Source organism: Notolepis coatsorum (genome assembly GCF_963971535.1).
Source record: "Notolepis coatsorum genome assembly, chromosome: 14".
NCBI lineage: Eukaryota > Metazoa > Chordata > Actinopteri > Aulopiformes > Paralepididae > Notolepis > Notolepis coatsorum.
In genome coordinates, this window is record NC_140178.1 from 47,216,559 (window position 1) to 47,285,597 (window position 69,039).

The 69,039-nt window shown below is 43.0% G+C and overlaps 2 protein-coding genes across 2 annotated transcripts; both read left to right on the forward strand.

The window, feature by feature from the left end:
* Positions 1-1,940: 1,940 nt before the first annotated feature.
* Positions 1,941-43,308, forward strand: rad23aa (RAD23 homolog A, nucleotide excision repair protein a). The gene is made up of 9 exons (XM_084328885.1): positions 1,941-2,176; positions 4,703-4,864; positions 8,928-9,121; positions 11,682-11,725; positions 13,071-13,198; positions 41,313-41,400; positions 41,780-41,910; positions 42,300-42,461; positions 43,030-43,308. Exons 1-9 carry the CDS (start codon positions 2,111-2,113, stop codon positions 43,141-43,143), a joined length of 1,089 nt encoding a protein of 362 aa, XP_084185011.1. The 5' UTR covers positions 1,941-2,110; the 3' UTR covers positions 43,144-43,308.
* An 8,124-nt stretch (positions 43,309-51,432) lies between these two features.
* On the forward strand, positions 51,433-55,841 carry LOC311240520 (galectin-2-like; the record flags this gene model as incomplete). The annotated part of the gene is made up of 4 exons (XM_084329097.1): positions 51,433-51,438; positions 51,798-51,877; positions 52,239-52,410; positions 55,695-55,841. The coding sequence occupies 4 exons, from the start codon at positions 51,433-51,435 to the stop codon at positions 55,839-55,841; spliced, it is 405 nt and encodes a 134-aa protein (XP_084185223.1).
* Between the last annotated feature and the right edge of the window lie 13,198 nt (positions 55,842-69,039).

Genomic DNA, 69,039 nt, shown 5'->3' on the forward strand with positions numbered 1-69,039 from the left:
CCCGGCCCACTTGAGCAATCGTCCCTCGCTTTCTTCCTCTTCACCCCTTCTTCCCCACTCTCCTCCCCCCTACTCTCCACGTCACCACCCGACCCCTTACCCTTGCCCTGGCTACTCTCACCCCCATCGCTGTCATTCCTCTCCGTCTGTTTCTTCCTCTTCTTCACCACCGTTACCCACCCCTCTTTCTCAACCTCTTCTTTCTCACTCTCCTCCCCACTATACTCCATTCTGTCACCCCCCGACTCCTTCCCTTTGCCATTCTTACCCCTATCGCTATCTTCCTCGCCCTTCTCACACCATTTACTTCCATCACCATCCTCCCAATACCCTGGACAGCCTCTCACAGGCCGGGGCCACCAATCGCGAGGTCTTCCCTGTTCCCGATCCTCCATAACTACTCTGTTCGCCTCCCACCACCGACTACTACTCCCACCCATGTCTTCTCTGCACAGTTCCGACGGACGCATACGCCGCCACTCTGCGCACCTCTCAAAATCCATCTTCTTTCACTTTCCACAGCTAAACGGTAGGCAAGGCACCTTGGTTGAGAAATGCAGGCTTCTGTCTATGTGTTGAACGCCCGCTTATATAGAGCCCCAAAGGCTCTAGAATGTTCGGTTATGACCACATACAGTGACATCACGAAGGTTCCATAACCTTCTATCATGACATCATAAGGTGGTCCGGAATGTTCTAGCAAGTTCTACTATGACATCACCACCAACGTTCTAGAAGGTTCTAGGTTCCAGAATGCTCTATTATGACAAATATGACGGTTCAATGACTTTATCTAAATCCAATCAATATTACACATTCATATAATACAATACCCTAAATATATATCGCTTTGGCTCTTACACTTCTACTTGACCTTACCCCTAGAACCCACCTCACCCCTGCCCACTTTGACAACCTAGGATGGCTTAGAGTAGACGACAGAGTACAGCAACTTGCAATGGGCCTGGTCTACAAGATACACTATACGACTAAGGTCAGTGAATACCACGACCACAACACCAGAGGAAGCTCAACAAATCATGTTAAACCCAGATTTGGCTCAAACAAGGGACTAAACACGTTTTGCAATTATGCCACATCAATGTGGAACGCCCTACCCAAAGCTGTAAAGGAATGTGAATCCCTACCCACATTCAAAACCGCTCTTAAAGAGCACCTACGGGAGGCTGCAATTCGAAACTGGCCACCATAAATGTCCAAACCCCCTCACCCCCCCACCCCCTCCTAATAGACAGTCTCCTCCCCACCGCATCCTAGGTTGTCAAAGTGGGCAGGGGTGAGGTGGGTTCCTTCGTCTTTCCTTGTGACAATATTGTCACCCACTGTAACTGTGTACCCATTCTGCAATCTGTTAAATAAAGTTTTCATTCATCCATGCAAAGTTCCAAAACAGTTAATGTACCCTTTCCCATAATAATCATAATCCTTACATGTAACATAGATTAAAAGGGAAGGGACAAATTCTGGGACCATGTAACCCTGCTGGTCTTGGATCGAATAACGCCAGTCATCATAACCTTCTCTCCTGTGTCTCTGACTCAGCATACTGTCCCAATGAAGGAAGATAATATGGGGAGTGGAAGGTTTATCTTGTTTCTGGATGTGTTATGACGAGAGGGTTGTCTATATGGGTGGATCAATTTGTCACTGGGTGCAAGCATGACTGGGTGTAGGAATAACATACAGGTATTTCAAAACTGAACTTGGGGGGCATTCCCCTTAACTGCCTTTACCAGCGTCATCACTTCAGGTGGGATGTTGATGATTTGTAGATCTACAGCAAATACGGATAGGCTTGCATGTCATGTGCTATGGTTTGATTGGCATATCCACATACTATGTCAGTCATGCGTGCTGCACCAAAACTGATCCCCATCACATGAACGCCACGAGCGGAACTCTTCTCACTGCACCACCAACTTGTCATCAAAGATGGCGATTTGCTGAGTGCCCATGGATGATATACACATTTCGCGGATGCTTGTAATCTTCTTGTCCAAAACTGTGACTATAATTCCATTTGAGGAGGTTTGCAAGAAAGTCTCTCTGTAGTTGAAGTACTTTGTAGACAGCTCCAGCCACCGCTACCATGCAGATCACGCTAAAAACACTGCAACAGCAGACCATACAAATTGACATAGACCCCGACCAAACGGTAAGTAACAGTTAGCGTTAGCTAGTTAGCTAACGTTAGCTTGCTAACTTTAGAAGCTGGAGATAACGTTAGTAGCCATGAGCTAAATGTAGCCATTTTACTAATCTGTAAGATGTATAACATTGTTTACTACTATGGCTTATACGAGTTGCTGCACGAATGTAACGTTAGCCAAAGTAATTCCTCGTCCACAATGCTAGCCATCTAGCGCGCTAACGTTAGTCAAGTCATAATTAGCTATGGTAATATTAGCTTGGTGGCTAGTAGCTAGCGATAACTTGTTGTAATAACGTAATTTGCTGTGTAGTCAATGTTAGCTTATTTCCTCGCCCGTAAATACAATGTTAGCAGATGTTGACCAACTTCACTTGGCAATCTAACAAGCTAATCGGTCGCTTAGTTGACAGCTGTAAATTCCAACATTAGCTAGTATTATGTTAATGAAATCGTCACGAATCTTTTGGATATCTCACAGTTTACGTGGCTTGCCTATTTACCTACAGTAAACATTCCGATTATGGATGATTCACGATTAAGTGTGTAAAGCTAACTTTCCTTATGTACACACTCGCCATTCCACCAGCACGGGTGTCAATGATGAGCGTGTCACACCAGAAGAAGTAGTACGGAAGAATATTAGAACGGAATACCTAATGATTTGACACAAATAGGGACACAAGTAGAGAATCCCACATATCACCATCTAACCTTGAGCAGGGGTGGTTGTGGCTACATTTTTTATTTGATATTTTTTTATTTTCGTGTCTTACATACAGATGTATGCCCAGCCCATATGGTATTACAAGACACATAACAATAAGTATATAATAATATACTTTACCAATTACTTAACAAATGACATATAGACCAAGATGGCCATAAGAAAATACAAGAAAATACAATAAAACGTAATATAACCAGTGTTGGGCAAGTTACTTTAAAAAAGTAACTAGTTACAGTTACTCGTTACTTCTTCCAAAAAGTAACTAAATTACTTACGAGTTACAAATTATAAAAGTAACTAGTTACTTCAGAAAGTAACTATTGCGTTACTTTCAAGATTTTTTTTTACATATAAACAACATACACAAATCTAAACTATTTTAATGTTGCTGTGGGACAAAGTGAGACTAGCCTCCAATCAAATGCCATGTATGTAGATATTATAATTACTATGTTTATATAGTGGATCATACAAATACAAACAGAATAGATGTTTTGGAACTTTTGATATACTTGCCCCTCAACAGGCCACAACTGGGCAACATTAAATTATGCTTGTTAAGCACTATACCAAAAATAATTAACAAATATATACTGATTGATTGAACATTTTAATTAACAGATTGCAGAATGGGTACAATACAGTACGGCTCAATACACACAATTGTTAAGGGGATGCAGACCAGAGAAAGAGTTTCGTCTTGTTTACATCAGGGTCTCCCATTTTCAATTCATGACATTTATGACGAAAGTCTTTCTCTGGTCTGCATCCCCTTAACAATTGTATGTATTGAGCTGTACTGTACTGTACCCATTCTGCAATCTGTTAATAAACGTATCAATCAATCAATCAATGACATACACAACATACAGATATAAGAATAATCGAATCATCTAAACTAATCTAATCATGACATTTAAGACATGCATGACATACAGAGATATATATATCTCTGAGCACCTGAAGCCTGTGCTATTAAACCAGGAAGTGCAGCACTGTTGATAAGGCTGTCAGCACTGCAGTAGAGCCACTCACTGCCCTGCGCTGCAAAGAGTGAACACAAAACGCTCATGGACCCGCGGTCTCATGTTGACTGAGTCGCTTGTGTTGTTCGTTGGATTCGTTTTTGGGCTCAAAACGTACACTACACGGACCGCGGTCTCATGCTGACTGATCAGTGATCGCTTGTCTTGTCGCGCTGTGTGTCAGACTCACGCTGACTGATCGCTTGTCTTGTCGCACTGTGTGTCAGACTCTGGATGCTTTAGACACCCGCCCACCTCCACCTCTGATTGGCTTACCATGACATTTTATTCAACCTCAGCCAATCGTCAGCATGTATGCTTGGCTCGCGCACTGCCCACTAAACAAGGAAGAACATATTATTGCCTCTCGGCGCAGAGATCTGTCTGATGAAAGAAACAGGTTCATTCATAGTAACACGCCGCATTTTTTTGCAGTAACGGTAACGGCGTTATTAAGATTGGAAGAGTAATCCGTTAGATTACTCGTTACTGAAAAAACGAACGCCGTTAGTAACGAAGTTACTTATAGCGCCGTTATTCCCATCACTGAATATAACACAAGCTGTACTCAATGTAAATAAACAGAAAAACAAGATGAATTCAAATACAATTATATAGGATACAGTGTGTTTTGTCTCAAGTGCCATGCCTTCTCCAAAAATCCTGCAAAACCGAAGATGTCTACATGTGAAAACGTTTCAGTAATGGAAAGGATGAGTTCTAACACCAGTGATAAATGTCCTCAACAGCTATGTGTCCAATGTTGTATCTCACCAGGTGAAAGCCTTGAAGGAGAAGATAGAAGCAGAGAGAGGAAAAGACAACTTCCCTGTCTCTGGACAGAAGCTGATATATGCTGGCAAAATCCTGCAAGATGACACACCTATCAAAGACTACAAAATAGACGAGAAGAATTTTGTTGTAGTCATGGTGTCCAAGGTGGGATGCTGTTGATTTAGTTTTTGGTAACTGAGAGGTGATGAGATGGGATGGCTCTGTGTTGTCTGTCGAGGTTCACCACAGGAGTAACTAACACTGCTGGGTGAATTTTAATTACTGAAAGATTAAGTACAATGAAAAGCATGTTTTCCAATATCATTGCATTTTGATGTAAAATTACCCAAAAGGTTAGAACTGTTGTTGAAATGATAACTAAAGCCCTTATATCTATCCCCCTTGATAATCAACAAAATCAAGCTATTTCAGATATCCAATCTGATAACTGGGTTACTCTGATGGCGCCATTAGTCACATCTAGCTGCTCTGATGGGCACATCAGTCACATCTACCTGCACAGATTGGCCCATCAGTCACTTCTAGTCCTGGGCTTCAACATCAGCATCTTATCAAGCATCTATATATGGCATATTTCCACTACCACTGCCGTCTTGTGCTGGAATCCGTGCTCCCGCTTTGTTTGGCTTTTTCCACTGCCAACTAGGGATGGGTACCTTTCACATTTGAACCGATACCGGTACCGGTACCTGTGAATCGATACCGGTACCCAACGGTACCTTTTTTCTGTACTTTAAAATTTAAAAATTTATTGATTTTTTTTTTTTTTACTTTTTTTTTTTTTTTTTTTTTTTTTATTACTTTTTTCTTTTCATGTCAACGTTCACACGCACAATATATGCTTACCTAGGATTTGACTTGATTCAACAACAAAGCAGTCGGAGCAATGACAAGCCGAAAACTGTCGAAATTTAATTTACCTACCTCAGTCGTAAAAAAAAATCCAAACTTCAAATAACTACAATTTCGACAGTTTTCGGCTTGTCATTGCTCCGACTGCTTTGTTGTTGAATCAAGTCAAATCCTAGGTAAGCATATATTGTGCGTGTGAACGTTGACATGAAAAAAAAAAAAGGTAAAAAAAAAGTAAAAAAAAAAAAATGAATAAAAAATATTTTTTTTTTATTTTTTTTTCGGTTTCTCACTTGATTCGATACTCGGTAGTACCGACGTGTTTCGGTATTCGGTACCCATCCCTACTGCCAACTGACCCGTGCGGAACAGCGTCTATCTGTGCTAATTTAGCCACTGTTCTGGGGTAGGTACTATTGTTGCTATCCGTGCTGCAATTTGATACTGTAGAGTAGACCATTGATTCGTCGATGCAACTCATCACAAAAACATCCCATGTTCATGGTAAGGTCTGGGGCAACACTACAGTCAACCTCATATTGTGTTTAGTGGAACTCATTAACACTTTCCGTGCCGGCCGTGTTTTCCTTTTAACCCTTTGAATGCCGCCACCCACTTCAATGATAGAGCTCTCATATTTGTGAACGCATAATCTGTCTTAAATTATGGCTGTGTCTAATCTGGCCGTCGCTTATCAATGACTTGTTTGCAGTCAACATTGTCGAAACTGATTGTTTTTTAATCGGTTCATTTCCGTTTTATACCATTTTGAAGAACTCGTTTTTTGAAAGTTTCAGGAAAATATAAAGATGAATCGCCCTTTACTGGAATATTCTGGAATACACAACGTTTTTTCGGCCTATTTATGAATTGTTTTCAAATAAACTTAGATAGATTATCGATAGTATATGTGTACTTATGCACACTAGAGAAGCGAGCTGAAAAATCGAATCTCATTTCCTGATCAGCACACACACACACACACACACATAGGGCAAACGCTGATATCTCTGTGAAAATAGCTCTGATTATCCCAAGACTGGTAAAATAGATTCCTTACCTCAGATCAGATGTTCTCCAAAAAGATTATTCCAATTCCTGATCGCCATTCCAAATATCGATCCGTGTTTATTGATCCAACGCTGCATACTGGAAATATGTATTCCACGCTGTTCTGATAGACCACAATGAGTCAGATGGGCTCGGATTACTTGCCTGAGAAGTAAAATGTGGATTCCGGATTTTCCTTTTCTCATCCATTTCCATTGAGTCTATTCCAAAAGGGTGCATTACCATCCGGGAGACGATAAGGGGCGGTATTTTCCCAATGGAGCTCAGAGAGAGTTTGAAGCACTAACGTGATACTAGATTGATAATGTGAATTCAAATCGCTTATAAAAAAAAGCCTGCTATATCGCGTCGTTGGCAATAAACGGTCGGCATGAACAAACGACATATAGTGTCGTTGGTATTGAAAGTGTTAAGGAATTGATCAATCTAGTGATCTATGCACACAACAATTACTATTTTTCCAGCAAATCTCATTAGTTAGATAAATATTGCGCTGTCAGAACAGTTTCATATTTGTAGGTTAAGTATTTAAAGTTTGGTATTGGCCATTTTAGCACTCATCTTATCACAAGGAAATGCTTTGACACTCATTAAAATAAGGTAAATCTAGTGATCTATGCACAAAAACAATTACTGTATTCAGCTAATCTCTTAGTTACAACAAGATTGCATAAAGCCGTGTTGTATTTATAGGTGAAATAATGTTATTGCTTTCTCTGTCTCCGTAGCAGGAGCATAGCGTGTGGAGAATGAGAGATTCAAATTACCTAAATGGTTCACTCAAATATGTATCTGACAACATTTTAGGCAAGAAATGGGATATGCAAATGCTGGATCTTAATTGATATTGAGTCGCATTGAAATGATCATTTGTAAGATGCGAACAGTCTTCCCCCTTCTTCTCCGACTCAATCGCTTTCACTCTCTTTTTGCATTTTACAAAATAGCTACGGCTAAACCAGATGCCCACGGAAAAGTACAACATAGCCTCAAATTCCTCCATTGTGTTGTGTCTCTCGTGAAATGTACGGCAGCAAGCATAATACCTACTCCCAAAGAGGGCTCCTCTTTTGTCTCAGCTCCTCCTTCCTACACCGACAGGTGTTTTGTGTACTGGAAAAACAACGTGGGCAACACGGCAAGCCTACCAGTACCAGCACTGTACCGTGCCTACTGGTCAGTGGAAATGCCAATAGTGTCTAGTGAATAGAAGGCCATGCCCCCTCATCCTGCTGAGAGTTGGCTGTGCTCGGAGAGGGTGACCTAAAACACTTAAAATCAAATTATACATCTGAAGCAATTCATGACTATTTTAAAACATTGTACTGCATCTTTAACTACTCTCACATCAACAATGCACTCCTTTGACTTGTATAGTTTAATGATAACCGTCCTTATATATATTTTTTGATCCACTTTTTCTCCTTATTTTCTATTTTTCTCCCATCCCAACTTCGTGTTTTTCCAATTCTCCCCTCCCCTGTCTTGAACGTTGCTCGCATATGCCCCCCACTGGTCGGTTGTAGGGACGATAGAAGCCTTGCATCATGTGTCCCCTCCGGTACATGAGGAGGCAGCCTGTCACATCTTTTCACCTGCCAGCGCGGACTCTCATTGGCGAGGTGTAACGTGTGGGAGGCTCACACTACCCCCGCTATTTCCTGTCTCTGCTGTGCAGGCGTCCCCCAACCGACCTGTAGGAGTCACTGTCCACAACGTCCAGATGACCAATTGAGCCAGTATGACGGCCGGGGAAAGCCGGAGGCAATGCTGACACCCGGATTCGATGATAACCATATTTTTATGGATGTTGTATGATATGAATATGTTAGGTACATACATTTATTTTTAGGAATGTAACGTTACTAAACCATCTCACAGTGGAATGGGTTTCCAGTGCACCATATATAATTACTCAAGCAACAAGCAAAGAAAGCTTTAAAAAGCAAGTAAATGTTACTTTTGGGTACAGGCACAATGCTTGATAATAACATTTTATTATTTTACTATTCATTTTGTAATATTTTGGTATAATGCTAATGTAATGAGGTGGGTTGGGTGGGGGGGGGGGATTATGTTTCATTATGTTATGTATATTGTTTTGTATGTTTATTGTTGGTTTTATTTTGAATTATGTTTGTATTTATTGTTTTGTGTGGACCCCAGGAAGAGTAGCTGTTGCCATTTGTAACAGCTAATGGGGATCCAAATAAACTTAAACTAAAAATGGGAAGTCTGTAGCACTCCTGAAGCCTAACAGGTGCTTCTTTTGAACCGATGATAGGCAAAGCCAACAGCTGCAGCCTCACCTGCTCCCTCTGAGGCACCAAAGCCCCCAGTCCAGGACTCTGGCTCCACGTCGACAGCAGCTGCCCCAGCACCAACCCCAACGCCTGCCCCAGCAGCTATCCCCATCCCCCCCGAGGAGGCCAAAGAGGAGCCTGTCCCTGCAGACAGAGAGCCACAGCAGCCAGCTAGGTAAGAGGTGGTATAGGCTGGTAGAAGTAGGTATAGCCTAGTAGAAGGTGTAGACAGGTAAAAGAAGGTGTGGCCAGACTAGTATGAGAAGGTGTAGCTTAAGGCTGAGCCCGAACCCTGTTTTTAGGGTTCGAACGTTCGCCAGGGTTTATCGAACGAACGTTCGAACGTTCGTTTTTTTTTTTTTTTTTAATAAAAAAAAATTTAAATTTTTTTTCATTTTTTTTATAATAATTTATTTTTTTTGTATTATTATAGATCCTACGGAGGGCGGCATTGCATAGTCTATTGGTGAAAAACATGTTGTTTACAGTGGTGGCTGTTCATGTAAACATGTAATTAAACAAAGCACTCAGAAGAAAATAAACAAGCTACTGAATCAAAGTATGATAAACAATAGCCCTTGCAGTCACATAAGGGGCTAGATAAACAAATGCATTAGTTTTGTGGCATTAACGTTATATAGTTAGTGTTACACGTTCAATAACAGGTATTCACTCTTGGTCGACGGGGAGGGGAGCCGGGAGGAGAGGCACACGCCTCGGCTCAACAGACCCGTCCACCGTCTACCTCGGAACGGCCGGGCTCCCAACACGCCTGCCGCCCGTCCGCCCTACCACCGTTCCGAGGTAGACGGTGGACGGGTCTGTCCACCGTGCGCCTGCTGTTGTTTCCAACGCAACCACCTCCCGCCATGAAGCTCGCGCTCCGTGGCCGAAAAAGGATGGTATTCATTAATGATCCTAATCTGCAGGTTCACCTACGGAAACCTTGTTACCGATTACTTCCTCGGCGGGGAGCTAACTACGGCTCCCCGGTAGCTACGGTAAGTCTGTTGAGGCTTGGTGGTAACAGCAGAGGCGGGTGCAAGCGGTGTGACGTAATTGGCAGAATCGCCTGTCAATCAAAATAGAGCTCTGGTTGAGAAATAGTATCCCGCTGCAGCCCGGCAGACCATACTGGTTGAGCCGAGCGCCTCGCATTCACATCACCTCAACCCCGTGCGCATCCTTTATTTTTTTTTCACCGAACGTTCGAACCTATTAATTAAAGTCCGAATGTCAGCGTAACGAACGAACGTTCGAACGTTCGGGCTCAGCCTTGTATGAGAAGGTGTAGCTTAGTATGAGAAGGTGTAGCCTAGTAGGAGAAGGTGTAGCCTAGTAGGAGAAGGTGTAGCCTAGTAGGAGAAGGTGTAGCCTAGTGTGAGAAGCTGTAGCCTAGTGTGAGAAGGTGTAGCCTAGTAGGAGAAGCCAGCCTAGTAGGAGAAGGTGTAGCCTAGTAGGAGAAGGTGTAGCCTAGTAGGAGAAGGTGTAGCCTAGTAGGAGAAGGTGTAGCCTAGTAGGAGAAGGTGTAGCCTAGTAGGAGAAATGTTAGCCTAGTATGAGAAATGTTAGCCTAGTATGAGAAGGTGTAGCCTAGTATGAGAAATCTTAGCCTAGTAGGAGAAGGTGTGGCCTAGTAGGAGAAGGTGTGGCCTAGTAGGAGAAGGTGTAGCCTAGTAGGACAAGTTGTAGCCTAGTATGAGAAGGTGTAGCCTAGTATGAGAAGGTGTAGCCTAGTAGGAGAAATGTTAGCCTAGTATGATAAGGTGTGGCCTAGTATGAGACATTTTAGCCTAGTAGGAGAAGGTGTAGCCTAGTAGGAGAAGGTGTAGCCTAGTAGGAGAAGGTGTGGCCTAGTAGGAGAATGTGTAGCCTAGTAGGACAAGTTGTAGCCTAGTATGAGAAGGTTTAGCCTAGTATGAGAAGATGTCATTGAAATCACGAATGAACTGCTTATAGTAATGATAGCCAAGACGTATAGCTGATGCATACAGCATGTTCCCTCTTAAACGGATGAAGCTAAAACGTCAATGTTTTCAATATTTTGATGAAACGACTAGTTATAAGTAAAAAATGTGTTTTACATGCATATGAATCTAGTGTGAGATTGATACCCAGAGCAGATGCATAATTACAGTGCGTTTGGTTTTAGTTCGATAGTCAGAATCGTCACAAAGCTATTGACCTTGGAATGAGCCATACCTGTTTTAAGATTAGATCAAATATTCCATTATTGATCCCCTTCAATCAAATATATAAATGTATATATAAATTCAGGTGTCATAGCATCATGGAGGAGGGGGGCGGGAATGTACATGTATGGGCAGGGTAATGGGAAGACAATAAAGAATAGTATTCTTTATTGTATTCCTTTGTATTCATCTGAATATTATGATGCTGTTTATAAATATGAACATGAGGCATATAGGGTTTGAGAATGTGACAAATGCCCTGATAAAGGCCATTTGAGGCCGAAATATGTTGGCTTGTTCTTTTATTGTTCCATTATGAACTAGCCATTCATTATTAAAGCTTCTTTAACTTTTGGAAGAGTGCCTTGGATTAGATTTAAAAAAATAAAAATAAAATCTTTATGCATTTCCCTCTCCTTGGACAACAGCACATTCATACAGCTTTGCTTCACCAGAATTTGAACGCTGTAGCCCTCTATTTCTGCTCATGAACACGATGCTGTTTGATATTCTTCTAACCTTGTCGCCCATGTTCTACTCCAGCTCCAGTGGAGAAGGTCAGGGGGCGGACGCCTCCTCAGCACTGGGTAAGTGATTAATGGATGGACACCTGAGTAGGTGATGGATGGATGGACACCTGCGTAGGTGATGGTATCCATTTGTTGGACAGGGCTGGCGATGTGTCCATCTCCACCAGACTTGTGTCCGTTTTGACAAGACGCAAAAACGTTTGAAGTTTATCCAAAACCTTGCCAAAAATGGGACCAGAACCACAAAAAAGGCTGCTGAAACACTGTGTAACAATGAACAACATTTATTTACAGTAAGATAAACCAACTAAAATAGCAGAAATCTTAAGAATTAAGACATCAGGGTCTCCAAGGCTAAAATAATAAATGAAACAAAAAAACAACATACTCACTAGAAAACCAAAAGCTCACTTGGTCTACACTACAGAATCAAACTGAAAAACAACACTACAGGAGGAAGGGGGACAGTCCACAGTCCTTTGCCCTTCATACTCCAAACGCACCAGCATTCATGCTAACATAGCCAAGTCGAAGTACAGTGACTTAGTTTGGCATGTTTAGACAGAATGTATTATCATATGAATACAGCTCTTCTGTGGAGTCTTTAGGCGGTGTTTCCTGTACCAGAGCTGTTGGTGTGGGCCAGGGCAAAGCAACACATACATTGTGTCTATATTTAGTTTGTGACACATGCTAGCAACCTCTCCTATTGTGGTTCTGCGTACTAGGGCAAGGGGGATTTCCACTGGGACTGCCTATACCTAAAGACTGTGCCCTTATGGTACTGTAGTGCAGTCGTTCTAGTGCACCTAGTTACTAATTACAAATGTCGCACTACAAATCTCAAGTGCATATTTTATTAGATTGCAAGGTAAAGTGAACCTACCATTGTGGCTTTTCATCTGAAACCTCCCCAGGAGCTCATAGTGGGAAGATAATTGGCCAGGTAGCTCCAATAGCTGCCTGGCTAACGTTAGCAAGCAAGCTAAATTAACATACTCTACTGAAACTCGTTAATCTCACTGTCAATCTAATTACAACAATTTGTAGTTCACTCCAGTCATCAGCTTCAACAGCTGCCTGCCTTACATTAGCGTTTCACGTCTCAACCAGCAATCGCAAATCTCTGTCAGGTCAGCAGCATAGCGAAAGTTTCATTTTCACTATAGCAATGTTGCCTTCAAAATAAAAGCGTGAGAACCTTTTGCCTTCAAAATAAAAGTGTGAGAAAGTTCGGTCACAAAAAAGTTTTGTGCTAAAAAATTTCGAATTTTTTATATTGGAATAACTGTGCCCATCCCTACTATACATTGTTTTCACTGAGTCCTATTCTTCTCTGTGTGTTCCAGTATATATCTATGTATTTTCTGATCTAAATAAGTGTGTGTGTGTGTGTGTATAGTGACTGGAGCAGAATATGAGGCCATGCTGACAGAGATCATGTCCATGGGTTATGAGAGGGAGAGAGTGGTGGCTGCTCTACGTGCCAGCTTCAACAACCCACACCGAGCCGTGGAGTACCTCCTCACTGTGAGTCACGCACACTAGTGGTCAACCAATATCGCCTTTTCAATGGCTGATTTTTATATTGCTAACCTTTTGTATATAAAATATTGCAGTATTTCTTCCCTTCATCATATCTGAAATTTGGAGCCCTGTTTAGCCCCTTTCGGGGTGAGCTAGCATAGAGTGACTGGTATCAAGAATACCAATTTCCTCTGAGTTCAGTAGAAAGCTATCCGGCTGCAAGCTAGCCTATCTTAGGTCGCTTTCACACAGGGGCTGTTTGGTCCGGATTATCGGACCAGAATTCGATAGTCCGGTTTTTCGGGTTTGTGTGAATGCGCGTCGAACTCGGTCCGCGGACCAAGCAGGCGAACTCTGGTCCGCCTGAAAACGTCGGTCTCGGTTCGCTTCATCGGACCAAACGCGAACCAAATATAGGAAGTGATTATTATTACCACTGCTCGCAGCACTCACTGCAAAACAAGCACATCTATCTATCTATCTATCTATCTATCTATCTATCTATCTATCTATCTATCTATCTATCTATCTATCTATCTATCTATCTATCTATCTATCTATCTATCTATCTATCTATCTATATATCTATCTATATATCTAACTGTGCATCTTGGGAAGAAGGAAGAAAAAACGCGGCTTATTATTATTACCGAGGCGCACAGCATTGGATCAATGGATCAATGCCACGTCAATACTCGCCTCCGCTGATCTGGAGGGCTCGCCTCGCAGTCCACACACAGACACACACACACACGCGCGCGCACACACACGGGCTCGCAGCCACACACACATTTCCACTGTCCAATAGACAAGCTCCCTTTTCGACCGCGTGACATTGTTCAGATAGTTCGGTGCGACTGACAGATTGCTATGTGAACGCAGGCGAACCAAATGAAGAATGCAACAATGTTGCAACTTCACCACCAGAACCGCACCGAGTCCACCAAAACTATATGTGAAAGCGACCTTAGTACCAATCAATGGAAGCGGATACAGACCAGCTAGTCTTAACTGTTGGCGAAAAACACCTTTCTTTTAAGCTAGGCTAATGGTCCGTATCCACTTCCATTAATTTGTGCTAAGCTAGCTTTAAGGCTAGCTTGCAGCTGGATATCTTACTACTGAACGCACAGAGAATAAGTTGGTATCTATCTCGTCTGACTCTGGAGAAGGTGAATCAGTCGACCAGTAATGTACACACATTACATCATATTATGATCAAGTGAGATGTCACAGTACAGCGTGATGTCACACATCATCTAACTGACCTTGCTCTTGTTTTCCTCTCGTTACCAAAAACTTGAAACATTTGAGGTTTTGGGACTATTTTTATTTAAAAAAAATTTATTGATCTTTTTCCCCCTCTTTCCTCCGGTTTTTTCCCATCCCAATGTTAGTCGTTATGCCAATTCCCAATTCCCTTCCTGGTCGCTGCGCACTTACCCCCCACAGTCAGTCTGGGAGAGTGGAGGCTACCACGTGCTTCCTCCGACACACGTCCAGCAGATTCTCACTGAGAGGGCATAGCGTGTGGAAGGATCACACTATCCCACTTAGATCCTATCCGCGCTTAGCAGGCGCCCCGACCGAACTGTAGGAGTCGCTGTTTACAACGACCCGGACCCACCCCGCCAGCTTCTCCCACCCTCTAATACTGCCAATTGTATTAGTGTGAACGGCCAGCCAAGCTGGTGACAGTTTTGGGACTATTTTAATTAATTTTAATTTTAATTTTGATTCATTAATTTCCTGCAGCAGAATTTTGTTGCTAAGCAATATTTGTCCAATTTGCTTACATGCTGGAATTGCATTTGTTGCCTAGCAGCATTGGCCTTTTTGAACAGTCTTATCAAGATGCATTGTAAACCAACCAAGTTCCTCATTGATTTCAGTAACCGACTCAAATAGATATATCTGTATATATCAAATGTCCTGAGCACTGACTGAAAACGAAATGTTTATTAGAGTTCTTTATAAAAAAAACTAAATTTATTGGGGTTAAAATTTGTATTTTACAGGCTTAGAGTGCCAAAAACACCATGGTTGACTGCCTGGAATTAGACACCCCTCTAACTTTGTATGAACTCCCTAAAGCTCTTGTAAATATGAATGAAGGCAAGTCACCAGGGTTAGTTGGTTTACCACCGGAGTTTTATTTGGCCCCAAGTAGGCCCCTTTCTGCTAGGAATGATTTATTCTTCAATTAAAAATGTCTCCTTCTCTAAAAACAATAATATAGCTATTATCTATTTGCTCCTAAAAAAGGGGAAGGACCCAACTGAATGTCAAAGTTTGCCCTTTATCAATTTTAAATGCAGACATTAAGCTACTGTATATGCCAAAGTTCTTGCCTCTCAATTGGACCGCTTTAGTGCATGAGGACCAACAAAACGGCTTCATAAAAAAATCGAATGCCATTTGAAAAAGCTTTTGACCGTCTCGAGTGGCATTTCTTATGGGCTGTATTACACAGCATGGGTTTTGGCAATCATTATTTAGTAATGATAAAATTATTGTATACCAATCAAACAGCGATGGTACTGACCTTGACCACTTATCATTTTCACATTGCTCACGCCAGGGCTGCCCTCTCTCACCTTTGTTATTTGCCCTATGTGACGCGATCCTCTCTCGAACTCCTTTGAATCGCCCATAAACACAGGCGTAGTCAGTAGGATCTCGTTGGTGGTTTTTATTTCCCGCCTCCCAAGGTGCAGAGGTGATATATTTTTACAAAAATGTGAAAAGTGAAAGTAACATAAAACAAAATACCCTATACTTACTAGTGTTGTCAAAAATATCGATATTTCTATATTGATTCTGAATATTTAAAACAGTTTCAATACTCATTTCCCGCGTTTAATACATGAGGCGTTGTCTAACGTTATCTAGCTGGCTATCTACTGATAGCTCATTATATCAACGGCTGATAACATCATTGGCGTTCATTGTTGCAGGCTTGCAGCTGTTGGCTAGCGTTGGCTAGCTAGCTAGCTAATACTGGCTGGCTACCTTTTTAATTCACAATGGAATGGCTAGCTAACTAACTGTACAGAGAGAGAGAGAGAGATCTGTAAAGCATTCCCGGTAACTGGAGAAAGGTATTCCCGTAACCTATGGGTAACCGAGAATACCTTGAAGTACCAGGAATACCATGCCTAGGTATTCTTGGTTACCTAAATAGGTATTCCCGTTACCTGATCAGGGCTCTACACTAACCTTTTCCCCAAGGAGCACATGTGCTCCTAAATGAAAAAATGTAGGAGCACACAAAGAAATTTAGGAGCACACAAAAATATTTAGGAGCACAGTGAAAATATTTCAAGTAACAGAGTTTATTTCTTTTTCAAAAATAAATGTATATTTGTACTGTGCGTGCATGTGCAAACGGGAACGGGACACACATCTGTGCAATACCACATACCACCAAAGTCACTGGCCCACTATGTGTGTGTATCTGCGTGTGCAAACGGGAATGGGACACAGACATTTGAACTATTAAGTGATGAATGCCTACTGTGGCAAAGTTGTAGCCAACAACTAGGCCTAATAAGAAAGGCAGTGACATTGAACAAAAAGGAGACACTGGCATTACCACCAGGGCCATCAGTAGAGGGGACTGTAAGGTGCCTTTTCGGTATACTACCTTTGCTAAAACTGTGTTCTCTGTTAAAGGTGGTAACTACTGGAATAGGCTACCAGTTGTGATTAGAGAGTGCCCCACATACTCCATGTTTAAGACCCATCTTAAACTGCATTTTAAGGCAAACCAGAACTGATCATTTTTAATCTGATTTAGTTTATGTAACTTGTTTCTTGTTTTTATCGTTGATTGTCAGTTTGTCACCATGTTTTACCCTAAGCAGGCTATTTATTTATTGAAAGAGTTTTGCTGTCTCCTGGTGTAAATTAGCTCTTGCTACAACCCTGCATGTTTACATTTTGTATTTTGTACTTGATGTTCATTAACATGTGCTGTCCCTATCAAATAAACTATCAAATCAAACTACTGCTACAAAAGTAACGGTGACTTAACTTTAGCTTTTGCCCCTTTTATGCATACAATGCCTATGTTTTGGCTGTGTTGCTCTTCTAGAAAAATAATCCTTTCAGGGTTGCCTATTGAAATACTGTACACCTCTAGTACAGAAACATTGTTTATGAGTTTGCGTGTCAGGTAGACCATTGATTGACGGTCGATTCTGCCAATTACGTAACACTGCTTGCACTCCGGCCGTCCGGCGCTGCAGCTAGACCCTATTGCCCACCTCTGCTGTTGTGTGCGACACAACGACATGCGCTACTGCATCAACGTTATGATTAACAAAGCAAGGCATTCGTTTTGTTGCATTAACGTTATATTACTATTGCTATCGCTAAACCTAGGTGTTCTAAAATCTATTGCTATTGGTAAGACTATAATAAAGGTGCTCCCATAGTCGAGCGGACTGTACTCGGACTGGACTCCACCGAGTTCTGCTGCTCGGAAAACGCTTGCTCGTCTTTCAGGAAGTAAACAAACAAAATGAGAGCTTCCGATTGGTCATTTGCTTTATTTCCCATGAAACCAGTTACGTCACTCTACTGTGATTGGACCGTTAGCTTGAGTCCAATGTGGGACTTGTAGTTTTTTAACGATTCTCAGCAGAGAAATAAAAAGAACGACTGAGGCTGTAATATGCATTCGCACAACGTGCGAGTAATTGATTTTTCAGGTTCGCACACACATATTTTTAGGGGCATATGCGAGCAATATGGTCGCACTGTAGCGCCCTGTACCTGATGGGTATTCATGGTAACTTTAGATATTGATATGTATTCCGGTGACTTGTGAAAAGGAGAGGTTACCAGGAATACCATTAACATATAGGTATTCACGGTAACTTATATGTATTCTGGTAATTAATTAATTGAAGCTAACACATCATGGATGCCCAGGCCGTTAGCTACAAGCTACAAGCTAACAACACATCATGGAGGCCCAGGCCGTTAGCTACAAGCTACACACACACACACACCCCCCTACATGTGACCCCCCCCCCTACATGTGACCCCCCCCCCCCCTACATGTGCCCCCCCCCCCTACATGTATTCCGGTAATTAATTAATTGAAGCTAACGCATCATGGAGGCCCATGCCGCGTGTATCCTTTCCGCAACGGAATTCGGTTTCCGGGTTCCTCTGATTGGCCGCGACCCCCATGTGACCCGCCCCCCTATCCACCGCTCTGCTCTGCCGCGGACTCGCTCGCTTCCTCAATTTATACGCATGGAAGTATTGACTGAATGAATGAATGAATGAGAACTTTATTTAACAAATTGCAGAATGGGTACAATACAGTACGGCTCAATACACACAATTGTTAAGGGGATGCAGACCTGAGAAAGACGTTTGTCTTGTTTACATCAGGGTCCCCCATTTTCAATTCATATAGAACGACTACGCCGTAACAAATCATTAAAAAAAGATACCGTTAACTGGAATATGTTGTGCCTTTACACATATGTTTGATTATGTAATTGGTTTGTCATGACGAACAAATAAAAAAATCGCGATTTACCCGCTGGCTACAACAACACACAGTGACTGCATGTAGTCACTGTGTGTTGATGTTGTAGCCACCTCCTCAGAGGCAGGAATACTAAGCTCCCCCTTAAGCTCCAGGAGAGAGGGGAGAGGCTGAAAACCTGCAGTTCTTGCCCGACTGATGGGGAGCCGAATCCCCGGATCCGATTTGTCTGATGAATACCCCCAAAACATGGAGGTCCCGAATGCATGGAAGTATTGATTGCGCCGTAACAAATCATTAAAAAAATATACCGTTAACTGGAATATGTTGTGCCTTTACACATATGTTGGATTATGTAATTGGTTTGTCATGACAAACAAATAAAATATCGCATCGCCGGCTGTCTCTGGCTTGCTCCAGCGGACACCAGAGCTCAGCCCGCGGCGAGAATGTGCTGCCGCGAGCGGCATCGCTGAGCTCTGGCTCTGACTACATGCAGTCACTGAGTGTTGTTGTAGCCAGCGGGTAAATCGCGATTTTTTTTTATTTGTTTGTCATGACAAACCAATTACATAATCCAACATATGTGTAAAGGCACAACATATTCCAGTTAACGGTATATTTTTTTAATGATTTGTTACGGCGTAGTCGTTCTATATGAATTGAAAATGGGGGACCCTGATGTAAACAAGACAAACGTCTTTCTCAGGTCTGCATCCCCTTAACAATTGTGTGTATTGAGCCGTACTGTATTGTACCCATTCTGCAATCTGTTAAATAAAGTTTTCATTCATTCATTCATTCATTCATTCATTCAGTCAATACTTCCATGCGTATAAATTGAGGAAGCGAGCGAGTCCGCTCGCTCTGCCGCGCGCGGCAGCGACAGAGCGGTGGATAGGGGGGCGGGTCACGTGGGGGTCGCGGCCAATCAGAGGAACCCGGAAACCGAATTCCGTTGCGGAAAGGATACACGTGCCCAGGCCGTTAGCTACAAGCTACAAGCTAACAACACATCATGGAGGCCCAGGCCGTTAGCTACAAGCTAACAACACATCATAGAGGCCCAGGCCATTAGCTACAAGCTACACACACACCCCCCTACATGTGACCCCCCCCCCCTACATGTGACCCCCCCCCACTACATGTGACCCCCCCCCACTACATGTGACCCCCCCCTACATGTGACCCCCCCCCCCCCCCCCCTACATGTGCCCACCCATACATGTGCCCCCCCCCTACATGTGACCCCCCCCCTACATGTGCCCCCCCCCTACATGTGCCCCCCCCCTACATGTGACCCCCCCCCCCTACATGTGACCCCCCCCCCCTATATGTGACCCCCCCTCCCAGCTACTGTAGCTTGTCTCATCAGGGCAGAGAAAGTGCTGATGAGACAAAACAGAGCAGAGCTGATTGAGATCAATGAAGATACACTGTGTTATCTCACACACACATTCTCTGCACACACACATACTGTACACACAAACTGTACACACACATACTGTACACACATACTGTACACCCATACTGTACACCCATACTGTACACACACATACTGTACACACACATACTGTACACACATACTGTACACACACATACTGTACACATACTGTATGAATGAATGAATGAATGAAAACTTTATTTAACAGATTGCAGAATGGGTACAATACAGTACGGCTCAATACATACAATTGTTAAGGGGATGCAGACCTGAGAAAGACGTTTGTCTTGTTTCCATCAGGGTCCCCCATTTTCAATTCATATAGACATTTATGACATACACAACATACATGACATTTATGGCATAGGGACATATAGGTATTTAGTACTGATACATTTGTGACATAAACGGTATTCAAATATACAGTACTGTTACCCCTAGATCCTGACAGAGTATATACATATGATGGGGAGGGGACTGTACATTAGGAGGGGGTGGGTGGGTGGGAGAGAAATATACATATGGCGGGGAGGGAATATATACATGCGGTGGGGAGGAGACTGTCTATTAGGAGGTGGTGGGGGTTTTGGGCATTTACGGTGGCCAGTTTCGAATTGCAGCCTCCCGTAGGTGCTCTTTAAGAGCGGTTTTGAATTTGAAAGTGGGTAGTGGTTCACATTCCTTTACAGCTTTGGGTAGGGCATTCCACATTGTTGTGGCATAATTGCGAAACGTGTTTAGTCCCTTGTTTGAGCCGAATCTGGGTTTAACATGATTTGTTGAGCTTCCTCTGGTGTAGTGGTTGTGGTATTCACTGACCTTTGGGAAGTATTTTGACATGTACATGGGCAACCCGGTCGTATAGTGTATCTTGTAGACCAGGCCCATTGCAAGTTGCTGTACTCTGTCTACTCTAAGCCATCCTAGGTTGTCAAAGTGGGCAGGGGTGAGGTGGGTTCTGGGGTTCAGGTCAAGTAGTAGTCTGACCAGTTTGTTTTGTGATGTTTGTAATTTTGTTTTAAGCGCCTTTGAGGTGCTTTGGTACCATGAGGTAGGGGTGGACGGTATAAACGGTATACGGTATAAACGGTATTAATTTGCTCTACGGTATGGATTTTGACTATACCGTGTAACCGGTAGAGCAGCTCTAAAATAGCAATGATGTCATGTAACCACAGCGCGACTATTTCAATCGCATTTGCCCCTAAAAATAGATAGAATTAGTCATAGATAATAGATATGTGCAAACTGGAAAAAGTTATTTAGGAGGCTTCGCGCAGTGGGCGTGTCAACACGCAATTGTCATTTCATAATAAACACATATCACCGCGGCGCACAGCAAGTTTCAATTTCAGTTCCTGGCATTTTTAACCAGTGGAGAAAGGTAAGAGATGTCCCTATCGTTTTTCTTATATGAATTATTCTACGTTAATAAAACATACCTGGTGATCAACTACAGTTTGCTGTAAACATTATGATATGCGTGTAGTGTTATGATAACGACGGCTGCAGCGGGAGCCGGGAGGACGGCGGCAGCAGTGGATTTGCGAATAGCATGCAGCCGCAGAGCCAGCGGCGCTTTCAGGTCAGGTCCGCTCAACAGCGCCCCCCCACCCAACGGCTGAAAGCTGTGACCAGACCGCGTGTACCGGTTCCGCAACAGTAAGTGACTTCCGGGTAGGCCTGATTGGCCCCGACAGGCACGTGACGCGGCAAACTCAGGACGCGCAACGAGGCTGCTGAGAGCTGTCGCGCGGAAATAGGCTGTCTATTGCCATTCTCTAACACAAACTCTAACCTTAACCAGCTCCTTAACAGCGCCTAAACTTAACCGTTCTAACCTTAACCAACTCCGAAACAATGCCTAACCTTAACCTTAACCATGCCTAACCTTAACCATAGAAAGAATATTGCCATTCTCTAACACAAACTCTAACCTTAACCAGCTCCTTAACAGCGCCTAAACTTAACCGTTCTAACCTTAACCAACTCCGAAACAATGCCTAACCTTAACCTTAACCATGCCTAACCTTAACCGGCGAAAGAATACACGTTAAAAAAAAAATCACGTTAAAAAAAATTAATTCGATGGGATTCGAACTCGTCAACAACGGACCGCAGGATCGCAGGACCACTGCTCTGCGAGGTGAGCTAAAGCGCTGAATGAAAGTCATAGCGGATTTGGACGGTTACATCATTCCGCAAGCTCTGCCGCGCGGCAGAGAAAGTTGCGCGTCACGTGCCTGTCGGGGCCAATCAGGCCTACCCCGGAAGTCACTTACTGTTGCGGAACAGTAACACGCGACCAGACCTGAAAGCGCCGCTGGCTCTGCGGCTCTGCAGCTACATATGCTTCTAGCAAAATCCAGCATCCAGCCCGGCTGTTTGCAATGGGAGCAGCACGGACTCGGGACTTATTTTATTTGGAATATAATGACTTTATACGCAAAAGTAGCCTAGTTTTAAGTTAAAATATTATAAATCTACATGCCTTGAGGATGTCATTCTTTATATAGCCTGCCTATCAGGCAAAAAAAATTATTCTAACGGAAACACTGATACCGTGATATATACCGTTACCGTCTATGCTTCAAATTATACCGTGATATACATTTTAGACCATACCGTCCACCCCTACCATGAGGTGCACGCATAGTCATAGTACCCTTGAATGAGTGCTCCTGCCAGAGTCTTCAGGGTATTCTTGTTTACCAGAGAGGAGATCCGGTACAAGAATCTAGTTCGTTGGTTGACTTTTTTTTATTACATTGGATGCCATTTTGTCACAGGAAAGATTTGCCTCTAGGATGGAACCCAGGTAGGTAATTTCGTCTTTCCTTGTGACAATATTGTCACCCACTGTAACTAAGAAGCCGTCGGTCTTGCTGAGTTTGTTATTTGAACCGAAGAGAATGGACTCTGTTTTGCCCATGTGTAATGATAGTTTGTTATCAGCGAGCCATATGCAGATTTTGCCTAGTTCCGAGCTGAGGGTTTTTTCAACCTGCAACTTGTTCTTGTCAGAGACCAGCAGGGCTGAGTCGTCCGCAAACAGGAACAAGTTGCAGTCACAGGCTGACGACATGTAATTTGCATAAATTAGGAAGAGTAGCGGTACTAGTATGCTTCCTTGTGGAACACCACAGCTCACTGTGAGGGGGGGGATAGAGTACCGTTTACCTCTACCATCTCTTCTCTCCCCTCCAGGTAGGATTGCATCCAGCTCACTGATAAAATATCAAAACCAATTGTTTTTAGCTTGTCCATCAGAATGGAGTGATTGACAGTGTCGAAGGCCTTTTGTAGGTCCAGCATGACCATGCCGCAGTATTTGCCCGCGTCCACCTCTTGTTTGATGTGGTCGTTCAAATAGAGGAGGCATGTGTCAGTGGAGTGGGACGTTCTGAAGCCAGATTGGAATTCGTAGATTAGATTTTTTTCCGCCAGGTACTTTTCGACCTGTTCGTAGACTATTTTCTCCATGACTTTCGAGATGGAGGTAAGAATAGAAACAGGGCGGTAGTTGCCTGGGTCTAATTTGCTGCCCTTTTTGTGCAGAGGGGTCACTCTCGCAATTTTGAAGTCCTTGGGGACGTGCCCCTGTTTTATAGAGAGGTTTATTATGTGTGTGATGACTGGGGTGATGGCGGCTGCTGCGTCTCTGAGGAATTTGGAGGGGATGTTGTCATGGCCAGTGGCCTTGTTAGGTTGGAGGGCGCTCAATTTTTTGAGTACCTCATCGGTTGTTACCATTTCAAGTTTGAAGTCGTCTTTGTGGACCCCTAGGTTTTTGTAGTATGCTACTATGTGTTCTACCCCATAATGCCCTGAGTGGGAGGGTAGTTTGTTTACCAGTGTTGTGGCTATGTTTGTGAAGAAGATGTTTAAGTAATTGGCTACATCCAGCTTGTCTGTGATGAGCGTGTTGTCCGTCTTTATGTTTGAGAATCTGGTTTTAAGTTTTTTACTGCAGCCTAGTTGATTATTGAGTAATTTCCAAAGTTCGCAGGGTTTGTTTTTGTTTTCCTCAGTTTTGTCGTTGATGAAATTTCTTTTTGCGGTTCTGATCATGGTGTTTACGTCATTTCTTAGTCTGTTTCTTTGAGTTTTTAGTTCAACCACGTGGGCTTGGAGTTCACTGTTTGAGCTTTTGGAAAGCTTTGTCTGACTTTTATGAAGTTCAGAGCATTTTTTGTCTCTGGTTTTCATAGCGGCCAGTATTTCAGTGTGCATCCATGGCTCAGCGCGATTTTTTACCCTGGTGGTTCTTATGGGTGCCATGTTGTTGAGTATTGCTGTGAATTTGGTTTTGAATCCAAGCCATGTTTCTTCAACCTGTGTACCACTGAGTTCATCTGACCAGTCCAAGCTCCCCAGTTCTAGGTTAAAGGCCTCTCTAGAGTAAGTTTTGAGGTCTCTAGATGTGACTGTTTTGTGACAGCCGGCCTTCTGTTTTAGCTTTTTGCGGGTACAGAAAATCATATAATGATCACTTAACCCGCATGCTATCACCCCTTTATTGGAGATCATGGACTTGTCAGATTGTACACACACATACTGTACACACATACTGCACACACACATACTGTACACACACATACTGCACACACACATACTGTACACACATACTGTACACACACATACTGTACACACATACTGTACACACACATACTGTACACACACATACTGTACACACATACTGTACACACATGCATACTGTACACACATACTGTACACAAATACAGTACACACACATACATGCAGTACACACAAATATTGTACAAACTCATACAGTGTACATCCACCCACACACGCATACAGTACACACACACACACTAGGGCAGGGCTATTCAACTAAATTGTTCAGGGGGCCACATTGTCAGAAACCCAAGGGGCCAGGGGCCGGACTGCCACGGCGCCTCCCCGTTGTAAGATTCTGATCAAACTGGCCAGTATCACGTCTTCGTCTGTTTGGCCCTCCATCCAATTCCTCTGCGTTGTGTACTTTTAATGGTCCTGACGTCTCCGATACTGGTAGATAAGATCCTTATCTCCCCCCCGTTAGTGCAATCCATAAACCATAATAATTCTCCACTTGCGTAAGAATTCGACACTCCGACACCGTGAAATACCTTATGAGGAGAAGCGTTGTTTTATTGCTATAAACAGAACCTCATAATCAGATGTTATCAGATGTTATCAAATTGTATCGTCCTTGAAGAGTCTATTCTAATGATCTTTCGGTGTGTTCAGATCGTCCTTTTGTGATTCAGTCCAATAGTGTTCAGGCCTGTTCGTTAGCCTAACCCTCCTCGCGTTAGCCGAAGCTACTGTAATGATGATGTGGCATTCTCCCTTCCCCCCCCCCCTCCGTGGTGGAGGAGGAAGAGTCTCTCCTGGTTCCTTCCCTCCTAGTCTCAGTCAGATTTGAGTCTGCCCTACCCGGAACCACTGTCAGCTTTATAGGATCTTCATCATAACTATGATAGCCCACCCCTTTCTGGTTGTCAGGTGCCGCGTTGTCATGACAACTGCTAACCTTTCACACATTAAAATGCAGTTTTCTACTGTTTCATTAAGATGAACCCCTCTCCCTCGCTCTCGCTATCAGTGTTATGTCTTCAGCAAAACAAAACACCCTGCTCAGTGTGGTGTTCCCTCGCTCTGAACCAACCTCTGCTAAGCCAAACACATTTCTGCCCTCTCTGACCTGGCACCGTAAGATGCTACCATCTTTCCCCAATCTATACATCACATACATTGAAAAACCACCATTTTCTCTCAATCCCCCCTTGATTCTTATCACCCCTTCAGAATCATAAATCATTATTTGGTTTTTTAATTAATTATGCCAAAAATAGCCTATGGTTGAAGCAAACCAACCTCGTCTCTTGTGCACAAGAAACGAAGACGGCCCACGGTCAACCCAGTGATCCTGCTGCCTGATGTCTGTTTGCGCCCTCCTTCGTGCACAAAGGGAACCGAAACCGACCACCAAAACCAACAACATCCAACGACTCATAACCATTGGAGCCCCCCTGTCTGCTCCCAATAATTATATCCTGTTGTTCTACTGTTTTCCCTCTTATCTACCTTCTATATATATATATATCCTTCTATACATATATCTTATATATGAATCCTCCATTTATATCTCATACTCCTAATCAATGAACACAGGACTTCTCGCTGTTGTCTCGTCTCTCGATCTCCTGATTGACTCTGAAAGGAAGTCCCTGCTTGTCCATGATTCACCGCCCGTGCTCTGTTGTTTCAAAACGCTCTCTAAACAGCGTCTCCGCCGGGAAGGCCCCTCCGATGTCCGCCTCGTTCTCCCCTGGGCAACACCGCCTGCGACCGCTGGACTCCGCCTCGTCGGCCGTCTCCGCCCCGTCGGTCATCTCCGCCCTGTCGGTCATCTTGGTTGAGGCTCATCTCCACCGCCGTCGGCCCTCTCCAGACTCTGAAAGCAGAAACACCACGCCGGCAGTTTTTCTGTACACTCGACCCTGTGTTTTCTATTAGTCTACCGTGGCTTTGGGCCTGCAGCTCGTTCTCTATATATTTTTTCCCTCTGCAAGCCCCTGCCATGGCCACGCCCTTTCAGACTGTTGGATGGTGTGAGTGTCCTACAGCCCATGGCGCTATTTGTTCTCTATTAGTCCCCCACCTTCTCAACACCCATATCTAATCCTACAGGGCTGTTCCCTGTTTTGTTGTCTTCCGGCGTGACACCAGCAGCTAAACGATACCCACTCGGCCCTCTACGTTTGTCCCACGGGTGACCCCCAGCGCGCGCCAGTTCTTTCTGGTGACGTGTCCCCTCAAGACTCTGCCTATTTATTAGGTGTGAGAAGGCCCCACTGGAGATCGAACTCCCTCTTATTTCATAATTAAACTTATTTAATAAACCGCATCTCCTCTCTCTCTGCAATTCTTATTTAACCCATTCAATAATAAACTATTCAATTAACCTGTATATCAATATTATTATTATGATAATAACACACAACCGAGCATCGCTCTAACATACAACAGAGCAGGTTGGTTCCCTGCCCCTAACTCACATGTACTCGTACTATCATCTAACATACAACAGAGCTGTCCGTCGCTCTATACCCTACGGGGCTGTCTACCGTCGCCCTGGAGCTGTCACCGTCGCTCTATACCCTACGGGGCTGTCTACCGTCGCCCTGGAGCTGTCACCGTCGCTCTATACCCTACGGGGCTGTCTACCGTCGCCCTGGAGCTGTCACCGTCGCTCTATACCCTACGGGGCTGTCTACGTCGCCCTGGAGCTGTCACCGTCGCTCTATACCCTACTTTGAGTTCCTTTACAAAGTTCTACATACACCACCGTGTATACACACAAGCAGTTGGTAATCTTGAAAAAATTAAACTCCTTAATTAACTTAAACTCTAAATATTCCCCTATGGGTAATGGAAACTCTCCAGCACTACCCCCCCCCCCCCTCCGCCACTAGGTGGCGACCTACTCCTCCATTTGCCTGTATTATCCCACTGCCCCCCTAGATGGCGGCCAAAACTCAGTCTAGAGGATTGTAGGTGACGTGTCACTTCCTGATTCTAAACCCCTCGTGGCTAGGCCTGCCACGATAACACATTTTGCTGGGCGATTAATTGCCCCCGAAAATATCGCGATAAGCGATATTATTGCGACCGGTTAGAGAATTTTTTTTTTAGACATTTATTTCCCCAAACTTTTATTTTGAAGCCCACCGCTCCGTCTTTTCCGGTGTTTTAGACTTTTCCCCGGCGCTGCACCTGGACCCTAGTCAGCAGCCCTCACTCATGCGATGTAAACCAGGGACTCGAATACGCATGTTGTTGTTGTTGTTGTTGTAGGATATTGATGCCAAGAGCTATCTGTAGCTACTGCTGGATGGCGTTGGGACAACGCCTCAGTGAACTATTTAGTTTACTGCGACATTTCGTAGTGACTAGTTACCTAGCCAACGGAGGTATTATGCACTGGACTATTGCTGGAGGATTTGTTGATGTCGGGAGCTATCCGTAGCTAGCCGGCTGGATAACGTTACACAATGCCTCGTGTATTAAACTAAGTGAATAGTTGACTGGGTCATTTTGTAACGGTAGCTAACGTTATCTCACGAAGGTCCCACACTGACTAGACTAACGTCACGGTGAGGCAATAGCCTCTGTTTACATGCAGGCATTAGCAGCAGCAGCAGTGCTAACTAACGTTACATAGTTACAGAAACAGAAACAGGTGGGGAGGGGGTAGCAGCAGCAGTGCGCGGTGCACGCTTCATGTCGGCTGAGACAGCGAGTGAGAACTCCGCTAAAGAATTGGATCATGATTTTCGGTTTTCACATGACTATTTGATAGCCCGTCACACGGCGCTCAGACGTCTCAGTGGGAGGCGCCAAACGTAAAAACTGAGCAGGAGCAACACTATTGAGAAATGTAGTTAAGCTATGTGGCGTTGCCCCACGGAGCTGCTGTGCTCTGTAGTAAAGCCAGCGGCCCGCCTCCCAACACGGACAGTGACTGACAAGGGGCACTGGTTCCGCCTCATTAAAACAAACGCGCAAATAGCAATTAATCGCGCCCGTCAAAATCATTGCATTAATTTTAATTATCGCGGCAATTAATCGATTTATTGCTTATCGCGGCAGGCCTACTCGTGGCTCTGCGGCCATTTTGACTCGGTGCAAATGGCTACTCTCTCAACAAACGGCCGCTGCCCTTCCTTCCAAGGCCTGAAAACACAGCTGTTTTTCCTCTCTTTCCTATCCATTATCAGGGGACGCTTTCTCAGACTAATACTCTTGCCTGATCGGACATAATACACACTGGTACAATCTCCTTTCGACTTTCCTTCTGTTATGAAAACAGTCCCGCCATCAACAATTTTTCGATCTGATTCAAGCGCCCCCCCCCCCCCATTTCCTCATCTCGCATTTACCCTCCTTAAACCAAAACTGTGCAGCCTGCCTCGTTTGCTTTTCATTCTCTGTAGATAACACCCTCGATTTTCACCATGGCTCTCTGCTCATATTATTACAGCTGGCATTCTCTCTGTCGAACTAGAAATGTTTACGTTTACGGATTCACTATCTGTTCGTTTTTATTTGGCTTAAAAGATCAAAACAACCGTGTGCACAGTGAACTCACATTTTTGATCGGAGCGCTGTTTCCCCTACAGCGCTGGTTCGCCTCATGACCGCTCGACTCAACGCTCTCTCCCAGGGCTGGCCGGCCTTGCTTCGATCATGATTCTCCCACACATTGATGACTGTTGTCCACTGTCGCCCCATTATTGAAAAAGTCTTTATCCGTTGTTCTTATCTCTTGCAAATCCGGCTGTCATCAACAACCAACTGTTCCCGTTGTTTTAATCTCTTGCAAATCCGGGTCACGGCACCAACTGTAAGATTCTGATCAAACTGGCCAGTATCACGTCTTCGTCTGTTTGGCCCTCCATCCAATTCCTCTGCGTTGTGTACTTTTAATGGTCCTGACGTCTCCGATACTGGTAGATAAGATCCTTATCTCCCCCCGTTAGTGCAATCCATAAACCATAATAATTCTCCACTTGCGTAAGAATTCGACACTCCGACACCGTGAAATACCTTATGAGGAGAAGCGTTGTTTTATTGCTATAAACAGAACCTCATAATCAGATGTTATCAGATGTTATCAAATTGTATCGTCCTTGAAGAGTCTATTCTAATGATCTTTCGGTGTGTTCAGATCGTCCTTTTGTGATTCAGTCCAATAGTGTTCAGGCCTGTTCGTTAGCCTAACCCTCCTCGCGTTAGCCGAAGCTACTGTAATGATGATGTGGCATTCTCCCTCCCCCCCCCCCCCCCTCCGTGGTGGAGGAGGAAGAGTCTCTCCTGGTTCCTTCCCTCCTAGTCTCAGTCAGATTTTAGTCTGCCCTACCCGGAACCACTGTCGGCTTTATAGGATCTTCATCATAACTATGATAGCCCACCCCTTTCTGGTTGTCAGGTGCCGCGTTGTCATGACAACTGCTAACCTTTCACACATTAAAATGCAGTTTTCTACTGTTTCATTAAGATGAACCCCTCTCCCTCGCTCTCGCTACCAGTGTTATGTCTTCAGCAAAACAAAACACCCTGCTCAGTGTGGTGTTCCCTCGCTCTGAACCAACCTCTGCTAAGCCAAACACATTTCTGCCCTCTCTGACCTGGCACCGTTAGATGCTACCATCTTTCCCCAATCTATACATCACATACATTGAAAAACCACCATTTTCTCTCACCGTGCTATGAATATATGTACACTTGACACAACACACAACCACATTTTCACAACTTTTATTTAACTACATTGCAAAAGTAGTATACTTTTCAAAAAAAGTGCTTCATTTATGTGCCACATCTGCAACATCTCCTGCAAAAAGTGCTTCATTTATGACTGTGCAACAACTGCAACATCTCCTCTTCAACATTTCAATATAAAAATAAAATAAAAAACAAGTGCATGATGTGCATGATGTGCATCTGAACATTCTAACATCAACACTTGAACAAAAAAACACATTTATAGTGCAGCTGAGCTTATGAAAAAGTGCTTCATGTCTGTGCAACAACAGCAAATCACAGCATCTTATTAGCACTTATTGTCCACTCTTAACTCTCAAACATCAGGGGGGGGGGGTGGGGGGCGCGTGTAGCTTTATGCCAAGCAAGCAGTGCAAAAATTTGCCGTAGTGGCATGCAGTAATGCGCCTTTCATTTTCCGCCGCCCAGCGCCCAGGTCGCGCGGAAATAGGCTGTCTATTGCCATTCTCTTTGACAAACTCTAACCTTAACCAGCTCCTTAACAACGCCTAAACTTAACCGTTCTAACCTTAACCAACTCCGAAACAATGCCTAACCTTAACCTTAACCTTAGAAATTATATTGCCATTCTCTTTGACAAACTCTAACCTTAACCAGCTCCTTAACAGCGCCTAAACTTAACCGTTCTAACCTTAACCAACTCCGAAACAATGCCTAACCTTAATCGGCGAAAGAATACACGTTAAAAAAAAATCACGTTAAAAAATATTTTCGATGGGATTCGAACTCGCCAGCAAACAAGCCATAGGATCCACAGCCATGTGTCCTTGCCAATTGAGCTATTTGCTAGATACTGAATAAGGGGCGGTGACTTATATATATTGAGCTCCGCTCGTGTCGCATGCGCGGGCACCTCGCGCGAGCACGCCGGCGCACGCACGCACCTGAGCGAGCACGCCGCCGCCGGTGCACGCACGGTAGCATTTGTCTGAAAAGAAGGGCGCTTTACCGCACTAGCGTGCGGTGACGAATGCGGAAGCATTTTTGCACTGCTTGCTTGGCATTAACGTACAGGCGTGGGGGGCAGACAGGCCTAGCCTACATACACACATCTAATGAGAGAGATTGCACTTCTTTGACTGGGCAATGGCAGAGAAAGAGGGTTCATAGGAAGTGAGGGCTACCCTCAAACAGTGATGCAAATGCTCATTTGTCAAGGAGGCACGGTTGCTTGTTTTAATGGCATTCATGTGAGAGAAACTGGATTCACAGGTGTATGTTGAGCCAAACATTGTTAGCACAGATATTGCCAGCGTTTTTATTTTGGGGAATGTGTTGACATGAATACACTTTATCCAAAATGTTGTGGTGGATTCATTCTCAAGTGCCTGCTTCAGAGCAGATGATGCTTGCTCAATTATTTCAAGTTGCAGGAGACCTTCATTAATGTGAAGTGATGCAAGGAACTCTTGTCCTTTTGTGGAAATAGCAGCTACATTGGCAAATGGGTTGCTCACAAAATGCATCAATTCTCTGGACATGTCAAATTCATCAAATCGACTTGCAAAGTTTTCCATCAATTTATCAATGAAATCTGTCATTAGTTGAGTGACTTTTGGCTCAATTGTGCGTGTGAACGTTGACATGAAAAGAAAAAAGTAAAAAAAAAAAAAAAGTTATTTAAAAAAAAAATATATATATATATATATATATATTTTTTTTTTATTATTATCATGTAATCTTTGGCGGGCCGGTCAGAATCATCCCGCGGGCTGGATATGGCCCGCGGGCCGCCAGTTGAATAGCCCTGCACTAGGGGCATGGTGAACCCTAACTCGGGTGACCAGGAATACCTGTTTTTTTTTCAAAATTCTGTTCAAATGCCATCTTGGAATAACAAAACAACGATTGTGTGCAGACAATTGAAAATGTTGGGTTCCTTTCCACTTTCTTGAAGATTGTTCTAGAATTGTATTTTTTGCACTTGTTTGTTAAGTTACTGGGAATACCCTTTCCTTGTTTTTGCTCATTTTAACAAACAAAACACAACACATTCTAGTAATTCTGGTTTACACCTAACCCTTATTATTGCTGTTATGATTTCCAAAAATAAAATCTCACCAATCTTTAGTAAAATAGGAGATTTAAGTGTTTATCTGGAATTGTGAGGATAGGTATTCGCGGTAACCTGGGATCAATATGTGAATCGTAATTATCTCCCAAAATAATTGGCCACAAAAGACGAAACTAATTTTGGTTGTTCATTGGGGTGCCAAGATCATGCCCAAAACATATCATGCATCTGCCATGAAAATTAAGCCTTTTTTGTTTGTTATCAATTGAAGGCCATGAACTATGTTGACTCATATCCCTCTACCCGTATTTTTCCTTCAGATTCAGCTAAATTTGAATTCTCTTGAGATAACTCGGGAGAACTATGGTATTATGTTACATGATGATGATATCCCTACAAAACAACCAAAACATTTTAATTCTCTCTTAAATTGGAGGAGATAGTGAATTGGTATTCCCGGTAACTTAGGTCAACTTTAGAGGTCCGCCATCCCTCATTACATGATGTTTTTTTTTGTAAAGGTGAATTATTTGGCATCTATAACAATCATTCTTGACATGAGAAAAGATTTTAATGTTGTTCGTATAACGTCCTGGGTTATATGGCAGAGAGAGAGAGAGAGAGAGAGAGAGACTCTCTCTGCTGGTGTCTGCTAAGGTTTAGGGATCAAGAGGTACAGTAGGGATGGATAAATTGGCTAGATTAGTGGGATTAGGCCATGCTACATGCAGGCTGTGATGTGTGGAGAGCAGGGTGGGGGGGGGCTGGGCGAAGGTTGTTTAATCAGAGAGAGAGAGAATTTAATACAGGATTGATTTTAAAATTGTGCTCACCACCTACAAGGCTTTAAAGGGTGAAGCCCCAAGCTACATTGCTGAGCTTATAACCCCTTACTGCCCTAATAGGGCTCTCCGCTCCTCCGACCAAGGAGCGCTCTTCGCCCCCCCGGACCAAACTAAAAACCAAGGGTGACCGGGCTTTTTCAGTCGTGTAGCACCCAAGCTATGGAATCAGCTACCTTATGAAATCAGGTCTGCTGTTAGGTCGCTTTCACACAGGGGCTGTTTGGTCCGGACTATCGGACCAGAATTCGATAGTCCGCTTTTTGGGGTTTGTGTGAATGCGCGTCGACCAAACACCCGAACTCTGGTCCGACCAAAAACATAGGTCTCGGTTCGCTTCATCGGACCAAACGTGGACCAAATATAGGAAGTGCTTATTATTATTATTATTACCGCGTTCACTGCAAAACAACACTATCTATCAGTCCACACACACAGACACACGCACGCTCGCGCACACAGGCTCGCAGCCACACACACATATTTCCACTCTCTATTGTCCAATAGACGAGCGCCCTCTTCGACCGCGTGACATTGTTCAGATAGTTTGGTGCGCCTGACAAATTGCTGTGTGAATGCAGACGAACCAAATGATGAATGCAACAATGTTGCAACTTCACCACCAGAACCGCACCGAGTCCACCAAAACTATATGTGAAAGCACCCTTAGTGTGGAGTCTTTTAAACAAGGTCTAAAAACCTTTTTATAGAGTGAGGCTTTTAATTGATCATGTATGTGGTATAACATGTGTGTATGTGATTGTATTTTAATTAATTTGTTTTTGAAGTATTCTACAATCTTGTATGTGATGTAACGTGTGGTTATTCTATGATGAACCTTTTACTGCCTGTAAAGCACTTTGTGATTTTAATCTGCTCTCGGCGTTGTCACCAGCTTGGCTGGCCATTCACACTAATACAATTGGCAGTATTAGGGCGTGGGGAAGCTGGCGGGTGGGAATCTGGCGTTGTGGACAGCGATGCCTACAGGTCAGGTCTCGGCGCTTGCTAAGCGGGGCAGGACTTGGTGGAGATAGCGTGCCCTCCCACGCGTTACACTTCACCAATGAGAGTCCTCGCTGCCAAGTGAAAAGACGTCACTGGCTGTCGGCGCACGTCTCGGAGGAAGCGTGCGATCGACTCGGGACGCCCTTGTACCGACTCGTAGAAGAACATGCATACAGCAGCCGGGGAGGGGGGGGGGATTGGCACAACGACTAATTGGGATGGGGAGAATCTGAGAAAAACAGAAAGAAAAAAATAATAATAATACAAAACAGATGTGTTCCATAGACTCACAGGAATTGTGTAAAATTGCCCAAATAGTAAGATAGGGGACCTTTCAGATTACTTTATTCACCATATTGTATGTACAAATGGAACGTGATTCAACATTACAGTGCATGATTTTTTCACAAATAGGAATAAACATAATAATACATAATAATAAATAAATAAATAAGTGCAAAACAGGACAGAAACAGTGAGACAACGATAAGACAGTAAAGTGTAGTGGTTGGGGACATGGATACAGTGCAGCACAGTTCAAGTCCAGAGGTCCAGCCCTAGCAGCTCGCCATATAGGGGGGGGGGGGAGCTGGGGGACACCTGACTCGTTTACCAGGCGAGCTGCTGAGGGGAAGAAGCTGAGTCTATGGCGGGACTTTAATGTCTTGGGCAGCCGTAGCCGCCTGCCATGGGGGAGCATGATGAAGAGGCTGTGACCCGGGTGGGCGGGGTCAGCCATAATCTTCCTCGCCCTCCTCAAGGCCCTGGTGGAATGTAGGGACTCGAGGGAGGGAGTAAGTAAGTAAAGTTTATTTATATAGCACTTTTCACAGAGACAACTCACAACGTGCTTTACATACAGCAGAAATTAAATAAAATAAAAATAAAAAGCAAGAACCATTCAAGAGATAAGAGACGGAACAAAACACAATGCATCACAGAGAAACAAAACAAAACAAAAGACATATTTTATACCTGGAGGAGAAGCTCAAACATTACCCAAAGGCCTGTTTAAACAGTAATGTTTTTAGCTGATTTTAAAAAATGTCAACAGACGCTACAGCTCTTAGGCCATGAGGAAGGGCATTCCAGAGTCTAGGTGCTACAGATTGAAAGGCTCTGTCACCTTTGGTGATCATCCTGGTGCGCGGAATGACCAACAGATCCTGGTCAGCTGTCATCAGGGTCCTGCTGGGCACATATGGTTCCAGCAGGTCGGTTAAATATTCTGGTGCCTGGCCATGCAAAGCTCTAAAAGTGAGCACCAGGACCTTGAAATTAATTCTGAGATGTATAGGAAGCCAGTGCAAGGAGGCTAGGATTGGAGTGATGTGACACCTTCTGCTTGATCTGGTTAGCAGTCTTGCAGCAGTATTTTGGATGAACTGGAGGCGGTCTATGGATGATTTATTGAGGCAGGTGAGAACCGAATTGCAGTAGTCTAGACGAGAAGAAACGAAGGCATGGATGATCAACTCTAGGTCAGAATGGGAAACAATCGACCTGAGCTTAGCAATATTCCTGAGATGGAAAAAACAGGTGCGGGTCACCGACTTGATATGAGTGTCGAGGTGCATGGCCTGATCAAAGTTTACCCCAAGGTTCCTGAGGTTGGGCTCACATTAGTTTCTAGGGGCCCAAGGCAACCAGCCACCCTAGATGCAACGCCATCAGAGGCCACGATGAGCACCTCGGTTTTGGCCTCATTTAGCTGGAGGGAAGGGGGCAGCCGATCACCCTCTCCGCTGATCGTATCACCCGCTGCAGCTTGGCCTTGTCCCTGACCGTGGCTGCAGGGAACCAGGTGATTATGGAGAGGGTGAGGATGGACTGGATGATGGTGGTGTAAAACTGGACCATCATAGTCCTCGGCAGCCTGAACTTCCTTAGCTGACGTAGGAAGAACATCCTCTTCCGGGCCTTTTTATTGAGAGCGATGGTGTTCAGCTCCCATTTCAGGTCCCGGGAGAGTGTCATGCCACAGAGGCCACCGGGGTGCCTTTAACACTACACAATGTCTAAATATGCAAATACACTACAACTTCCACTACAAGCAATACCAACACGTTTTCAAAAGGATTCCCGTTACTAGGGATGCCCCGATCGATCGGCCACCGGCCATCGTTAATCAGTATAAATATGCGATCGGGGAATTCCGATAATTAGTCATATTCGCCGATCGCGGAAACTGATCAAGTGGATATCTCACTCGCTTGTCTCAGACGCACAGGACCTGCAAACTGCTCCTCCTCCCTAGCCCCGCCCGTACCCGTGTAGAGTTTGTAAACACAGAGGAGGCGGACCTCCTCTGCTGAGTCTAGATAGTGCATTCGACCTGAGCTAACGTTAGCTACCTAGCTATCGTTACTGTTTAAACAAAATTACCCAGTCAACTATTCACTTTTAGTAGGCATTGTCTAACGGTATTTAGCCGGCTAGCTACTGATAGCTCCGGATATCAACAAATGCCCCAGGAAGTCTAGTAGTCCATGTTGATATCTCCGTTAGCTTGCGTTAGCTTGCGTTAGCTGACGTTAGTTCACAGTTCAAAACGAAATGTCCGATTGAACTAAATAGTTGTCTTAACGTCATCTAGCCGGCTAGCAGTAGCTACAGATGGCTCCTGATATCAATGTCTTATAACATTGATTGAATGCGTATTCGAGCTGAGGGCTTGCTGAATGTGAAATGACCAAAGCATAACGTTACCAATAGGGTCCCGCTGCAGCGCCGGAGAATCCTTTTTGGAGCTGGAGGCTACTAGAGCAGTGGTTCTCAACTGGTCTAGCCTCGGGACCCAACATTTTCCTTAGTCATTAAGTCGCGACCCAACATTTTGAACCACTATGATTTATGTAAAAAAAAAAAAATTGCAGTAATACGCAATCTTTCAAAACATGAAATAAACACAAAAAAGTTCAACAAAAGTGCAACTATTGCTAAAAACCCAATGAAATAAAAGAATAATAAATAATATATGCTTCTTAGCAGATTTCTTAGCTTATCATAACAGACCTAAGTTTGGGAGAACTAATGGTAAATGGCTGCTTTTTTATATAGCGCTTTTATCCAAAGCGCTTTACAATTTGTTACTCACATTTTACCCATTCACACACCGATGGCGGAGGCAACCATGCAAGGTGCCAACCTGCTCATCGGGAGCAATTAGGGGTTAAGTGTCTTGCTCAAGGACACATCGACACGCTGCCTGGGAGGAGCAGGAATCGAACCGGGAACCTCCGGATTGCCAGACGACTGCTCTACCTCCTGAGCCACTGTCGCCCCTAATGGGATAACTGGGGTTGCAACAAAAGTGCAACTAGGGCTAAAAACCCAATGAAATTAAATAATAATAATAAATAATTATGCTTCTTAGCAGACTTCTTAGCTTAACATAACAGACCTAAGTTTGGGGGAACTAATGGGATAACTGGGATTGCAATAAAAGTGCAACTAGGGCTAAAAACCCAATGAAATAAAATAATAATAAATAATATGCTTCTTAGCAGATTTCTTAGCTTAACATAACAGACTTACGTTTGGGGGGAACTAATGGGATAACTGAGGTTGCAACAAAAGTGCAACTAAGGGCTAAAAACACAATGAAATAAAATAATAATAATAATAATAATAATAATAATAATAATAATAATAATAATAAATAATATATCCTTCTTAGCAGACTTCTTAGCTTAACATGCAGGGAACTAATGGGATAACTGGGGATGATGTTTGGGGATGATGTTTGTCTCAAAGTCTGGGGTGATGGTAGACAAAGCAACTCTGAGGTCATGCTCAATGTCCAATCTGTTTCCCCGCTTTGTCTTCAGCTGGACCAGAGCTGAGAAGCCACTTTCACAACGATAGCTAGTGCAAAAAAAAAAAAAAAAAAATTTAATTTTTTTTTTTTTTTTTTCACACACATCCGCGACCCACTCAAAATGGCCCCGCGACCCACTTTTGGGTCGCGACCCACCAGTTGAGAAACACTGTACTAGAGTACACACAGACAGTGGAGCTGTTTGCAGATAGCGAGCATTTTGACTTGTTGCGTGGTGGCGATGTCTCGCAGATAATACAAGTACAAGTCTAATTATATAATATATATATTTTATTAAAAAAAAAAAAAAAACTTTTTATATAAAATAATTTTTAATTTCTTTTTAATCAAAAACGATCGGTATCGGATCGGTATCGGCCGATATGGCTCACGACGATTGGTGATCGGTATCGGTGGCAAAAAACGTGATCGGGGCATCCCTACCCGTTACCTTCACTGTAACTCAGCCAACTCAAGACTGACTTCCCTGGGCAAAGCAGCTCTCTTGTTTCCAATAGCCCCTCCCACTAGGCTTCAAACAGGATGTACATAACAAACACATTAACAAATTCCTACATACAAAATATATATCCCCCACTATATCACACATACTTTCCAACTGTTTTAATTAAAGATAATCAGGTAAATACTAAATAGTACAATACCAAATGATACAATAATGTCGCTCACGTGACCCTGGTCTCGTGCCAACCCCTCGCATTTAACCTGGCGGAAATGTGCGCCTCTGTTTGGCCAACACGTCAGCCTAGGAAGTGCCGGAGAGGTGCAGAGGCGAATGCATTGTGACAATGTGAGTGAATCAATGTGTATGTGATGGGATGAATGAACGTAACACTCCCAAGCTGTCATTCTGCTATGACAACGGAAAAGGAATGGATGATTGTGAGAATTCTGACATTCGGACATACTAAGAAAGCTGACTGGAGGAAATGTTTGGAATGTTTGGTGTGTGTATGCAGTGCGCCGCAGCATATATGGCGTGTGTGTTTTCATGTGCGCTGCCCGCACTCAGCCGCTGCGTCACACCCATCTCTCGAGCCTGTGGTCAGTCGGTCAATCATGACCCTATTATTGTTCACAATACCAAACATCACATATCTTTGTATGTAGATGATAGGGCTGCACGATTAATCGTTTTTTAATCGAAATCGCGATTTGGAATGATGCAATTATCAAATCGCCAAGCCTGCAATTAAAAAAAATAAAAATAAAAACATTTTTTTTTTTTTTTTTTTTTTTTAAACCAGGAAGTCCCATTGAGATACAAGATCTCCTTTGCAAGGTAGACCTGGCCAAGATGACAGCAATAACATTTGCAATACATCACACAGCAATAAAATGTGCGATACATCACACAAGAACATAATAAATGTGCATGTATACAATACATCACATGTAAACACAAAGCAGAATAGTCTACATGATAGTAAAAGTGTATAATACAGGGTAATACAGTAATTTTGCAGTTGGGACCCGACTACAGAAAGCAGCAACATTCTTCTTGTAATTTTTTTTTTAAATATGTTATAATCGCATCGCAAATCGCAATCGCAATATCTGTCAGAATAATCGCAATTAGATTATTTCCCAAAATCGTGCAGCCCTAGTAGATGATATACTCTTCTTTATTCAGAATGTCCCTCAGTTTCTTTCCCACCTTATTGCCACTGAATGCCTCTGCTACACAGCTAGCTACCCTGACATCCCAGTGGTCCAGAATCTTAAATATCTAGGTGTTTCACTTTCAATTAGGGCTGGGCGTTCTTCAATTATTTGTCGTTGACGCCATCTTTAGTGTTACAGCCCCTCACACTCTAGTTCTCAGGCTGCAGCTGGTTTGAAAGCGAAAGGGGAGTTGAACAGTTGGCTTTCTTTTCTTTTCTATCTTTTGGTGGACAAACCAAACCACGTGACTCGCGACTGGAGACTAGCTCTGCTAGCACACATAGCCTACTGTGTAGAGATTGTTTCAAATTGTATTTTAAATTAGAAAGCAAACTAAATAAACGGACAAGAGAAAAATAAATCTCAATTTGGATTTTGGTCAGTATTGTCATTTGGACAAGCAAAGCCATTACTTTAAGTTGCAGGCAAGAAAGACAAGTCTGTCCACTGTCTCTGGTTTTAAAGCTGCCCTGTTGCAGGTCACAATACAAATAAAATAATAATAATTAATGATCGATATTATTTTTATTATCGATTATTAAAATATATCACGATAATTATCGTTTTATCGCCCAGCCCTAGTTTCAATCCATCCCTCGGTTGCAAGCACAGTATAAAATAATGATAAAGTGCTTAGGGAGGTAGAAACAGATCTGCAAAGGTGGAATTCCATTCTCTTATTTCAGTTATTAAAATTCATATTTTTCCACTTTTTTTTTGTGGGTGGGGATGTGGTATTGTTTATGGTTGTTTTCTTACTGCCCTCCTTTCCTTTCATATATTATTTCCTTTGTTCATTATTATTATCTGTTTTCTCTTTAATGTTTATGTTGATTCAGGATAGAGGGATGTTTAAATTGATAGCCTTATGTGTGGGATGATGGGAGGTGTTTTGCTTGGCAGTAGACTGTCGTAGACTAGTGTCATATGCTGACGTGATGTGTCGTGGCGGCTGATGTCTGCTGGCATGCACTGAGTGGTGTCTGGTGTGGCAGTGTCATAAGGCCTGACGGATGACTTAAACATTAGAAAAGGTAGCATGAGATTCTAACAATATATCTGTCAGGCTTTGTGGCAGTGTCTTCGCCGATGCCGCTTGGTGTGTGTCAGTTGGCATCTGCTATCTTGGCATGCTGTGTCGGGTGTTTGGTCGATGCTGCGACATTGTGACAGCGTTGGGTTGGTCTGTGGTCAGTGTGCCGTCAGGTGTTTCTGGATGGTGTTTTGTGAGCTCATGCTTGTCTTCTCTCCCTCACTGAGTGACTGTATAACCACATACTGTACCTACATTTTATTTGAATGCCAATAAATAAATTATATATATATAAAAAAATAAAGTACCCTAATAAACTTGTTTCACTGTTGCCAAGACTCCTAGAGAAAATAAAACACTGGTGTTGCATGTGTGACTGTGTGTGTGGTGCTGTTGTGTTTGCAGGGCATCCCCAGCAGTCCGGTCCAAGAGACTAATCCTCCGGTCCAGACTCCTGCTTCTGGACGCACAGATGCTCCACCTCTAGCAGAAGGTGAAACAGGCAACACATGTAGCTTAGCATGACACCGGCACATGTAGCTTAGCATGACACCGGCACATGTAGCTTAGCATGACACCGTCACATGTAGCTTAGCATGACACTGTCACATGTAGCTTAGCATGACACTGTCACATGTAGCTTAGCATGACACCATCACATGTTGCTTAGCATGACACCGTCACATGTAGCTTAGCATGACACCGTCACATTTCCCTCTGGACATTGATTTAATATCTAAGTGGTTTCAGCATAAATATACCAGCCATGTATTAAGAGTGTGTGTGTGTGTTCTCACCTGTATCTAATTACTAATCGGAATGCATTCCATATCTCTAACCTATTATGATGTTGTTTATTTCTGGGTCACCAGGGGAGAACCCCCTGGAGTTCCTGCGGACCCAGCCTCAGTTCCTCAACATGAGACAGGCTATACAGCAGAACCCGGCACTGCTGCCCGCTCTCCTTCAGCAGCTGGGCCGAGAGAACCCACAGCTCCTACAGGTAACACACCGACCGCTGTCAATATGGTATCGTATAGTGATATACACAATGATATAATATCAATATAGTATAGTGATATGTCTTCTGATGATAGAATATCAATACAGTATAGTCTTGTGATATGTATTCTCATGATATATAATATCAATATAGTCTAGTGATATGTCTTCTCACAATAAACGCAATTACAGGATGACAGAAACCCTGTTATATATATATATATATATATATATATATATATATATATATATATATATATATATTCTTGTTATTGTAGTTGTCTTGTCTGTCGTTGTTGCCATTGTTGCATACTGTCTTACGAAGCACATTTTAAATAAAGTTGACTTTCTGACTCTCTCCCATGTGCCCCCCCCCCCCCCCTACCCTAGCAAATCAGCCAGTACCAGGAGCTGTTCATCCAGATGCTGAATGAACCAGTGGGTGAAGGGGGAGAGGGACCAGAGGTGGGCGAGCTGGGGGCAGCGGGGGAGGAGGGCGCGCCTGTCAATTACATCCAGGTCACACCTCAGGAGAAGGAGGCCATCGAGAGGGTGAGGAGAGGGGCAGGGCTTCCCCTTCAAGCCCCTTCTCATTTGATTAGTAGACTAACGTTGTTGAGTCTTAGTTAGGGGTGCGTGCACTCATATGAACATTTTGGCTAATAACCAATATTTTCTGATATTTGCTTTATTTTTCCTTTATTCTGTATTTTTTTAGTACATATTTGTCCTTAAAAAAATAAAAAGATCTAATTGTGAGATCCCCACTGCTACTAAACATGCATATTGTAACACAAAACGTCTCACTACTGTTTGCTAGATCCTTCCTTGCACCTTATGAAAATTGAGGAGAACAATATTGTAATTCCCAAATATTTCCACAAGCATACAAAGTGACACTACAAAATGGCCATCTGGTAAATATTAATAATATAGCTTTGGAATTCAGACTCTTAAATAAAAGTAAACGTATCAAATATGGAAGAAATGGCAAGGTGACCCCTTATGAACAATCAGATTTTAGATATTTTCAAACTGATGTCTCAGTATAAAATCATGACTGTGATTCCCCCCCCCCTCTCTCTCTTCTTCTCTCCATCCATTTCTTCCTTTTGAACAGTTAAAAGCGCTGGGTTTCCCAGAGGCGCTGGTGATCCAGGCCTACTTTGCCTGCGAGAAAAACGAGAACCTGGCAGCCAACTTTCTCCTCAACCAGGGCTTGGATGACGAATGAGAAGCAGAGATGGCCGTTCTCTTCTTCTTTTTCCTCCTCCTCCTCCTCCCTTTCCCACTCCCTCTTCAGCTCAGCACAAGGACTGCACCCCCCACTGTACAGCTGCCTGCCTCGGCTCAGCCCAACGGGAGGGGGAGGGGAGAGCGAGCTGGGGCAGGGATGGGTAGGGGAGACGGGGTGGGTTTGGGGCTTGGGCAGGCAGGCGGGTGGGTGGGTGGGTTACTGCTACAGTACACAAAAGTATATGTTGTGTGCAAGAAGGTCAGACTTGGGGGTTTGATGTGTGGGTTATTTTGAGAATGAGGGGTGATTGGGAGAAGGATTAATGAAATCCACTTGAATTCCAATGGAATGTGTGGGATTTGTTTAGGGGAGATCTATGAGATTTGAGATGCGCCTGGGGAACACGGGAGGGGGGAGGGACAGAAGGGTTTGCAGTGAGAATGTGTGCGTGTGGGAGCGTATGCGTGTGTTCATGCCTCCGTCTGTGCGCCTATGCAGGTGGATGCGATACAGTTAAAAGTAATTGATATGCATATCTAAGCTTGTTTATGCTGTAGCTGGATGTTAGGGAAGCACATTCTATTCAATGCACTTCTACAATGTTCTCGGTGTGTAACAGAGTGTGTGTACGTCCGTCTGCCTCTGTAAGTATCATATATGTTCGTCCAAGAATGAAATGACCAGAGATGGACTTGGCCGAACTATGCTTTTTGTGTGTGTGAGATGACATGGCTGGGGTGTATTGGGAAGGCCAATAGCAAAGAGATGGCAACTAAACTGTTGATAAAGAAGAATATGGTTGTGGTCTATTCTATTATGTACACAAGTCCCTCCCTCCTCTGTTCTGTGCTGCAGTTTATAGCCTGGTTCCCCACGGTCATGACAATCCTGGAAAAGTTATGGAATTAGTAAATTTGTGGTCCAGGCCTGGAACTGTTTTGGTAAATTATGGATTGGCCATAATTTTTTGGAAAAGTCATGAAGTGGAGGAGTTGGAAGGTGAAAAGAGGTCAGAGGGGCCACTTGGCGGAAGCTCCACAGACTTGTTATTTTTTCATCTTTTACCGTGCATCACTCATCCCAAACATGGCTCCCCCTCTTTACGCTCTGAATGCCGTGCAACATGAAACGATTGGTCCAAAACCCATTCCAACATGATGGTGTCTTCCGTGGGCACACAGAAGACTGGAACATGCAAACAAGCAGGCACTTCAAAGTGTGATTTAGAAATGGCCTTTGAAAGTCACCTTAAGCTCAAGAGTTATTAAGTCCAGACTCTGGTTTTCTGCACAGGCGGCACGCTTAGCACCAACGGCACTAACCCTAACCCTATAGCAGAACCGGCAAGCGTGCCTATAGCAGAACCGACAAGATGCGGTGTGGTCAGGCTCTTGCGCAGAACAGCTTGAGTCTGGACTTGATGACACTGATATGAGCTGAAGGAGACGTTCAAAGGCTCACCTAGCCACAATAAAGCTGCCATGACGAGTGTACAATGTCGCCACAGTCCATGTAAAGGTTCTTCATCTATTACGCTACAGAGATAGTCATGGAAATTTGGTACGAAGTTATGGAAAGGTTTGGGAATTGGATAGGGAAATGAGCGTGGGAACCATGCTATAAGGGCCACAGCGTGTTTCCCCAAAGCCATGCACACGCTGGAAAGCTCGAGCTGCATACCATTTAGGTTTTTTAGTCACCACACCCATTTACTCGAGGCAACACGCACACTTCACCTAATGTCTTTTAGTTTGCTACTGATTTGACTGAATGCTTGCCTCTGGAGGAATCCCGTGAGTCAAAACTTCAACAAAATTATTTGTATTTGCATATTCTTTGAAGGTGTGAAAGTGTTGGCCTAATAATCTGCAGGGGAGGTACTGCATGGTGCCATATAAGCCATTTACACATATTTTCAAGACATTTTCAATCTTTTATCTAACAATTAAAGGCCCAATCAGTGATCCAAACAAACAAATGGGCAGCCCACCACCAAAAATATAAATGGAGACATGTTTTCCTTTAGTTAATTAACTGAGCACTTGATACAGGGACTAACACTAGACGATGGTTAAATGTGAATTTTTACTTGTGTTTACTGTATTTTGTGGCTTGTTTACATTGATAATGTTTTTAAACATTTGGAGTAAACTAGATCTATATTCTGCATTATGATCAATTAAGAAAGTTCCACAAAGCTTATTTTCCATTTACAGATCAGTCTTCAAGAATGTGTGAATATATACCCCATGTTTACAGTTTATATGATCAAAAAGTATCACAGACGGGCTTAAACAACCAGTCTGTCTATCATTCCAATATTACTGTATTAAATATGCCTGTCCCCAAATCTACCCTACAATGCAATGTATCTTTTTAACACATCCTTGTTTGCTGTTAGCTAGCATTAGTGCTAACATTAGCTACCAAAAATAGACCTAATGTCAGCTTTCAAATATTGCACCCTAGCTACTGTTGTAATCAAATACCAAATTTAATGAACACTAGCTGCACTAGCTAGATCGGCTCATAAAACACACCAGCCCATTTCCAATGGAATGTAATAGCTCTGCAAGACCGTAGAGGGCGTTGTTGACTGTCTGCCAGCTCAGACAGGGTCTGAAGGGTCAGAGGCTGCAGCTATGAATTATGAATAGATATAGCGAATAAAATAAATATCGATTTTGGTGATATTCGCATGGCGGGCGCAATTAATGTGTTAACTAACATTTAGTAGCTGGCACAGCAGCTCATTTTGTGGCAAATGTTTTATTCCATTGCTGTGGGAACTAGGAGTAATCTAGCCCCTTTTGTGACTGATGCACGCCCACAAGGTTTGGCAGAGTGAATCCACAGTCCCTTGTTCCTCAATGGCAAACCAACCTAGATTTACCCTGAAGAACTGGTTTTAACCGAACCGTTCGTTATACAAGTATAGAGAAATGTTAAAGTATGTATTGAACTGTACTGTACCCATTCTGCAATCTGTTAATAAAGTTTTCAATCAATCAAAAGGTACTCGCAGTTGCACAAGGGTTTGAAAGCTTGGCGTTGCTATTAAACATTTTAAATAATTTTTATAAACTGGTCAACACAGCTTTATTTCCGGCATTGGGTGCCTGATGTGATCACAGTGCATCAGGCAGCTAAAGCCATTTTAAGCAGTGTTGACCAGTTTATAAAAATGATTGATACCCGAAGGGGATCATTCCGATTGAAGGCAAATAGCAGCTTATACCCACAGACAGTCTCGTGGCGCCGATCCAAACTGGCTTCTCTTGGCAACATAAGGGCAGCCTAATTCAACTCTGACACAAATATTGTAATCAGAAATCGGTCACACAAACGCCAGCTTCTCGCGGGGGTCATAGCTTCTCCCTTAGATAAACTACATAGTGTCTCCCATTCTCGAAGACACTGATGTCACGAGACCGCCACCATCTTGGTATGGTGGAAAATAAACTGATTTCTACGATCAAATGTATGCGTTGAGCTCCGTTTTTATAACATATTTTATCACATTCTTGTTCATTTCATAACCTTTTCATATAATTTGTTTTGAAAATATTGAGGCCAACATGGCATTTCACTATTTCGAAAGCCTTTCTGGTGATTCTAAGGCGGGAAAAAAAGGCATGTAGGCTACTTGAAGAGAATGGACTAACGTTATATGGTGAAGTAGCTAGCAGCTAACATTTCTCTGCTGTTTACAGCCTCACAGTCAATAAAATTTAATTTACGATATACATATTTGTTCCTTATTCTCACCTGTTATGAAATGGGTAGAGCTGAGCAGACATACGTATGATTTGACTTGGGGGCCAGCCGGCCAGGGTCTGCTTTGATCGACTCCCCCGTCTGAGTCTACATGTGCACTCTTGATAGCCGCCAGCTATCCGTGATGTTTTGATAGCTTATCAGTGAGCTGGATGCAATCCTACCTGGAGGGGAGAGAGCAGATGGTGGAGGTAAACGGTACCCTATCCCCCCCCCTCACAGTAAGCTGTGGTGTTCCACAAGGAAGCATACTAGGTCCGCTACTGTTCCTAATTTATGCAAATGACATGTCGTCAGCTTGTGACTGCAACTTGTTCCTGTTTGCGGACGACTCAGCCCTGCTGGTCTCTGACAAGAACAAATTACAGGTTGAAAAAACCCTCAGCTCAGAACTAGGCAAAATCTGCATATGGCTTGCTGATAACAAACTATCATTACACATGGGCAAAACAGAGTCCATTCTCTTCGGTTCAAATAACAAACTCAGCAAGACCGACGGCTTCTCAGTTACAGTGGGTGACAATATTGTCACAAGGAAAGAAGATATTACCTACCTGGGTTCCATCCTAGAGGCAAATCTTTCCTGTGACAAAATGGCATCCAATGTAATAAAAAAAGGCAACCAACGAACTCGATTCTTGTACCGGATCTCCTCACTGGTAAGTGGTAAACAAGAATACCCTGAAGACTCTAGCAGGAGCACTCATTCAAGGGTACTACGACTATGCTTGCACCTCATGGTACCAAAGGCGCTAAAAACAAAATTACAAACATCTCAAAACAAACTGGTCAGACTACTGCTTGACCTTACTCCTAGAACCCACCTCACCCCTGCCCACTTTGACAACCTAGGATGGCTTAGAGTAGACGACAGAGTACAGCAACTTGCAATGGGCCTGGTCTACATGATACACTACACGACCAAGGTACCCATGTACATGACAAAATACTTCCCAAAGGTCAGTGAATACCACGATCACAACACCAGAGGGAGCTCCACAAATCATGTTAAACCCAGATTCGGCTCAAACAAGGGACTAAACACGTTTCGCAATTATGCCACATCAATGTGAATCACTACCCACTTTCAAAAACACTCTCAAAAAACACCTAAGGGAGACAGCAACTCGAAACTGGCCCCTGTAAATGTCCGAACACAACCCCCTCCAATGTACAGTAAATTACCAAGTATGGTCTTGTCAATAATCCAATGTACAGTTTTGTTTGTACAGTTGTACAGTGTCCCCCACCCACCCCTCCTACCCAACCCCCCCCCCCCACTCCTACCCAACCCCCCCCCCCCCACCTCCAATGTACAGTCCCCCCCCACCCCCACCTACCCAATCCAATGTACAGTTTCTACGTCAAATGTATATACTTTTTTTTTTTTTTTTTTTCTTTGGACTCTTTGTATCACAAACAGTACTGTAATTGCAAATCTGGTATGTCATAAATGTATAGATGTAGCAGTACTGTATCTGTATGTCATGTATGTCATATATGTTACGATGAATTGAAAATGGGGGACCCTGATGTAAACAAGACGAAAGTCTTTCTCTGGTCTGCATCCCCTTAACAATTGTATGTATTGAGCTGTACTGTACTGTACCCATTCTGCAATCTGTTAATAAAGTTTTCAATCAATCAATCAAACATCACCCCTGCCCACTTTGACAACCTAGGATGGCTTAGAGTAGACGACAGAGTACAGCAACTTGCAATGGGCCTGGTCTACAAGATACACTATACGACCGGGGTGCCCATGTACATGTCAAAATACTTCCCAAAGGTCAGTGAATACCACAACCACTACACCAGAGGAAGCTCACAAATCATGTTAAACCCAGATTCGGCTCAAACAAGGGACTAAACACGTTTCGCAATTATGCCACAACAATGTGGAACGCCCTACCCAAAGCTGTAAAGGAATGTGAATCCCTGCCCACATTCAAAACCGCTCTTAAAGAGCACCTACGGGAGGCTGCAATTCGAAACTGGCCACCGTAGATGCCCAAAACCCCCACCACCTCCTAATAGACAGTCTCCTCCCCACCGCATGTATATATTCCCTCCCCACCGAAGTCAATGTGTCTCAACATTACCTGTGGTACCGCGGTATCCCACAGGGTCAGTCTTGGGCCCCAAATAGTTTCTTTTGTATATCAATGACACTATCAAGTATATATCATATTAGAGGCAGAATTCGACACTGTGCTAAGAATACATAATGAAACAAAGACATTTGAAGGTCGGGTGTCATAAGGTTTCCTCTTCAAGGGATATAATAGATTTAATTTATATAGCACACTTTAAACTCAGTGAGCTCTGTGTGTCTATGTGTATGCTGTATGGATGTATGTATATGTATGGACAGTGTTGAATGCTGCCTCTTATTTCTGCACATCAACTCACACCCTAATACCATGCAATCTATAGGAAACATTGAATGTGTTTAATTCCAGAGTTTTTTGTCCTTCCTTCACAAATCTAATATGATGTAGTAGTTAGATACAGTATAGGCAGAGCCATTAATTACCAATAATATGGTAGTAAATGTTTCTGGGTATAAGCTAAAGCTCCCCAAACACAATTGTTTCAAACAAGCAACGTTGGGAAAGATGATAGATAAAGGGGCACTTCACCAAAAGACAATGCTGATTTATTTTGCACATAATGAATGAATGACAACATAGATTAAAATACATAAAGGCATCGATTCCAATGCTTCCACAAACCAGAGGAGTACCTTGTATCGCTTTGCTTGACATCCATTTTTTTTTTACTCTAATAGTCGACACATAAATTTAAACATCAAGTTCCTCAGCAGAGCATGGAAGGTGGGGACATCTTTTGTCATAAACAAATAGCTTGCACTAGTCCATCTTGGGAGCTTAAGGAGGATCCTAAATGCATCATTACCTGCAGTTTTCTTTTTCATTTTTGCTGTGCTATAATTACACCAGAGATGGGCAGTATTAAACGGAGTACAATAGGGCTCTGAACAGGCTTATTTTCACATTGTCTGTACACATATAACATTTTCGTGCCAGCATATTGGCTTGTGCATACAGTTTGCAGCACTGGCGCTGTACATCAATATCATCACACATGTCATCAGTGATATTGTGACCCAAATATCGCACACTCTTCACCACATCTAGAGCACAGTCGGACAACAAGAAGGAGGGAAGCTTTTGCTTCTGGTCCTCCTTAGTTTTCACTATCATAACAACACTCTTGTTAGGGTTGAATTTGATATCATATTGTATACCATACACAGAGCAGACTTTAAGCAACTGCTGTAAACCAGCACTATAGGGGGACAGTATGACATAGATCAGATGATTGATAAGACTCTCCCCCACCATGCATCCAGTCTTACATTCTTTTTGTTTTGTGGACAGATCATCCATATATACATTGAACAGGAAGGGAGACAAAATCCCCCCCTGTCCCGCAGTATTGTATATTTGTATATCTTGTATGTCATAAATGTCTTGATGAATTGAAAATGGGGGACCCTGATGTAAACAAGACGAAAGTATTTTTTTGGTCTGCAGCCCTTAACAATTGTTTGTATTGAGCCGTACTGTATTGTACCCATTCTGCAATCTGTTAATAAAGTTTTCAATCAATCAATCAAGTCTTACTCCATTACCCACATTAAAATGAGCCGACATAGAGTTACCCTATTTAACTTGTATAAGCTGATAATCTCACACACATCCATGAAATGGTGTAGATGAGAAAATAACAATAACTTGTCTTGTAGAGACCTTATCATTTAATTGAGTTGTAATTAACACAAAACAAGGATTCAATGTTCCCGATGACATCACTGGTGACCATATTCAAACTAATTTACTCTCAATAGCTGTCAAACTAAATGAATGTGTGCAAAACTGTTTAGAGTTCAGTTTTTGTATGTGTGTGAGATTATGTGCAAAATAAATCAGCATTGTTTTTTGGTGAGGTGCCCCTTTAATGAAAGGAAAGTACTAGTACTAGAGTAGATACTAAGTACTAGATGCACTGTGGCACTGTGTTGTCATTCCGTCAAAACCCAGAGTTGATTGAATTAACATTTTAAATTGAGTCTACTCACTGATCAAAGGGGGAATGAATCACTGTGTGGAGTTGAGCTTAAAAATAAACAGAGTCAATAAAGAGATTCACATTGGATAAAAAGAGTCACATTGTATTCTACTATTGTCATGTACCTGTACCCCCCCCCCCCCCCCCCCCCCAACCCCCCCTCCCCCACGCTGATATGATGCCGGAATTTACCCAAGGGGATCAATAAGATAATATCTTATCTTATTGAGCTACTCAATAATGTTCAACCATTAACCATTCGTGTTCATTGAATCCTTGGCTTCATGGTATAAAAAGGGCTGATAGTCCATCCTGCTTTTTGTCTCCCAGGAGAAAAGATTCCTTTGTCAGATTCCAGACCATCTACTGTAACTCCAACCAGATCCAGGTCGATTCTCCAACACAACACTCAACATGCAGGTATGTTGACGGCTTCAGTGTTGCTTTCATTGTACTGTATCTTATATTGTTTGTGGCACAGCTAGTACAAGGAACCCAAGCGCAGAACACAGCTGGGCAGGCGGGTAGTGAGTGCATTTAATAGAGCAGAGCTGGGGAAAGGTGGGAAGAACTAGAGAGACAGAGAAGAAGAGAACAAGTGGGGGAGGGGAACTGAGGACTTGGCCGGAGTGGAGGAGAGGATGAGGGCTATAGAGGAGTGGGGATTGTGACAGTTTAAGTCTACTATATATATACTTTAATTCAACATCATGAATTAATGTCTCACATTTTCTAATTACCTCTGAATGAACTCTGGCCTGTATTGTAATGTTTTTCAGCAACTTGAGTTGAAGAATGTGACACTGAAAGCTGGAGACCAGTTGAAAATGAAGGGACTGATTCCGCATGATGCTGAGAGGTTACAATTACTTTCAACATACTTATTCTGAGAACATAGCATGCTGGTGTCTTGTCAAAAAACACTTAGGTTTTATATAGATGTAAAACAATTTATGGAAAATGTAGATATACATGGGAAATTGTGAGCATTAAAAAAAAGCAGTGGTATTATACTACTGTTATACCTTTTTGTTTGGAATTCAGTTGGGATGTTGTACACAAGCTAAAATATTCCTAATTTGAAGTACTACATAGGTCTACTTTCAGCGACTTTGGGTCTTTGAAAAGCGCTATACAAAATAAATGAATTATTATAATAATAATAATTATTATTACTGTCCAAAGCTTTATGGTATATGTAATCGATCCAATCCATCCAGGTTCCAGATTGACCTGGGCTGCAGTGCTGATGACCTGGCACTGCACTTTAACCCCCGTTTCAATGACGACACAGACGGAGCGGTGCTCGTGTGCAACTCGCTGACTGGTGGTTGCTGGGGCAGTGAGAAAAGGCACACCCACAACACTCTACACAGGGGCTCCGAAGTCAAGGTGAGAGACTGGACACGAAACACAGGACGGTGGATGTAGGCAGAGAGGACACATATAATGGGGAGATAATTGAAAAGGCAAAGTGGTGATAGCATAGCAGCCTATTTCTAAATGCTTATGTCTCAGGTCAACCTAAATCGACCTGTGATGCTAAATATCCAGTGTAGTAGGTTCACAGACAGAGCACACAAACACAACGGTTGAGAAACAATATAACAAACTTTATTTTACAATCACATTAGATACAAACTGGGAAATGTCCCTTTAACGTTGGTGGGAGGTGCAGCCCAAAGGGTTGTCATTGTGTCACGGCCCTGTGGGAAGGAGGACCTGGATCCATACCAGCTGCACTGCTCCTATTTTAGCACCAAAATGGCAGGGGTTATCACACACTATTACTAATGGCATATGGTTACGTGGAGCCCTACGTGCAATACTACAGCCCTATACTATACATATGTGTCACACCCAACACACAACACAACTAAACAGCCACAAGGGCTATGGCTAAGCTAATACTAACATGCACTCAATGGCCTGCAAACAATAACTTGCATGCAAAATAATCACTCACTTTAAAAACAATAAATGGAATGGGGAAGGAAGAATACAGACACCAGGAGACAAAACTAAAATGGGGAAAAGGAGTTTAAAAACGGCTCCACTTATCCTAGGTCAGAACAACACAGCCCTACGGCACTAATCAATGGTCTCTAACTACACACCCTCAAGACCCCTACGCCAGGGCTATTCAACTAAATTGTTCAGGGGGCCACATTGTCAGAAACCCAAGGGGCCAGGGGCCGGACTGCCACGGCCCCTTGTTTTGTATTTCTAATCAAGTACTCAAAAACAGCATTTTTCTACCTCAAGATCTTAAGCCGTTTTGAGCCTGGGCTCCAACCACAGTGGGAACTGTGTGGAAACTCAGCTGATTATCATGCAGCGGTGTCTCTCTGACATCACAAATCAGCACATTTTCAGATGACTCAGTTCAGTGAGGGTGAATATTGTGAGAGGAGAATTGGAAGAATGCGCCAATATGAGAATTAGAGACATAGATCATATTAATATAAGTCCACATAGCTAGGAAACAATGCTAAACACTGAAAAAGGCCATTTATAAAATAGTTCCCCTTTAACTTCATTGCAAAAGTAGTATACTTTTCAAAAAAAGTGCTTCATTTATGTGCCACATCTGCAACATCTCCTGCAAAAAGTGCTTCATTTATGACTGTGCAACAACTGCAACATCTCCTCTTCAACATTTCAATATAAAAAAAAAAAAAAAAGAAACAAGTGCATGATGTGCATCTGAACATTCTAACATCAACACTTGAACAAAAAACACATTTATAGTGCAGCTGAGCTTATGAAAAAGTGCTTCATGTCTGTGCAACAACAGCAAATCACAGCATCTTATTAGCACTTATTGTCGACTCTTAACTCTCAAACATCAGGGGGGTGGGGGCAGACAGGCCTAGCACATATACACACATCTAATGAGAGCGATTGCACTTCTTTGACTGGGCAATGGCAGAGAAAGAGGGTTCATAGGAAGTGAGGGCTACCCGCAAACAGTGATGCAAATGCTCATTTGTCAAGGAGGCATGGTTGCTTGTTTTAATGGCATTCATGTGAGAGAAACTGGATTCACAGGTGTATGTTGAGCCAAACATTGTTAGCACAGATATTGCCAGCGTTTTTATTTTGGGGAATGTCTTGACATGAATACACTTTATCCAAAATGTTGTGGTGGATTCATTCTCAAGTGCCTGCTTCAGAGCAGATGATGCTTGCATGTCAATTATTTCAAGTTGCAGGAGACCTTCATCAATGTGAAGTGATGCAAGGAACTCTTGTCCTTTTGTGGAAATAGCAGCTACATTGGCAAATGGGTTGCTCACAAAATGCATAAATTCTCTGGACATGTCAAATTCATCAAATCGACTTGCAAAGTTTTCCCTCAATTTATCAATGAAATCTGTCATTAATTGAGTGACTTTTGGCTCAATTGTGCGTGTTAACGTTGACATGAAAAAAAAAAAAATGTTATCTTTGGCGGGCCGGTCAGAATCATCCCGCGGGCCGGATCTGGCCGCCTCAGACCTACTCCTATCTGAGCTTCGGGAGGGTCATCAAAGAGAAGCCACCTATTCTTGGTCCTCGCCCCACAATGGTGGAATGAACTTCCCACCACAGTTATGACAGCCGAAACCTGTCCAAAAAACGTACCGTCATGCACTTGTCCTAATATACTAACCTACACTGTAGCACTCAACACTTTGATGAACATTGTTACTCAGCTGATAGAGTTGTACCCTTCCTGCCGACTTGTCGTACAAAACTTGTAAGTCGCTTTGGATAAAAGCCACAGCTAGCTCACAGTCTTCACTGGGGAATCGTGTCATGCACCAACCACAAAAGTTGATGGAAAGAACGATACAACCAACGTTGGTTCCAGGCCACTCCTTCAGCAGGAATATTGCTTTGCAAATCAGTTAGCATTCTATTAGTAGAATAAGTTCAATTAGATTGATTCAAATAATGATAATAATTCCATGTCTGCTTCCTGGTTGCATTTCCAAGACTCCAGCCGGTGATGTCATTGTCCTCATATAGAAGCGCTTAGTAAGGCAGCAGAAGGAGGGGAGGCAAACAGCATAACAGCACACAGTCACTGTGCTGCTACCCCTCCCCAATTAGGTCAAGTTCAATGTTACGGCTCCTTCTCATTTGGCAATCAAGGCCAATGTTAATCTTTTCAGTCACCTGATGCACAAAATGGCCACCACACAGTCTTAGGAAAAAGCATTCAGAGGAAAATACACATTATTGTGTCAACCTGTGACACTTATTTGATTCAATCTATTAGCTGGTTGGACTTATTCAACTAATAGATATAATAGAACTAACTGATTTGCAAACCAATATTCCTGCTGACGGAAGTATTCCATCCCCATTACCTCAGTTTGCTGCCCATGTGTCACAGCCTTGGAGATGAAAACAGCAGGTGTGAGAACAGCAGTTATTTCCCCCAGATGTTTCCACAGAATTCTATCTTTGAATTAACAAGCTATAAAGTATTCAGTGGCCATTAACCACTGTGACATAATCCTTCCATTAATTTCTGAATCACAATTGTACACTAGACCTCAAAGGGTTTTTAATGGCGACATAGGTATGAAAAAGTACTGGAAATGTATTAAATGCAGCAACAACAACAACAACAACAACAACAACAACAACAAAGTAATACTGTAAACATGTTTTTGTCTTTCAAGATTGTCGTGAAGCTGACTGGAGACATGTTTGAGGTGGAGCTTCCTAATGGACACGAAGTCCAGTTCCACAACCGTAACGATATGGATGTCATCAGCTACGTCAGAGTTAGTGGTGACTTCCAACTCACCTCCTTCAAGATCTGCTAGGGGACCAGCCACAGATTGTCAGTTGATGCAACATTTTGAGCCAGGCCAACAGCTAAACGATCAATTCATGTTGTTGTCTATGGTTAACTTATCAAAATAAAATCTAAATCAAAATGCATATGTTTCCAATGGTTTTGATTACTGTATTGTATCTTTGTACTCAATTTGCTTTTTATAAAATTATGTAAAATTACATACACACATATCTATCAGATATGACTCATCATCCGTCATAAGAATACACAAATATACTCCCAATATGCAAAATCTTCATGAAGATAAGAAGATGGAAAGATGCATCCTTCCTGTGGCTCCTGATTCAAAAGCATAGTGGCACATAGACAGTGTGTGTCTGTTTCTCTCTCACAGCTGTTTTGTTTCCATACATCTTGACCTGGTTATCAAGATAATCCACAGGCCTTGTAGTGGACCGTTTCATATAGGAACCATTTTCTACCAAAGTACATCCCTATTGTTACAAAGGGTCAGATTAAACCGAATATATATATTTATTACTTGATATATATTGCATAGTATTTGTATATCGTCTGATATCCCTTGTGTATTCTTTGTACATATACACGGAATATCCCTTTTACCTAGTACAGACCATAATATTTCGTTCTCCTATTGGATAGCGATCCACTAGGCGCCACTGCCATACCCCCAAGGTCTAGTTCAAAGTCACCGCCAAAGACATGCCTGGACATGACCGGCTCTGCGCAAGAATACGAGACAGAAATAAGGCTGGTACTAGTTTGTTCACCTAACGTATAAATACGGCGCAGGTGAATACAGAAGTACTGTTACCCAATAAGTTGAAGCCTCACACCACGATACAACGTGCTGTGAAGTGGGCCCGTTTTGCCCCAAAATAGTGCCTTGAGACCGCGTGCGAATTGATAGCTGAAGTATCAGAGTTTAACGCTGTACCGTCGAGTTCGACCTATTCTATTATTTCAGTAATAGTCTATTTATGTATAGTGTATCGTGCGGCTACCGTTCTACAGTGACCAGCATTACCAACGCTTCCTCGTACCGAGCTAGTGTGCTTATCCAGGCTGGGCGGCTTAACCTGGTGCCGTCATCCGAGGAGCCCTAGACGAGAACCGTGTGGATATGTACACTGGATAACCTACACCGGCGACTACAGAGCCCTTTTCGGCTGGATTATTGCGTTGGTCCTGTGGCTGTTGGAGCGGAGGAGAATCGTCTACACCCACTACTGTGTGGGATTTACCCGTGAGGAACATCACTCGAGCCCGTCTCTAGGAGAGGCTGGCTGGCTTTCACCTATGCTGCACCGCATACCGGAGAATAGCTGCTGCTTTCGTCTGCCGATCAAGGGAGTAATGTACCGCCTCCCGTAGCTGGAGCTTATTGATTCCCCGTTGATCCAGAGTTTGCATTCGGACATTCCTCCCCCCTGCTGGCCTACAACCGGAGGGACCCTACTAGTATCTCCCGCTGCCCTACTAGTGTACCATAGATATAATTCCTAAGATACAGGTGGTATTCATTATCTCCTGCGTAATATTCTAATGGACTTACGCTCTTGACCTATTCATGCACATTCTTCGCCTTACAAGCGCGACTCTAAGTAAAGTAATGTAAGATAATTCTTATTGCTGCTAATAAATATTCTTCTAAACGAGTACTTGTGTGAAACCGTGTTATTGTGGATGTGTTCATCTCATATACCTGTGTACTGTATGGCCAGTAGTAATGTACATAAGACAGTAGTGGTTTAATGATACCATACTTATTTAATACAGTCAGGGAATTGTACCCCTCAGTTACACCTATAATGTATGGCGAGCTAGAACATAGTTCCTACTCAAAACAAGGTCTGTGTATTATCCTGAGTAACTGGTGCTTTGATTGATGGATTTGAGTGACAGCAGACATCTCTATGGCAGATATCTCCAAAACTAAGCAAATCTCATCTGATGAGGGATTTGAAAAGAATAGGATTTGATACTAGATTCAGATTCTAAGGTCCTTTACACCTTTCAATCTGCACTCTGGTACTTCAGGTCTACAAACAAAATAATGTTTTAATAGGAAATGTTATAGGGCCTACTGTACATGTTTCAGTGCTTTGATATTGCAGATGTATAAACAGTACAGTAGGAACATGTTTATTTAAACAGATGGGTAGATCAGTGCTACAGTATTCAGCCCGTTCTGTCTCTCACAACACACACAGGCACAAACTGGGGGGGGGGGGGGGGGGGGCTGCAAGTCAAACATAGCACAATCGATTATCAAAACAAACCATTTTCACATTTTTGGTTTGGAGAACATTATTGGAAAATAGATTGAATGTTTGATAGAGTTCTGTTTTCTTTTTTTTTAACTTGGCAAATTGAACAGAGATTTAATTTAGTTCAATTCAGAAATAAAATACCAAATGGCTGTTTTTATATTTCTCATTGGAGAATAACATTGAAAATAGATTAGATGTTTAATACAGTTCCACCTTTTTATTTGAATTTGGCTAAAGGAATGAACAGCATTTGAACAGATCTTTCATGTGATTTTTGTCAAAAGAGAAGACGAAAAATGCATTTAAATAAGTTTTAATTCGGTTGATGTGAATTCCAACCTTCTTCCACTAAACACATTATTCAACCGTCTATGCAGATTTGCTCTTGCCTGTCCATATTTGACTCACCACTGCACCATGTATGAAAACCTTAATTTGCCATCTCCCACAGTAAGACGACAGCAGCACTGGTTACAGTTCATTTTAAAATGTATTCATTTCAATTATCCGCAATCTCAAACAGTATATGGACCCTTTCACCTCTAGTCAATTTTTTTTTTTTTTTACTTTATTTTTATTTTTTGCGTTTATCGCTTTTCTGGTCAAGCATGACCGACAGTTGTAGGGTGAAACGGGAAGAGAGCAGGGGGAGACATTCGGCAAATGACGGCGAGTCCGGGAATCGAACTCGGAGTCAACCAGATCCGTGACGCAGCACGGAGTCCCGCGACGCAGCGCGGTAACATGGTGTGCTACTGGAGCACCCTCTAGTCAACTTTTTAATGGTAAAGGGAAGAGTTAAGTTTAACTTATTTTGTTCTTGACTTATTGTTATGTTCTTCTTGACTTGTTTAAAGAAGACTTGTCCGGCCCATGTGGACATTAACGTGTGTTGTCGGGCCTTACAAATAAATTTGATTTGATTATAATACATATATATATATATATATATATATATATATATATATATATATATATATATATATATATATATATAATATAGAGAGAGAGAGAGAGAGAGAGAGAGAGAGAGAGAGAGAGAGAGAGAGAGAGAGAGAGAGAGAGAGAGGAGAGAGAGAGAGAGAGAGAGAGAGAGAGAGAGAGAGAGAGAGAGAGAGAGAGAGAGAGAGAGAGAGAGGAGAGAGAGAGAGAGAGAGAGAGAGAGAGAGAGAGATTAAAGCCCTATTTGTTGCCTGTCGATTGCCGTTTCAGGCGACAAAGTCCGTTCAGCGGTTCTCGAGTTACATGCCGATGTGAGGCGTGCGTCAAAGTACACGGTACCACCCCCGGCTCCCGGGGCTCTAGCTCCGTCAATCATTTGGCGATCTCGAAAGTCTTGGACAGTGTTGTAGCCAATGAGTGTGGCTTTCCAATGATACCCCCCATACTCATCTAATACGGTCTGTATTGATACATTTATGATCAAAACAGCAGGGTCCCCTTATAAGGGACCTTACAGCTTAACACCATAAGGTCCAACAAATTTTAAATAAATGCAAATAAATGAATGCAATGCGAACACTCCCAGACATACCCCGCGCGAAGGTAAGGAAAAACTCACTAAAACCTAACAATAGGGAAAAATGCACCAGAGGCAGTGTGGAGGAGAGAAACCTTAGAAGGGCCATTCAAGGGGGGATCTCCCTTCTTAGATGTCGGTGATAGTAGTTGTTAGATTCTGATCAATCTGGCCAGTATCACGTCTTCTTGTGTGATCCTCTCTCCATCCACTCCTCTGCGTTGTGTACTTTTAATGATCCTGACATCTCATATACTGGCTGATACAATCCTTATCTCTCCCTGTTAGTGCGATCCGTAAACCATAATAATTCTCCACCTTCGTAAGAATTCGACACTTTGACACAGCGTAATACCTTACAAGGAGAAGCAGTGTTTATTTACATAAACAGAGACCTCATAATCAGATGGGAACCAATTCGTATTGTCCTTGTAAAATCTATTCTAATGATCTTTCGGTGTGTTCAGTCTATCGTCCTTCTGCTATTCAGTCCAATGGTTGTCAGGCCTGGTCGTAGCCAGAACCCTTCTCCCGTTAGCCGAAGCTAATGATGATGTGTCATTCCCCCCCCCCCCCCCCCCCCCCCTCCGTGATGAGAGGAGAGAGTTTCTCAGTCCTAGTCAGATTGTAGTCTGCCCTTAGCCGCTCTTGGTCTGGCTTACACCCGGAAACACTGTTAGATTTATAGGACCTTCGCCATAGCAACGACGGCCCGCCCCTCTTCTGGTTGTCATGCGCTGTCATGACAACTGCTAATAACCTTTCACACATTTCAAAACGTTTCATTACTGTCAAAACCTCCATCGCCCTCTGCCTCTGTGCCCTGCCACGGTATCAGCTTGTTGCGTCTTAGATCGGAATTCAAAACATTCTGCTGGCTGCTAAACATTCTGCTGGCTATGCCTCTGAACCGCTTCTTCTATCACCGTCTGCATGCACTTCGACCTCTCTGACACCGTTACATGCTACCATCTCCCCCCAATCTATACATCACATACATTGATAAACACCCCAGAACCCTGTTTCCCCCCTTGATTCTTATCACCCCTTCAGAATCATAAATCATTATTTTGGTTTTTCAATTAATTATACCCAAAAATAGACTCATAACAATTAGGGCCCCTCCGTCTGCTGTTTTGCCTTATTGTTTTCCATTACACGCATCACACCTAAACCAGTAAGGATAAACAACGGTCAGGGAGGAGAGAGAGAGAGAGAAAGACAGAGAAAGACACAGATTCGCAACTTTTCAGACAACACACCTAAACCCTTTGGCCCCCCTACTTAGGTACACCCCACGTCAAATCAGAGCGCTCCCTTCCCTCTTGTCTTCTTTAAACAAGTCAAGAAGAAACATAACAATAAGTCAAGAACAAAATAAGAACACCATAAGGTCCAACAAATTTAAAATAAATGCAAATAAATAAATGCAATGCGAACACTCCCAGACATACCCCGCGCAAAGGTAAGGAAAAACTCACTAAAACCTAACAATAGGGAAAAATGCACCAGAGGCAGTGTGGAGGAGAGAAACCTTAGAAGGGCCATTCAAGGGGGGATCTCTCTTCTTAGATGTCGGTGATAGTAGTGTTGCAGACTGAGAGTTGGTAAGCATGCACTCATGTGTGTAGTGAAACACAGATGAGTGCATGCAATAGCAACTGAACATTTTGAAAAATTAAAGATAGAGCTGATGGCGATAGCAACTGAACATTTTGAAAGATTAAAGATAGAGCTGATAGCGAATCTATTGAGGCTCAGGGGCGGCGCAAAGAGGGTTGCGTCCTCCCCGTCTTAATCACGGGGACGTTCAACACTCCGGTCATCGCTCCGAGACAGAGAGATAGGGGGCGGCGCAGAGAGGGTCGCAACCTCCCCGACATCATCGCGGGACGTCCAGCACTCCGGTCACCACTACGAGACCGCCGGAGACAGGGAGACAGGAGGGCACGCAGAGAGGGTCGCATCCTCCCGGTCTTCATCACGGGACGTCCGACACTCCGGTCAACACTCCGGTCAACACTCCGGGACAGCAACTCACAGGGAGACAGGGAAACAGGGAGACGGGACAGGCGTTAGACAGCTCGCGTGATTGTAGTGGGCGGACATAGCAATAGATACAAGTGGTAAGCATATATGTGAATAGAATAGATATATGATATATATACCGTTCAAAAGTTTGGGGTCACTTAAATAATGTCCTTATTCTTTTAAGAAAAGCACTTTTTTTCAATGATGATAACATTAAATAAAACTCTTGACTTGAATTAAATTAATCAGAAATGCACTCTATACATTGTTAATGTGGTAAATTACTATTCTAGCTGCAAACGTCTGGTTTTTAATGGAATATCTACATATAGAGGCCCATTTCCAGCAACCATCACTCCAGTGTTCTAATGGTACATTACTACATTGTGTTTGCTAATCGCGTTAGAAAGCGAATGGATGGCGCAGCTCGTCACCAACGCAAGAGACACTGGTATCGAATCCGGCTGTCAGCGTTGCCTCCGGCTTGGCCGGCCTTCATACTGGCTCAATTGGCAGAGTCAGTGGTCTGGTCGTTGTAAACAGCGACTCCTATCAATGACAAAACTGAGGAAAACAAAAATAAACCATGTGAACTTTGGAAATTACTCAATAATCAACTAGGCTGCAGTAAAAAACTTAAAACCAGGTTCTCAAACATAAATATAAAGACGGACAACACGCTCATCACAGACAAGCTGGATGTAGCCAATTACTTAAACACTTTCTTCACAAACATAGCCACAACACTGGTAAACAAACTACCCTCCCACTCAGGGCAGTATGGGGTAGAACACATAATAGCATACTACAAGAACCTAGGCGTCCACAAAGACGACTTCAAACTGGAAATGGTAACTCTGATGAGGTACTAAAAAAACGGAGCGCCCTCCAACCAAACAAGGCCACTGGCCCTCCAAATTCCTCAGAGACTCAGCAGCCGCCATCACCCCAGTCATCACACACATAATAAACCTCTCAATAAAACAGGGACACGTCCCCAAGGACTTCAAAATTGCGAGAGTAACACCCCTGCACAAAAAGGGCAGCAAATTAGACCCAGGCAACTACCGCCCTGTTTCTATCCTTACATCCATCTCAAAAAATTGTCTACGAACAGGTCGAAAAGTACCTAGCAGAAAAATATCTAATCTACGAATTCCAATCTGGCGTCAGAACATCCCACTCCACTGACACATGTCTTCTCTATTTGAACGACCACATCAAACAAGAGGTGGACGCGGGCAAATACTGTGGCATGGTCATGCTGGACCTACAAAAGGCCTTCGACACTGTCAATCACACCATTCTGATTGACAAGCTAAAAGCAATTGGTTTTGATAGTCTATCAGTGAGCTGGATACAATCCTACCTGGAGGGGAGAGAACAGATGGTGGAGATAAACGGTACCCTATCCCCCCCCCCCCCTCCCAGTGAGCTGTGGTGTTCCACAAGGAAGCATATAGGACCGCTACTGTTCCTAAATTATGCAAATGACATGTCGTCAGCTTGTGACTGCAACTTGTTCCTGTTTGCGGACGACTCAGCCCTGCTGGTCCCTGACAAGAACAAGTTACAGGTTGAAAAAACCCTCAGCTCGGAACTAGGCAAAATCTGCATATGGCTCGCCGACAACAAACTATCATTACACATGGGCAAAACAGAGTCCATTCTCTTCGGTTCACCGACAGCTTCTCAGTTGCAGTGGGTGACAATATTGTCACAAGGAAAGATGAAATTACCTACCTGGGTTCCATCGGCTAATCTTTCCTGTGACAAAATGGCATCCAATGTAATAAAAAAAAGTCAAACATTTTAGATGCTTGGGAGTGGAAATATTTCCCACCATAAGACAAACGGTGAAGCACAATTACACAAAAATACAGAACAAAATCAAAGACGACCTGGACAGGTGGGCAAAACTTAAAAACTCAGTACAGGCAAGGGTATCAATAGTTAAGATGGATGTATTACCAAGAATCAATTTCTTCAGCTCAATGCTTCCGTTACCTCCTCCAGAGGGCTACTGGAAAAGATTACAAACCTCCACATACAAATTTATTTGGAATAACAAACCACCTCGCATAAAAAGATCCACCGCACAGAGAAATAAAGCAGACGGTGGCATGGCAGTTCCAGATTTTTTACAATATTTTAAGGCCTTCACATTAAGACCACTGAAGATATGGTTTGACCCCCAGGCTTTGGTATCTTGGAGAGATTTAGAAGAAAACATAGTAGCCCCACAGAGACTAAAAGACATAGCACACACTAAACTTTCAATCAAGCATTGTGAGCGAGAATTTGGCCCAATAATTACCCATGCAATCAGAACATGGCGGGAAACACAAAAGAAATATCCTAACCCTCAAGAATGGCATAATCACACTCCCATATTCAATAACAATGCACTCTTAATGCGAAAACGCCCTATAAGATTCCCTATATGGGAAGAGCAAGGCATACACTCATTAGGGGATATTTTTAATAACAAGGGCCTCTGTAGTTATGTCGAAATATGCACAAAGTTTAACCTCACCGAGTCCACATGGCTTTTTTACATACAGTTACGACTTTGTCTGAGGTCTCACGGTGTTCCATTACTCATACCAATTGAACACCACAGATACCACAAATTTTTCTATGAAAGAGAAACATTGGGAGGTTTTGTATCAGGTTTTTATTATCAATTACTAACGTCCTCGTATGAAACCCTTCAACTAGACACTGTCTGGAGGAGGGATATACCAGACCTGGAAAATGACTTTGATTGGCAAGGAGCCTGGGCAAATGTCCGACTTACATCAAGGAACCCGGATCATCAACAAATCAATCTGAACTATATTCACAGGACATACTTGACTCCTATAAGGCTGTGCAAAATGGGGCTTAAACAAGACTCCAAATGCTCCCAATGTACAAATGGGGACGAAGGAACATTTATGCACATGTATTGGGACTGCCCACCAGTTAAGGCATTCTGGAAAGATGTGTCCCAACAATTATCAATACTCGTATCTTGGAATATACCTGTACACCCCTCGGTATTACTATTGAATGATGTTTTTGAGTTTGCAGTGAATCCACAACTAAAGAGATTGGTTTTATCGGGTATCACAGTAGCTAAAAAACTGATCGCATCACGTTGGTTTCAACCGGAAAAAATGTGCCAAAAAGTGTGGTTTCTTACATATCTCGATGTGATATATCAAGAAATATCTACAGCAAGAATACTGGGTCTCAATGAATCCAAAATGTCAATGTGGTTAGAAGTGGTGGAGAGAATAAAAGCTAGCTTATAATGGTAGTGTCTGGTTAGGAGTGAGGGATAATGGAGGTACTATCCAAGAGGGGGTCCGGGAGGGGGGGGTTCGAGCTGGAGCATATGTGTGTAGGGTTTTAGAAAATAGGTATTAGGGGTATATTATATACTAACATTTATATAATTGTAATTTCGCTGGATATACACTGTATACGGTTAAAATGTTATTATAGACTAATTTTGTTTTATCTTGTTTCTGTACTTGCATATATTTTAACCACCTTTACTGAACGTTTCATTATGCATTGTGTGTTGAGTACTGACTTTTAATAATTTTTGTCTTGCAATAATAATAAAAAATATAAAAAAATAAAAATAAAAAAAAGTCAACCAACGAACTTGATTCTTGTACCGGATCTCCTCTCTGGTAAACAAGAATACCCTGAAGACTCTGGCAGGAGCACTCATTCAAGGGTACTACGACTATGCTTGCACCTCATGGTACCAAAGCACCTCAAAGGCACTAAAAACCAAATTACAAACATCTCAAAACAAACTAGTCAGACTACTGCTTGACCTGACTCCTAGAACCCACCTCACCCCTGCCCACTTTGACAACCTAGGATGGCTTAGAGTAGACAACAGAGTACAGCAACTTGCAATGGGCCTGGTCTACAAGATACACTACACGACCAAGGTACCCATGTACATGTCAAAATACTTCCCAAAGGTCATTGAATACCACGATCACAACACCAGAGGGAGCTCCACAAATCATGTTAAACCCAGATTCGGCTCAAACAAGGGACTAAACACGTTTCGCAATTATGCCACATCAATGTGGAACGCCCTACCCAAAGCTGTAAAGGAATGTGAATCACTACCCACTTTCAAAAACACTCTCAAAGAACACCTACAGGAGACTGCAATTCAAAACTGGCCCCTACAAATGTCCTAACCCAGTTGTACAGTAAATGATCAAGTATGGCTTTGTCAGTATTCCAATGTACAGGGCGCCCCAGTGGCGCACCACATAGCGCGCTCAGCCGCGACACGGCCGACCCGGGTTCGACTCCCAAACCCGTCGTTATTTGCCGAATGTCTTCCCCCCACTCTGTCTCCCATTCCTCCTCTGTCTCTCTCTACTGGACTGCCCAGTAGCAATAAAGCGATTAAAAAAAGAAAATCCAATATTCCAATGTACAGTGTCCCCCACCCACCCCCTCCAATGTACAGCCCCCCCCCCCCCCAACCCAACCCAACCTCCTCCAATGTAGTTTCTACGTCAAATGTATATACACTCTTTTTCTGGACACTTTTTGTATCACAAACAGTACTGTATTTGCAAATCTGGTATAAATGTATAGATGTAGCAGTACTGTCTATCTGTATGTCGTGTGTGTCATATATGTTATGATGAATTGAAAATGGGGGACCCTGATGTAAACAAGACGAAAGTCTTTCTCTGTCTGCATCCCCTTAACAATTGTATGTATTGAGCTGTACTGTACCCATTCTGCAATCTGTTAATAAACTTTTCAATCAATCAATCAATCAATCAACATAAAAATAATCCATCAAATCTTGCTGCCTTCAGTCAATCTCCACAGAAAATATTCTACATATATAATAAATAATATGTTCAGTACATGAAAAGGGGTCCCTAGACAGTACACATTTTCCATTTAAAATATCGATATCCTCCCACACAGATGTGTCATTCATTGAGTTGAACATGACTACAGGCTAATATGACTGATACTTTGCCACTAAATGATTTTATTTTGGTTTTCCATGATCAGAATCAGCATGTCACATCCCTATTCTAGTATTCTGTTACAGCATAGAGGAACAAAATTATTTGTTCTCGACTCCTCTGCCTCCTAAATGCCTGTAAACGATTGAAATCATATTATATTTCCAGACCTGAATTAGTGACCCTGGTGAAAGAAACAATGGACAACTATCCCAATTCATGACGTAATCAAGAATGGTCCTTGGAGTCTTGGTACTCCTAGCCCCTTTCGTGACTGTGGTTTGCAAGCCTGGGGCTTTTGTAACCGCAGTCACTTGCTCATGGGACGCAACCACTTTAGAAAATACCAACCAAGCGTGAACGCGGGCGTGGGGGTGTGTCAAAAATATATCAGATATGAATTTCAAAGATACCCAGCATACAATATGGGTTTAACACAGCTTTACAGTGTGGTCTGGAAGCTCGGAGTTGCTAATAAACAGTTTAAAACATTGTTACTCCACGAGTGGTACTCACAGAGCGAGCCGTGTATTTCCGCCTGTAATGCCTGGACCAGGCAGCCAAATGCCTGGTGCGCATGCGCGGTGACACCAATGGTGGAAATGCACGGCTCGCTCTGTGAGTACCACTCGTGGAGTAACAATGATTTAAACTGTTTATTAGCAACTCCGAGCTTCCAGACCCCACTGTAAAGCTGTGTTAAACCCATATTGTACGCTGGGTATGTTTGAAATTCATATCTGATATATTTTTGACACCCCCCACCCCCACGCCCGCGTTCACGCTTGGTTGGTATTTTCTAAAGTGGTCGCGTCCCATGAGCAAGTGACTGCGGTCACAAAAGCCCCAGGCTTGCAAACCACAGTCACGAAAGGGGCTATGTATGGTACTCCAGTACTATGCTGCATTCCTTTTAGGCTTTTTAGCCCCTTTCGTGACTGCTGATGCACGCCTTGCTTGAATACAGCTGTACAAAGCAAGGCGTGCATCAGCAGTCACGAAAGGGGCTACATTCCTTTCAAAGTCGGCGGTCAGAAACTCAGTTGGGAGGTCGCAATTCCAAGGAAATGCCATTCTCGAAGTCAACTTCCTGTCTGTTGTTGCTAGGCAACTGCGGCGTGGGGGAAACATGCACGCCGCGTACATTGTGTACGGTTCATTTAGTGCAGAAACGGATCGGAAAAGTGGCAAATTAAACACAATCAAGGAGCTGCTGTGTTACGCTTTGTACTAGTAATAACATAATCAAAAATCCAAATCGAAAGTTTTATATAATACCAGTTGAATGAATGAATGAATGAAAACTTTATTTAACAGATTGCAGAATGGGTACAATACAGTACGGCTCAATACATACAATTGTTAAGGGGATGCAGACCTGAGAAAGACGTTTGTCTTGTTTCCATCAGGGTCCCCCATTTTCAATTCATATAGACATTTATGACATACACAACATACATGACATTTATGGCATAGGGACATATAGGTATTTAGTACTGATACATTTGTGACATAAACGGTATTCCAATATACAGTACTGTTACCCCTAGATCCTGACAGAGTATATACATATGATGGGGAGGGGACTGTACATTAGGAGGGGGTGGGTGGGTGGGAGAGAAATATACACATACACACTAGCCACACACACACACACACACACACACACACACACACACACTCTCACATACACACACACACACACTAGACTCTCTCATAGACACACACACTCTCTCATACACACACTACACACTAGACTCTCTCATAGACACACACTAACACACACACTTATACACTAACACACACTCTCTCTCTCTCACATGACACATCAGAGACCACTGTCTCACCTAACAGAACAAGCTGGTTTTAGTTTAAGTGGATCACACAAACACACAAACACATATAGCCATGCACGCACGCACGCACGCACGCACGCACGCACGCACACACACACACACACACACACACACACACACACACACACACACACACACACACACACACACACACACACACACACACACACACACACACACACACACACACACACACACACACACACACACACACACACACACACACACACACACACACACACACACACACACACACACACACAGAGAGAGAGAGAGACACACACACACACACACACACACACACACACACAGAGAGAGAGAGAGAGAGAGAGACACACAGACATATCAGGTGACACCCACGCACACACACACACACATAAACTCTGTAAGTAAGGCTCTGACACACCCCTGATCACATAGTCAGGTTCATTATAAAGTGATTTAAACTTTCGTTGGACTTTTTTGGGGATTAGCAAAACTATACATTTTTGGAAAGGGAATTGTATAA

Coding starts and splice junctions, on each gene's coding strand:
- rad23aa (XM_084328885.1), top strand. CDS start 2,111: ATGCAGATCACGCTAAAAACACTGCAACAGCAGACCATACAAATTGAC. Junction 2,177..4,702: donor ACATAGACCCCGACCAAACG/GTAAGTAACAGT, acceptor GTATCTCACCAG/GTGAAAGCCTTGAAGGAGAA. Junction 13,199..41,312: donor CCGTGGAGTACCTCCTCACT/GTGAGTCACGCA, acceptor TTGTGTTTGCAG/GGCATCCCCAGCAGTCCGGT.